The 72,089-nt window shown below is 48.6% G+C and overlaps 1 protein-coding gene across 1 annotated transcript; it reads left to right on the plus strand.

Moving 5' to 3' along the window:
* Positions 1-20,646: 20,646 nt before the first annotated feature.
* pou5f3 (POU domain, class 5, transcription factor 3) lies at positions 20,647-44,126 on the plus strand. The gene is made up of 5 exons (XM_038782499.1): positions 20,647-21,410; positions 21,992-22,103; positions 34,044-34,174; positions 35,405-35,569; positions 41,894-44,126. Exons 1-5 carry the CDS (start codon positions 20,739-20,741, stop codon positions 42,137-42,139), a joined length of 1,326 nt encoding a protein of 441 aa, XP_038638427.1. The 5' UTR covers positions 20,647-20,738; the 3' UTR covers positions 42,140-44,126.
* Positions 44,127-72,089: the final 27,963 nt, after the last annotated feature.

Raw genomic sequence — 72,089 nt, forward strand, 5'->3', positions numbered from 1 at the left:
TTCAATTCTGGCCTTGGATCACTGTCTGTGCGGAGTCTGCACGTTCTCCCCGCGTTTGCGTGGGTTTCCTCCGGGTGCTCCGGTTTCCTCCCACAGTCCAAAGATGCGCAGGTTAGGTGGATTGGACATGCTAAATTGCCCCTTAGTGTCCAAAAGGTTAGGTGCAGTTGCTGGGTTATGGGGATGGGATGGAGGTGTGGGCTTAGGTAGGGTGCTCTTTCCAAGGGCCGGTGCAGACTCGATGGGCCGAATGGCCTCCTTCTGCACTGTAAATTCTATGGTCTCCCGGTTTGTCTTCCGCTATTGAGTAAGGCGATGTCATTGATGCTCTATATACAATTGTATATTTAATTTTTTTTGCCGCGGACTAACTAGCTGTTGGAATGAACCACGCAGCCTCACTGGGAGTGCAGGCTCCCCACACTGCAGGAGACCATTGACTGCAGGCCAATTGCTTTACAAACACATATCAACTCAGACCTACGACGCAACCAAAAGGGATTCTATTCCGATGCATCATGCAGATCAATGCCCAATACTTGGCAGGAGCCACGATGCCCACTCTGCCACAATCTGCATTTGAGCCAATGCCACAAACCAATGGCTGCTGGGTGGTAAGGGATGGACTACTGTTGATTACATGGATGATGATCTCAGTGTGCAACACACACACACACGTGTTCAACAAGAATACAGTGAATCCATAGAATGCCAACAGTGCAGAAGGAGGCCATTCGGCTCATCAAGTCTGCACTAACCCTCCGAAAGAGCACTGTGTCCGGGCCCACTCTTCCACCCTATCCCTGTAACCCTGTGCATTGATCACGGCCGATTCACCTAACCTGAACATCTTTGGACTGTGGGAGGAAACCGGAGCAGCCGGGGGAAACCCACAAAGAGATGGGGAGAATATGCAGACGCCGCACAAACGGTCACACAAGGTCAGAATTGAACTCAGGTCCCTGACGCGGTGAGGCAGCGGTGCTAACCACTGTGCCGCTGTAAAGCCTTGCTACAACATGCAATGTGACACCGAAGGCCTTTGAGATGCTGTAACAATGTTTGAATCGCTCCATGGAGACCTGCAGTACTCTGCAAAACAGATTCAGCGTGCCCTGCTGCTGCGTTCAAACCTCACCATGCGTGGACACACCAATTGCCATGAGCTGAATGGGGAGCAGCGGAGGAGTAGCAGCCTCTGGAAGAGGAGGCAAAGAGGTAACCTAGGCTGCCCCTTCTGGTTAGGCTGCTGAATGAAGACCTGATACAAGTACGACACCGACAACCACAACCCAATTCCACATTGGGGCTGGTTTAGCACACTGGGCTAAATCGCTGGCTTTTAAAGCAGACCCAGGCAGGCCAGCTAGCACGGTTCAATTCCCGTACCAGCTTCCCCGAACAGGCGCCGGAATGTGGCGACTAGGGGCTTTTCACAGTAACTTCATTTGAAGTCTACTCGTGACAATAAGCGATTTTCATTTCATTCACCAAGAGTCCCACGTCCCCCACCTCCTGTCTCTGACCATCACACTGCCGCAATGCAAAAATAAAGGTCAACGGGCGGCTCTGGGTGCAGTGGTTAGCACTGGGACTGCGACGCTGAGGTCCCAGGTTCGATCCCGGCTCTGGGTCACTGTCCGTGTGCAGTTTGCATGGGTTTCACTGTGCAGGATAGGTGGATTGCCCCCCTTAATTAGGTGGATTACATTGGAAAAGATGAATTGGGCACTCTAAATTAAATAAATAAAAGGCAACACAATGTACACATTCCTAACTGAACTTAAAATGCTTTCAAACTATATTTCATGCAAAAAGCAACTGATCATTGTTGTACATTCCCTTGATGCCTGTCATCCATGTGCCTCTGTCTGTCCCAATGTTCTGTCACAGTGCAACCCCCAGTAATGGCCCACACTGTCTTTTCCATCGGGTCAGGATATTCAGCAGAAGATCACCTCCTGCTAGTTAATTCCTGCTGCTTCTCATTTGTGCCACCTCACCCTGCAAGAGAGAGAGAGAGAGGTGGGTCAGTGAATTTGTGCAGCCTGTCATGGTTGAATAGCCAGCAGTGCGTGCAGGTTTGTGGGTGTGATGCCTGCAGCAGCGTTCAGTGTGTAAGGGTGCGGTGGAGCATTTGAATGTTAGTTCTTTTTTAAAAAAATTTTAGAGTACCCAATTATTTTTTCCAATTAAGGGGCAATTTACCATGGCCAATTCACCTAACCTGCACATCTTTGGGTTGTGGGGGCGAAACCCACGCAGACACGGGGAGAATGTGCAAACTCCACACGGACAGTGACCCAGGGCCGGGATTCGAACCCGGTTCCTCAGCGCCGTAGGCAGCAATGCTAACCACTGTGCCACCGTGCTGCCCTTGAATGTTAGTTCTGAGTCCTCACAGAGATTGTTTATGGGTGAATGATGGGGTGTGGTGCATTAAGAATGTGTGAGGCTAGTGGTGCAGTAGGTAGGATATGGCATTTGATTCAGCGCTCCTGTGAAATCATTCAAACCTTTTGTGATACTGCATCCTGATCCTCAGTGTTATATTCCTGGCATTGACCTCCATGGCTATCGGCTCCCACTACCTTTTGACTGTGTTTCTGGGGGCTCTCCTTCCCCCTATCACTGTGCATATCTCTCTGTGTCCCTCTCTCTCTGCGATCTCGGTGGCTCTTTTCCTGTTTCTCACTCTTTCCTTACACTATTACTTTGTCCCTCTCTCCCTGTGTCCCTCTCTCTCCCTGTGTCCCTCTCTCTCCCTGTGTCCCTCTCTCTCCCTGTGTCCCTCTCTCTCCCTGTGTCCCTCTCTCTCCCTGTGTCCATCTCTCTGCCTGTTATTCTCTCTCTCTGCCTGTTATTCTCTCTCTCTGCCTGTTATTCTCTCTCTCTCCCCATGTGTCTCTCTCCCCTGTCTCTCCCTATCTCCTGCTCCCTCCCTCCCTGTCTCTCTCTCTCTCCAAGTGTGTCTCTCTCTGTGGGTTTCTCTTTTTGTGTGTATGTGTGTCTCTCTTTCCGTGTCTCTCTCTCTCTGTCCCTGTATCTGTGTCTCTCTCTGTATCTCTCTCTCCCTGTGTGCCTCTCTCTCTCTCTCTCCCCGTCTCCTCTCCCTGTGTGCCTCTCTCTCTCTCCCCGTCTCCTCTCCCTGTGTGCCTCTCTCTCTCTCTCCCCCTGTCTCCTTCTCTCTCTCCCCTGTGTCCCTCTCCCTATGCTATAACTGTATCACTGAGGCAGACACTGACTAAGTGAGCCAGTAGTGATCAGGTGACCAGTCTATTATTTCTGGCTCCCTCGAGAAGAGCATAAGTTTTTTTTTAAATATAATTTTTATTGGAATTTTTTACAGAAAATATAAAACATAACGACAAACAATGAAATGCAACAAAATAACCCATAATAACCGTACCACCCCCAGACCGTATCGACGCATGCATCCCATCCCCCAACCCCAATGAACAACAAAAGAACTTAAAAATAAATTTAAATTAAATAAACAAACATAGTCATCGTCCACCCCCCCCACCACCTTTTCCCTCCCCCTCTTCCCCCCCCCCCCCCCCGGGTTGCTGCTGCTACTGTCCCCGTACCCTATCGTTGAGCCAGAAAGTCGAGGAAAGGCTGCCACCGCCTAAAGAACCCTTGTACCGACCCTCTCAGGGCGAATTTGACCTTCTCTAGCGTAATGAAACCCGCCATGTCATTGATCCAGGTCTCCACGCTTGGGGGCCTCGCATCCTTCCATTGTAGCAAGATCCTTCGCCGGGCTACTAGGGACGCAAAGGCCAGCACACCGGCCTCTTTCGCCTCCTGCACTCCCGGCTCCACCCCAACCCCAAAAATCGCGAGTCCCCATCCTGGCTTAACCCTGGATCCCACCACCCTCGACATTGTCCTCGCCACCCCCTTCCAGAACTCCTCCAGCGCCGGGCATGCCCAGAACATATGGGCATGGTTCGCTGGACTCCCCGAACACCTGACACACCTGTCCTCACCCCCAAAGAACCTACTCATCCTAGACCCGGGCATGTGGGTCAGGTGCAGCACCTTGAATTGGATGAGGCTAAGCCGCGCACACGAGGAGGAAGAATTAACCCTCTCCAGGGCATCAGCCCATGTCCCGTCTTCGATCTGTTCCCCCCAGTTCCCCCTCCCACTTAGCTTTCAGCTCCTCTACTGACGCCTCCTCCGCCTCCTGCATAACCTTGTAGATATCAGATATCTTCCCCTCTCCGACCTAGACCCCCAAAAGCACCCTGTCGCTCACCCCCCTCGCGGGAAGCGAAGGGAATCCCTCCACCTGCCGCCTAGCAAATGCCTTTACCTGCAGATACCTGAACATGTTCCCTGGGGGGAGCCCAAATTTCTCCTCCAACTCCCCCAGGCTCGCAAACCTCCCATCAATAAACAGGTCCCTCAGCTGTCTGATGCCCGCTCTGTACCAACCCTGAAATCCCCCATCAATGTTCCCGGGGACGAACCTATGGTTCCCCCCTCAACGGAGCCTCCATCGAGCCCCCCACTTCTCCCCTATGTCGCCTCCACTGCCCCCAAATCTTGAGGGTAGCCGCCACCACTGGACTCGTGGTATACCTCGTAGGAGGGAGCGGCCACGGCGCCGTTACCAGGGCCCCCAGGCTTGTATCTCCACAGGATGCCCTCTCCATCCGTTTCCATGCTGCCCCCTCCCCCTCCATTACTCACTTGCACACCATCGACACATTGGCCGCCCAATAATACCCCGAGAGATTGGGTAATGCCAGCCCCCCCCCCCCATCTCTACCCCGCTCCAAGAAGACCCTCTTCACCCTCGGGGTCCCATGCGCCCAAACAAAGCTCATGATGCTGCTAGTCACCCTTCTAAAAAAGGCCCCTAGGGATAAAGATGGGCAAACGCTGAAAAAGGAACAAGAACCTCGGGAGAACCGTCATTTTGACGGACTGCACTCTACCCGCCAACGATAGCGGCGAGAAGAGCATAAGTTAATATCAAAACTTTGAAGTACACAGGTGGCACGGCGGCACAGTGGTTAGCACTGCTGCCTCACGGCGCTGAGGACCTGGGTTAGATCCCGGTCCCGGGTCACGGTCCGTGTGGAGTTTGCACATTCCCCTGTGTCTGCGTGGGTCCCACCCCAACAACCCAAAGATTCTTTTTTACATTTAGAGACCCAATAAATTTTTTCCAATTAAGGGGCAATTCAGCGTGGCCAATCCATCTGGCCCGCACGTCTTTGGGTTGTGGGGACGAAACCCAAGCGAACACGGGGAGAATGTGCAAACTCCACACGGACAGTGACCCAGAGCCGGGATCGAACCTGGGACCTCGGCGCTGTGAGGCAGCAGTGCTAACCACTGAACCAGTGCTGCCCTCCCACAACCTAAAGATGTGCAGGGTAGGCCACGCTAAGTTACTTCTAATTGGAAAAAAAAAAAGAATTGGGTACTGTAATTTTTAGAGAGAAAAAATAATTCTGATGTATAGACTGTTGAGTACGCTTTCCCTCGATCTCCACTGGCTCCTGTTGTCAAGGCATCGCAGAGTCCTGATCAGAGAAGAAATCAGTCAGATTATCCCTTCCTGTTGCCCTGAGGCAGGCTAAACATCCCCACAGCATAACAATGCCCCATCACCAAGATCATTCCACAAGCCACTTCTAACTGGGACATACTTTCGCACTCTGTCTAGTCATCCTGCCACAAGCTTTCCGTTGCTGACTTGTGGTCTCAGCTCATGTTCGGTCAATAGAATTGTTTTCATTCCTTTCTTTGACCCGGATTTATTTCTCTTCCATTTCTGCACCCATACTTTCCTTTACTTTCATTTACTAAAGGAACTGGCTCTAACAGTACCAGGCTACATACACACTCTCTGTTCTTGCTGATAAACGGGCAATTCACTTAAGTGTGCAATTTAAATTCCCTGTTTGGGCGTGGCCTGCAGGGAAACTTTTGGGTTGCACAGTTTAGAGGGAATATCAATCCCAGACAACCCATTTCCCCATTTGTCACAGCGAACAATCAATCTGCTTATGGTTGCCACTCTGCTTGGATGTATTAGAATCCATAGAATCCCTACAGTCCAAAAGGAGGCCATTCAGCCCATCGAGTCTGCACCGACCCTCCGAAAGATCACCCTAACTAGGCCCACTCCCCCTCCCTATTCCTGTAACCACGTAACCCTACTTAACCCCCACATCCTTGGACACTAAGGGCAATTTAGCATTGGACAACCCACCTAACCTGCACATCTTTGGACTGTGGGAGGAAACCGGAGCACCCGGAGGAAACCCACGCAGACACGGGGAGAAAGTGTAAACTCCACAAAGACAGTCACCCGAGGCCGGAATTGCACCCAGGCCCCTACATGAGGCCGACATGATCACCCCGCGACAGCCTTTTCCTCCACCCCAATATCCTTATAGGTAATAAACACGATCAAAGAAAATAAAACAGATACAAATTATTTAATGTGCTGGGGTTCTGTCCAGAAGCACAATTGCTGGAAACTCCAGGACAATCCTGGAGAATTAGTAACCCCTGGTCACATCTCCAACGTGTTTTCGGATCCTGCTCAAGACCCATAGTCTTCAATAAACCTCTCTGTGCCAATGACTCTCTGCTTTGAAAAACACTTTGATTCTGCTTGTGGCTGAGAATTCTCCGTTCTAATCTCTCCTTTGATTCTTTTTCTGCCATATTAAACTTTTGCCCTCTTCGAATTGTTAAAGAGCTCACAGCCAAGCTAAAGCCCGAGTTTGGCTCTTACCCGTACAAACATAGAACATAGAACAGTACAGCACAGAACAGGCCCTTCGGCCCTCGATGTTGTGCCGAACAATGATCACCCTACTTAAACCCACGTAACCCGTATACCCATAACCCAACAATCCCCCCATTAACCTTACACTACGGGCAATTTAGCATGGCCAATCCACCTAACCCGCACATCTTTGGACTGTGGGAGGAAACCGGAGCACCCGGAGGAAACCCACGCACACACGGGGAGGACGTGCAGACTCCACCCAGACAGTGACCCAGCCGGGAATCGAACCTGGGACCCTGGAGCTGTGAAGCATTGATGCTAACCACCATGCTACCGTGAGACAAACATACATTCCAGTACCTGGTTACTGGATTTAACAGCAAGAAGTCTTACGACACCAGGTTAAAGTCCAACAGGTTTGTTTCAAATCACTAGCTTTCGGAGCACAGCTCCTTCCTCAGGTGTTAAGGAGCTGTGCTCCGAAAGCTAGTGATTCGAAACAAACCTGTTGGACTTTAACCTGGTGTTGCAAGACTTCTTACTGTGCCCACCCCAGTCCAACGCTCCACATCAGGATTTAACAATCAGGACTGAGAATGTCATCCGTATTTTTTAAATCCTCTCTCAATCCCGGGACCACTGCGTCAACCGAGAACAGCTGAGCAGAAGGGGGGTCCCTGTTGGTCATTACCGGTCGTTATCCAGTGAGATAGTTGCCACTATTGCTGCCTGGTAGAAATCTCACTTCCCATCTACCCAATCCTTCAATCATCAGCTGGACCTCCAGCAGGCTGTGCGCTGGACCGATGGGACGCACGTCATCCTCGGCCCCGAAGGACAGCCTAAGAAAGAAGTTATGATTTTTTTTTTAATTGAGTACCCAGTTCTTTTTTTCCCAATTAAGGGGCAATTTAGTGCGGCCAATCCACTTACCCTACACATCTTTGGGTTGTGGGGGTGACACACAAGACACGGGGAGAATGTGCAAACTCCACAGGGAAGATGACGAGATTTGAGCACATGATCGAGGATGTCACTCCAGTGCTGTACCGAGGGAGTGCTGCTGTGTTGGATCAGACATTAACGCTGGAATTCTCTATTCCTGAGACTAAGTGTTGATGCCGGGGCAGGGTTCGTGGAATTCTACGACAACAAAAGTGGTGTTGCACTGGACCGATTTGCCGACTGTTGAGGGGCTAGCACTGGCACCATGTGGAACACCATCGGTTCCAGTGAGAAATGGTGCAGGATTGGCTGGATTTGCAATTGACACTCAGGCTGACAAGCCTCAGCCGCATATACACACTTCCCTCCCCAGACCATCCCAGCCAACAAGATGGCAGTGAGGAGAGCGGCACCCCGTTTCACGGACGCCGAGTTTGAGACCCTCCTGGACGCCCTGGAGAAGAGGCGGACGACCCTGTACCTCGGCCCCGGAACGAGGCTGCCAGCCGCTGCTGTTCACTGTGCCTGGGCACAGGTGGCAGAGGTGGTCAGCGCTGTGAGCAACACCTTCAGGACCCACCAGCAGTGCCGTATGAAACTGCACAATGTCCTCGGGGCGGCCAGAGTGAGTAGAGAGCACTGTGCATCTGGCACCAACCCCCGACCCATATACTCGTAACCCTACTCCCTCCCTCTCACCCAGAGGACGTCCGAACCCCCACCCTGCACCACATGCTGGCACCTACAAAGGCCACTATTGCTGGGTACCCTGGCCGCTGAGGCAACCAGCTACCTACCTACTAGGCTGCTTGCGTCCGACTGTCTAACATGTGCATTTTATGTGTCGTCCCCCTCCACCCCCCCCCCCCCCCCCACACCCCCCCAAGCAGACCACTGCCCCTAACCCCCGGCAACGGGAAAAGACTGGAGGGTGACTGCCGCATCTGTGGCCCCTCCCCACGGCAGAGCAAAGGGCCCCGGATCTTGTCGGCGGGACCGAGGAAAGGGCAGTCACCAGGGTGGAGGCCAGCGTTGGGGGAGGAGGTCAGATTCCCAATGAGTTGCAGTTCCCCGTGACACGTGTGTCAACCCCTCACCAACACCACCCTCACCCCACACCACCCCCCCACACCCCGCACCACCAGCCTTCCTCCCTCCTCCCAAACAAACCTTCCCACCCTCCCTGACACCCCCCCCCCAACTTTCCCCATGCGTCTCTACTTGTGTCTTGCAGGACCTGCTGAAATGGACCCCCAGACTTCTGGTGTCCCCAGACTCTGACCCCAGCCACAGCCAGAGTCCCAGGTGCTGACCAGCGATGAGGACACCGACAGGGACGCGGGCCATAGACCCGAGACCCAGGACACCCCGGAGCTTGAGTCCGTGGGTGACACGGATTTCCAGTCAGAGCTGATTCCAACGCTCCCCACCATCCCAGAGACACTCACCTCGGTTGAGTGCTTTAATGAAGAGGCTCCTGGGACACTATCTTATGCGCACTACACACATGCTGCGGTACAGCAGATGGAGGTAAGAACCCCGATGGTCGGAGGGGCGGATGGTCGGAGGGGCGGATGGTCGGAGGGGCGGAGGGGCGGATGGTCGGGGGGCGGATGGTCGGGGGGCGGATGGTCGGGGGGCGGATGGTCGGGGGCCTCGACCATGCAGACCCTGGTCGAGATGGCAGAGGGCCATCCAGGACTGGCAGCACCAGGTGGCGGGGGAGCCTCAGGGGATAGCTCCGCTTGCAACCCTGTCTGATGGAGTAGCTTGGGGGCTATGGGCACCCCGAGGGAGAAGGAGGTGATAGAGCCCATGCTACTGGGGAGGTGCCTTAACACCGCAGCACCTCAGACTTTTCCCTGCACTGTCTCAATCATCTTGTGGGAAGCGGGCAGAACAGGGTGGCACCATGCACCTGGACACCTGAGCAACGGCTGGGTCCACCCAGGCCCGGTCGCCCCAGAAGATGCCCCCCAAAGGGGACACAGGTCGCAGGGCGGGAATCACCGCAATCCGCCTCCACTCCTGATGTACCATCTGGAGATCCACCTAAATGTAGCGTGAGGGTCTGTAAGGCCAGAAAAGAAGATAGTTAAGTTGGCACAGGTGCAGGAGACTGTTTAGTGATAGTGGCACATATCTGTATATTACCACATTAAACACCTGTGCACAATGTTACAATCTGCCTCAGTGCTCTGCAGATGGGTGTGAGGGGTGGGATGGCCTGGGCTGGCCGCAGAATGGGCATGGGGGTGGAATTGGCAGATTTCGGGGGGTGGGCTTGGCTCAGGGACAGCAGTTCAGCCAGCGCGCAGCAGTCTGGTGTCCCATCCCCATCCCACCCTCTTCCCCCACCGTCCCCAACTCTGCCGCCCCAGGGATTTGACGGGACCTTGTGATGGAGTGGCCAGCTCACATGCAGGGATCACCCAGGTGGACGGTGGACAGTGCTACAGTGGGCCGGAGTCAGGCGTTGTCAAACGATGTGGAGCTTCAGAGCTCATCGCAGAGCGGACCGTCACCATCCTTTATCCCATGGACCATACCCGCTGTTACTGCCAACCCAGGGCCCCCACCCCACGGTACGGCAGGTATGTATCAGGGAGGGGGGGTTTCAGGTGGGGTGGCTGGTGAGATGCGGTGTCCGTGGCCCTGGCCAGCTCCCGTAGTTGGTGAACATTGAGACGATTAGAGCATCCCGTGCACACTGGCTGTGGCACACATGTTGTGCGGCCTCTGGTGCCTGCCTCGGCCCCATGCCCTGTCCATCCCCATCCTTCCCCTGCATCCTCCTCGCTGGCCGAGGCAAGCCATTCACCGTCCTCCTCTGCTGCGCGATGTTGTGGAGGATGCAGCAGGCCGCCACGATGTGGGTGACCCTCCCAGCGCCATACTGGAGTTCCCCTCCAGAGTGGTCCAGTCACCTGAACTACATCTTCAGGAGGCCGATGCGCCACTTGATCATGCTCCTGGTCGCTGTGCGGGTGTTGTAGTAGTGGGTCGCTGCATCGATCTGTGGCCTCCGATAGGCTTCATCAGGCACGACCGCAGCTGATAACCCCTGTCACCCAGGCGCCAAGCCTCCAGCTGGGGTTGCGCCTCGAAGAGGCCGGGAATCGTCGAGTGTGCCAGGATGAAGTTGCCGTGCACACTGCCCGGGTATCAGGCACAGACGTGAACGATACGCAGCTGATGGTCACACACCAGCTGCATGTTCATCGAGTGGACCGCTTTCGATTAATGTAGAACGGCGTATCATCTGCAGGTGCTCGTGGGGCGACATGCATCCCGTCGATCGCCCCTTGGTTCCGAGGCATCCCGGCGATGGTGGCGGACCCTGCTGCCCGGGCATCCTGGTGGGATCGGTTCACATTGAAATGGATGTATCGTGCCTCCGTGATGGCATGGATGCACCTGTGCACCGAGGTCTGTGAGATCCCGGATAGGTCCCCACATCTGGAAAGACCTCATGGTGTAAAGGTTCAGGGCGACGGTAACCTTAATGGCCACCGGGAGCGGGTGTCCTCCCCCATTCCCCAATAGTGCCAGGTGCGCTGTCATCTGGCCGACATGTCGCACTGTCCCCCTGCTCAGCCGGAGTCTTCAACGGCATGCCCGATCCGAAAGGTCTTTGAATGACAGGCGCTGCTGCTACACACGAGACCTCCTTTGCACCTCCTCTTCCTCCTCAGCCTGTTGTGGGGGCTGGCTCTCCATCCTCAGCAGCTGCCTCCTGTTTCGCTGGGGCTCCAAGCTCCCAAGTACCTCCTCCTCGAGCAGCTCCAACTCATGCAACCTCAGTACATCCCCCAGGGCTGCAGTGACTCGGAGGAAGGCCAAGGCTGCTTGAATTCCAATATCCATTGCCTGGAGGAGGTAAAAGGCCGGCATGTTAGCATGGTGCGTACTCCCATGCCCAGGTCCGACGGGTTGCACAGTGGCCCTGGTTGGCACTGCAGATTCTGCCCCCCGCATGTGTGTAGATCTGTGTGTGTGTGTGTGTGTGTGTGTGTGTGGGGGGGGGGATCTATGAGTATGTGTGTATTTGTGAGAGTGTGTGGATCTATGAGTGTATATGTGTGTGTGTATCTGTGAAAGTGTGGACCTAGGTGTGGATCTGTGTGTGTGTGAATCTATGAGTGTGTATATGTGTGGATCTGTGTGTGTGTGTGGGGGGACCTATATGTAGATCTGTGTGTGTGTATCTGTGAAAGTGTGGACCTATATGTGGATCTGTGTGTGTGTGTGAATCTATGAATATATATGTTTGGATCTGTGTGTGTGTGTGAATCTATGAATATATATGTTTGGATCTGTGTGTGTGTGTGAATCTATGAGTGTGTTTATGTGTGGATCTGTGTGTGAGTGGATGTCAGTATCAGGTTATTCACGCTCAGTGTCAAAGATAACACACAAGTAATACCTCTTTGGGTCAGGTGCCCAATGTCCCTGGGACAGTATCTCAAGAAGGGCTCAAAAACAGGAAAATCTGGAAGAGGAGCAAAACATTTAATGCCTTGAGCTAGAGAAGAAGAGAAAAATGTGTCCTGCTCATGCTCCTTATTCGGAGATGTGAACTGGCATATACATATATGCAGACTTTGGGTGAGAACAGTATCAGGCCTGGCTGTGTTGCCTCCCATTGTCAAATAGGCCTTGCACTCAGCCTCATCCTCACAGTTTGGCCAGGGTGAGGTAGATTTTTACAAAAAGGTGAAAGCACTGAGCTGGACTCTGTCATCTGTGAGAATAAGGTCATGGATTGTAGGTTTACCAATGTGTTTTCTTTCCGAGGAGGGTGAGCACTGATCCATTAGAGAACCACATACCGGAATCCTGACTCTGCATTTGGGTGTGTTGCCTTGGGATCACTCATCTCAATAAAACGCCCAGAGGGAAGTGAAATTGTCTTTTAATCTGGTTCAATTAACCCAAAATTCTGGTTCTTCACTGGACCTTTTGTTGCTCTTGGAGTCCCTTCTCTGCACTCACTGCAAATCTTTTGCATAAAGAGGCCCCGGGGTCAAATCCACAGGAGAGACCGGGTTGGGGGATATACAACAGCGAAACATCAGCATATAGAGACACCCTATGCTCCACCCCCCCCCCCCCTCACTATCCCCCTCCATTAATCCGAGCACCTCAGCATTATGGCCAAGGGCTCTATAGCCAGCGCAAACAGAAGGGGGGGGGGGGGGGGGACATAGGGTACCTCTACCTCGTTCCCCTATGCAACTGAAAGTACCCTGGATTCATCTAATTTGGGCGCACACACGCCATTGGATACTTATCCAACAATTTCATCCATGCCACAAACTTAGGCCCAATCCCGAACATCTCCAACAATAGCTCCACTCCACACGGTAAAACACTTTCTCCGCTCCAGCAGCACCAGCACCTCCGTAAATAGGAGTTAATAGAAAGAGCGCTGGAGGGTATGGGGAGAGAGCCGACATGGCGTCGAGATAGAGGATCCGCCATCATGTTGAATGGTGGAGCAGGCTCGAAGGGCCGAATGTCCTCCTCCTGTTCCTATTTTCTATGTTTCCAGCATATTTAAGCACCTGTACGGGGACATTAACGCAAGTGACCAAAAGTCTAGTCACGGACAATGAAATACTTTTAGAATATAACCCCTGAGGGCAGCATGGTGATGCAGTGGTTAGCATTGCTGCCTCACGGAGCCGAGGTCCCAGGTTCGATCCCAGCTCTGGGTCACTGTCCGTGAGGAGTTTGCACATTCTCCCCGTGTTTGATTGGGTTTCGCCCCCACAACCCAAAGATGTGCAGGGTAGGTGGATTGGCCACGCTAAATTGCCCCTTAATTGGAAAAAATTAATTGGGTACTCGAAATGTAAAAAAATATATATATAACCCCTGTTGTACATGTAAACACTTAGAGCAGCCAACTTGTGCACAGTAGTGAGGTAGTGACATAATTGCACGGTGCCACAGTAGTTAGCACTACTGCCTCATGGCGCTGAGGACCCAGGTTCGATCCCGGCCCTGGGTCACTGTTTTTGTGGAATTTGCAGATTGGCCCCATGTCTGCGTGGGTCTCACCCCCGTGACCCAAAGATGTCCATGGTAGGTGGATTGGCCATGCCAAAATTGCCCTTGAATTGAAAAAAAAAATGAATTGGATACTCTAAATTTTAAAAAAATGAGAATTTCCTTATGTGATGTTGGCTGAGGGAATAAATATTTGGGAGAGAACATCCTTTTGTTGCTCTTGGAAAAGGTGCAATGGGATCTTTCCTCTCCTCCTGAGAGGATAGACAGAACCCAGGTCTGTTATCTCAGAAGTGACTGTGCGGAGACTGCACGTTTGCCCCCTGTCTGCGTGGCTTTCCTCCGGGTGCTCCGGTTTCCTCCCACAGTCCAAAGATGTGCAGGTTATATGAATTGGCCATGCTAAATTGCCCCTTAGTGTCCAGAGATATGCAGGTTAGATGGAGATAAGGGGGCAGAGTGGGCCTAGGTGAGGTGCTCTTTCGGTGGGTCAGCGCACACTTGATGGGCTGAATGGCCTCCTTCTGCACTGTAAGGATTCTATGATTCTTTTTTAAAAAGTTTAGAATACCCAATTTTTTTTTCCAATTAAGGGGCAATTTAGCATAGCCAATCCACCTACCCTGCACATCTTTGGGTTGTGGGGGTGAAACCACCAAACACGGGGAGAATGTGCAAACTCCACACAGACAGTGACACGGGGCCATGATCGAACCCTGGTCCTCGGCGCCATAGGCAGCAGTGCTAACAACTGCCCCATCGTGCAGCCATGGATTTTATGATTCTAAAAGGAGTCAATAATGAGGGCGCATAGATATATAGGGCTCAAGACCGGGACTAACTACAGAGTTGTGAACACAGCCCATTCCATCACACAAATCTGCCCTCCCATCCATTGACTCTGCTAACACCTCCCGCTGCCTGGGAAAAGCGGGCAGCATAATAAAAGGCCTCTCCCACGCGGCTTACTCACTCTTCCAATTTCGTCCGTCGGGCACGAGATATAAAAGTCTGAGAACATGCACGATCAGATTCCAAAGCAGCTTCTTCCCAGCTGTTACCATATTCCTAAACGACCCTCTTATGGACTGACCTGATCGCTCCACACATCTTCTCTACCGAGTATTACTACACCCGAAGCCTGTGTATTTACATTGTGTATTTTATGTTTGCGCCATTATTAATTTCATTTCATGGAATGATCTGTTTGAGCTGTACGCAGAGCAATACTTTTCATTCTACCTCGGTACACGTGGCACTAAACAAATCCACAGGGATATGAAAAAAAAATGAAATGAAAATCGCTTATTGTCACGAGTAGGCTTCAATGAAGTTACTGTGAAAAGCCCCTTGTCGCCACATTCCGGCGCCTGTCCGGGGAGGCTGGTACGGGAATCGAACCGTGCTGCTGGCCTGCTTGGTCTGCTTTAAAAGCCAGCGGTTTAGCTCAGTGAGATATAAACCAGATATAAGGCAAGGGGCAGGAGAAATAGAGGGCATTTGAGGAAAATCCTTTTCACCCAGAGGGTGGTGGAAGAAAGGGTGGTAGAGACGGGAACCCTCACAATATTTAAGACTTGAAACGCCGTAGCATACAAGGATACAGACTGAGAGCTGGAACATGGGATTAGAAAAGATAAAAGGGCGGCACGCGGCGCAGTGGTTAGCACTGGGACTACGGTGCTGAGAACCCGGGTTTGAATCCGGGCTCTGGGTCACTGTCCGTGCGGAGCTTGCACATTCTCCCCGTGTCTGCGTGGGTTTCACCCCCACAACCCAAAGATGTGCAGGCTAGGTGGATTGGCCACGCTAAAATGCCCCTTAGTCGGAAAAGAAATTATACTTGGGTACTCTAAATAGAAAAAAAAGAAAAGATGAAAGCAAATTACTGCGGATGCTAGAACTTGAAACAAAAACAGAAAATGCTGGACAATCTCAGCAGGTCTGGCTGCATCTGTGGAGAGAGAAGAGAGCTAACTTTGGGTCTGGATGACTGTCAAAGTTGGAGAGAACTGGAAATAGGTTCAGATTTATACTGTAGTGGGGGGAGGGGCGAGGAGCGGTGGGGCTGGATAGGGGACCAGTGATAGGTGAAGATTGACAAAAATGTAATGGCCTGAAAGACAAAGGGAATGCAAATGGCGGTGATTAAGGCTAAGAACGGTGCTGATAGTGGCGCGCTGAACGTTTAGAATGTGTTAAAAGCAGAACAAAGAATATTTAGGAACAGGGAACAAATGGTCCAGGTGTGTGAGTGGAGTGGGGTAGGGGTGGTGGGGGTGGGGGGGGGGGGGGGGGGGGGGGGGGGGGGGTGTAGACAATAGTGTGAGAAAAATGGATTGGTGGAAGAAATGAAAGTAAAGTTATGGAAATAAAACTGGGGTGAAGGTGGAGAAGAGAGTTCACAGTCTGAGGTTGTTGAACTCAATATTAACTCTGGAAGGCTGGTTTAGCTCACAAGGCTAAATCGCTGGCTTATAAAGCAGACCAAGCAGGCCAGCAGCACGGTTCGATTCCCGTACCAGCCTCCCCGGACAGGTGCCGGAATGTGGCGACTAGGGGCTTTTCACAGTAACTTCATTGAAGCCTACTCGTGACAATAAGCGATTTTCATTTTCATTTCACGTGCCTAACCGGAGGATGAGCTGCTGTTACTCCAGTTTGTGCTGGGCTTCACTGGAACATTGCAGCAGGCCAAGGACAGACATGTGGATATGAGAGTGGGATGGGTGAGTTGAACTGGCAAACGACAGGAAGCACTGGGAGCAGCAAATGATGGAGGTGAAGGTGAAATGGTGCCTCACTTAAAAAGGGTGTGTGTATTGTATGGGGGGGGGGGGGGTGTGGGGCGAGGGGATTTAAAATAATCTTTATTAGTGTCACCAATAGGCTTATGTTCACACTGCAATTAAATTACTGTGAAAAGCTGCTAATCGCCACTTTCCGGCGCCTGTTCGGGTACACTGAGGGAGAATTCAGAATGTCCAATTCACCTAACAAGCACGTCTTGCAGCACTTGTGGGAGGAAACTGGGGCACCCGGAGGAAACCCACGCAATCACAGGGAGAACGTGCAGACTCCGCACAGACAGTGACTCAAGCCCGGAATTGAACCCAGGTCTCTGGCGCTGTGAAGCAACAGTGCTGACCACTGTGCTACCGTGCTGCCTATGTTAATTATGTTAAGCTCTCCGCTGTGTGCATGTATGTTGGGGGGAGGCATGATGTGGAGGTGCCGGCATTGGACTGGGGTGAGCACAGTAAGAAGCCTTACAACACCAGGTTAAAGACCAACAGGTTTGTTTCAAACACAAGTTGGGGGGAGGGGCAATGAAATGAAATGAAAATCGTTTATTGTCACGAGTAGGCTTCAATTAAGTTACTGTGAAAAGCCCTTAGTCGCCACATTCCGGCGCCTGTCTGGGGAGGCTGTTACAGGAATCGAACCGTGCTGCTGATCTGCTTGGTCTGCTTTAAAAACCAGCGATTTAACCCAGTGAGCTAAACCAGCCCCTGGTGTGTGTGTGTGTGGGGGGGAGCGATGTGTGTTTGGGGGAGGTTGTGTGCAGGGGGTTCGTGTGCGGGGTGTTCGCATGCGTGTCACTCTAAACGTTTAGCGTGCCACTATCAGCACCGTTCTTAGCCTTAATCACCGCCATTTGCATTCCCTTTGTCTTTCAGTCCATTACATTTTTATCAATCTTCACCTATCACTGGTCCCCTATCCAGCCCCACCGCTCCTCCCCCCTCCCCCCCACTACAGTATAAATCTGAACCTATTTCCAGTTCTTCAACTTTGACACACTGCCTTCCACCCACACACACACCCCAAACACACACGCACACACCTCCCCCACACCCACCACACACCCCCAGACACATCCCCACACATGCCCCACCCAACCCCATGCTGCCCCCTACACATGCCCCTCAAACACACTCTCTCACACGTACATGCCCCCCACACACACATGACCCACCACACGACCCCCCACACACACATCAACCCCCACACAGACACCCTCCCCCACACACAAACACACTCCTACACACACATGCCCCACACACATACACACACACCTATGCCCCATACATTGCTCCCCCACACTCACACACAGACAGCCCACACACATGCACACAGACAGCCCACACACATGCCCCCCCACACACTTGCCCCCGACAAACGGCCTCCCATAAACACGCCCCACCCACACACACACACCGCCCCCCACACATGTTTTTTTTTTTTAATTTAGAGTACCCAATTCATTTTTTCCAATTGAGGTGCAATTTAGCGTGGCCAATCTACCTACTCTGCACATCTTTGGGTTGCGGGGGCGAAACCCACACATACATGGGGAGAATGTGCAAACTCCACATGGACAATGACCCAGAGCTGGGATCGATCCTGCGACATTGGCGCCGTGAGGCCGCAGTGCTAACCCACTGCGCCACTGTGCTGCCCTGCAGCCCACACTGATGCCCCCCACCCACATTCCGGCGCCTGTCCAGGGAGGCTGGTACGGGAATCGAACCGTGCTGCTGGCCTGCTTTAAAAGCCAGCGAGTTAGCCCAGTGAGCTAAACCAGCCCTTGGTGTGTCGATGTGTGTGCGCGGGGGGGTGGGGTGTGTGTGTGTGGGGGCGGGAGGGATGGGTGTGTGGGGGCGGGAGGGATGTGTGTGTGGGGGCGGGAGGGATGTGTGTGTGGGGGGGGAGCGATGTGTGTGTGTGTGGGGGGAAGGGATGTGTGTGTGGGGGGAAGGGATGTGTGTGTGGGGGGAAGGGATGTGTGTGTGGGGGGGAGGGATGTGTGTGTGTGGGGGGAAGGGATGTGTGTGTGGGGGGAAGGGTTGTGTGTGTGGGGGGGAGGGTTAATTGTGAGGGGGGGGAGGGTTGTGTGTGAGGGGGGGAGGGTTGTGTGTGTGGGGGGGAGGGTTGTGTGTGTGGGGGGAGGGATGTGTGTCTGGGGAGAGGTGTGTGTGTGGGGTGTAATAATCTTTATTATTGTCACAAGTAGGCTGACATTAACATTGCAATGAAGTTACTGTGAAAAGCCCCTAGTCGGCACATTCCGGCGCCTGTTCGGGTACTCAAAGGGAGAATTCAGAATGTCCAATTCACCTAACAAGCATGTCTTTTGGGACTTGTGGGAGGAAACTGGAGCACCCGGAGGAAACCCACACAGACATGGGGGGGAACAGGGAAACAGTGACCAATGCCGGGAATCGAACCCGGATCGCTGGCACTGTGCTGCCGTGCCACCCAGTGTATGTGTGCGGTGGTATGTGTGGTGTGGGAGTGTGTGTGTGTGGGGGATGTGTATGTGTTTGGGAGTGGGGATGGGTCTGTGTGTGTGTGTGGGGGGGGGGGGGGGGGGGTAATGGAGGGTGTGGTATGTTTGGAGGTATGTGGGTGGTGCATGTGGTATTGTGTGTGTGGGGGTGGGGGGGGGGAATGTGTGTGTTTGGGGGTGGGGTGGAGATGGGTGTGTGTGTGGGGTATGGAGGGTGTGGTGTGTTTGGGGGTTTGTTTGGGGTGTGTGTGGTGTTGGTGGTGGGGGATGGGATGTGGGTGTATGTGTCTGGGGGGTGGGAGGGGGGGATGTGGGGCTCCAATGTCAAAGTGGAAATAGTGAAAGTGGACCCGTGTTCAGGGAGGGGGGAACAGGGAGGAGTTTACAGAGATCTGCCATTCGCAGTTGGTCAGTGAGTGAAGTTTAAGAATGACGAGAGATCATTGCCAACCGGAGGAATAAACGGCGGCGTTTATTTGCTCGGGTGCCTCTCTCGCCAAACAACTGGAATAAAATATTTGTTTTTAGGGGAAAAGAAAGCCAGGACAAGAAAGAAAACAAAGATCAAACCGGAGGGTGGATTTGTGCAAGAAGCAGAATCTCTGGGTGGGAGAATGTGCGTGTAGTCGGTCACAAACCGTTTTGAAGTCTCTTCCCCCCCCCCCCCCCCCAGTGGGCTTTGTGAAGGTGGATCTGAGACTCTGCGATGGGGGTGAGGATCTCCTCGGAAATGAAGCACCAGGAGTCCCCATTCTCTCTCTCTGTGGCCACAAGTACAGCGGATTAACACCGCCTCCCTCAGCTCCAAGTGCACACAATGGGCAAGGCGGCGCCTTTCATTCATTGTGCGGCAGACAGCCCACTGCACATTTCAGACCCATACCCCCTGCTGCTGCTGACAGCCAGGGCAGGCAATAAATACATCAACCCACCCCGGCCTATCTCCCACTCAGCCAGAATAATAATACCATTATCTATTTCACACACACACAAAACAAGACACAGAGAGAGCTTGTGTGAGATTTTCTAAATGGGTAACTTTGGGATGTCAGGTTCTAACTAGCACCCAGAGTCACAACACTCCGGAGGAGACATATCCAGTAAGGAATGCACTGCCTAATCCCCAAAGAAATGAAATCTGTGTCAGTGAGTTGCTAACATTTGGAAGTTGTAAGATTCCATACTGTGCCCACCCCAGTCCAACGCCAGCATCTCCACATTTGTGGGGCAGTAGTCATTTCAATGACAACGTTATCTCAACATGGTGGACTCCCCACCCCCCAAATACAACTTCCTGAAGTTTTCCTTCAATCCTTTCCATGGTGTTTTTTTTAATCCATCCCGAGATTAAGTTTACAATGTCGCTTTTAGTTTGAACACACTTGGCAATGGGAGGGGGGTCATTTAAGTATCGTTTACATTTTTGGCCACTTGTATCGAATCTGTCCAGTTATGTTTGTATCCTGAAGCTAACCAGAGACAAAAACGTCAATCACCAAGATCAACAGAAGCATCAAGTTCATTTACACCTCTTCTCCCTCCTCCCAGCCAAGCCAATGAGAAGGGTTACAATTAACATATGGATCCAATCAGTTAAGCCCCAGACCCATCCCTCTGGGCCAATTAGCTGCAAATGGTCAGGTTTGCTTTGACCTCGTCAATGATGGCTCTGTGTGGGTAGGTGTGTGTGTGTGGGTGTGAGGACTAACCGCCTGAAGAATGTCTGGTCGACCTGGTCAGGGGACAAGTGTGAGCCGGCCAGTGCCTTCCCCAGAGAGACCTCCTGTGCTGTCCTTTGGCAATGGGGTGGTTCCTGATGTGAGCCCCCAGTTTTATAAACCTGGCTACAACGCCATCTCTGCCCAGTATCTCTTCCCTTTCCCGGGTCTGAAAGGAGAGTATGGTCACTCCGAAACTCAACTAGGAGACTGTGCTGCCGTCTCCCACACTGGCTACTGGTATCCATTCACTGACCCAGCAGCAGCCCATGGCAGCGGACACAGCAGCGGGCACCCCACCCAACTCTCTGCCCCAGGAGGCTTGCTCAGGCCGGAGATCAAAACGGAGAAGGAGTGTAAGGGTTACCCCCAGGAGGGGAGGTACATCTCGCCCACTGCCCCAGCCCCTTCCTACAACCACCGATGGAGCACCACCTTCTGGCAGCCTGCTCTCTCCTCTGCGGCCAACTCGACCTCCTCTTCCTCCTCCTCCTCCTCCTCGGCGCCGCTGCCCAGCCAGACCTACTCTGCATTTGGGAGCTTCCCTTCGCCCCCACAGATGTACCCCACTAACCCCAGCCCCTCGCAACAGAGCGATAGCAGCCAACCTGCCCATAACACAGGCTCCACCGGGACAACCAGCGAGGAAGGACAGTCCAGCGACAGCGAGGAGGTAACCTTTTCAACTTCAACCATGTTCCAGTGGTTTACAAGAGTTTTTGCTCGGAGTTTGAGAATGGAGACTTGTTTTAAAAAAAAATTGTAGTGTAAAATCTGTTAAATATCTTCAAACTCCCCAGGTCTACTCTGGGCTGTACTTGTTGGATGCAATAAACCTTGAGGTGTACCTGCTCCCAAAATAGCTGATTTTCTCTCTCTGTCTTTGGCTATTAACTTTTGTTAACTTTGGCAAAGTTTGGGCTGTTTCAGCCCCTGCCCCACGTTTCTATATTTGAGATGTGTGTGTCTGGAGGGCCATCTAAACTTTAAATTCTGACATCTCAATGGGGCGCTGTGTCTGAGTTCACTGTGGTGTGTGGGTACCGAGCAGAAACCACTTGAGTTCCTCCAGCTTACCGGTTGGAAGTGTTCTCGAGAGAGGAGCACCCCCCAGCTTTCACGTGAGCGACACGTTTTACAATTTGGTCGCAGTATCTTGATTCCATACCTGAACATCCCTACTTTTCAGTTAACTCGAAAATTCTTTGTATATGAACAGATCTGCAACAATTCCCCTTTCCCTTGTAATTCCAGGAATATCCTACCAAAGAGAAAATGGAACAGTTTGCCAAAGAGCTGAAACACAAGCGAATAACACTTGGATTTACACAGGCTGACGTTGGATTAGCTTTGGGGAATCTTTATGGTGAGTGAGTGAACAGGCAGCCTGGTGCCCCTTTACATTTTGAAGGAGTGGTCAATGGTTATTGGGCTATTTGATGCTAAAACCACCATTGCTAGAATCATAATAAGGATGTGCATTACATTATCTGGGCAGTTTTCAGGGAGCAATGCTTATACTACAACTCCAGAGCTGGTGTTTAAAATATGTCCCATGTCCTTGAACTTCCTGGTTTAACTTTGGGATGGTTAGACCCAGTGAGTTTACAATATAATAATCTTTATTGTCACAGTAGGCTTACATTAACGCTGCAATGATGTTACTGTGAAAAGTCCCTAGTCGGCACATCTGGCATCTTTGGGATGGTTAGACCCTGATGTGGAGATGCCGGCGTTGGACTGGGGTGAGCACAGTAAGAAGTCTTACAACATCAGGTTAAAGTCCAACAGGTTTGATTCAAACACGAGCTTTCGGAGCGCAGCTCACCTGAGGAAGGAGCTGCGCTCCGAAAGCTCGTGTTTGAATCAAACCTGTTGGACTTTAACCTGGTGTTGTAAGACTTCTTACTATGGTTAGACCCAGTGAGTTTCTTTTTTTTTTCTAAATTTAGAGTACCCAATTCATTTTCTTCCAATTAAGGGGCAATTTAGCAAAGCCAATCCACCTACCCTGTACATCTTTTGGGTTGTGGGGGCGAAACCCATGCAAACACGGGGAGAATGTGCAAACTCCACACAGACAATGACCCAGAGCCGGGATCCAACCTGGGACCTCGGCGCCGTGAGGCTGCAGGGCTAACCCACTGTGCTGCCCTGACCCAGTGAGTTCAGAATGTAATAATCTTTATTGTCACAAGTAGGCTTACATTAACACTGCAATGATGCTACTGTGGAAATTCCCTAGTCGCCACATTCCGGCACCTGTTCGGGTACACAGAGGGAGAATTCAGAATGTCCAAATTACTTAACAGCGCGTCTTTCGGGACTTGTGGGAGGAAACCGGAGCACCCGAGGGAAACCCACATAGTGGAGAACATGCAGACCACACGGACGATGACCCAAACCGGGAATTGAATCTGGGACCCTGGCGCTGTGACCCAATAGTGCTACTGTGCTGCTCGCATGGCATAAGAGGGTGGGGAGCTGGTGCAAGCTGCTATAAATTCAGAACTGTCTTGAGAAATGTCATTCATCAAGGCGAATGCAATTTATGATGAGATTCTTATATCATTCTCTCTTGAGCTATTGTGGAAGGGGAGGAAGGCATGAAGGGAAAGATGTGGATTAAAATGTTGACTACAGAATTGCAGATATCGGTGTTCATGCAAGCTTCCTCACATTCATCTGTTTTTTAAAAAAAAAAAATGTATGTCCAAAAGTCTGCTTCCTGTTTTGCATTCCATATCAAACTGTGTTCACCTGTCACTCCTTTCCTCACTGACTTACCTGGTCCCCTAATACTTGCCATTTGAAATCTGGATCCTTCATAATCTTGGACTCCTTTGCTATCTTTCTGTACTCCAGGCCTATCACACTCTTTTCCATTTATTAATTCCTTGGATTTCTGTGTCCTGTACATCTGCAATTGCCCACCAATATTTATTGACCGTGCCTATCATCGACCTGGGTCCAATGTTCTGAAATTCTCCTTCACAAAAAACGGCCTGCTTCCACCTGAAACATATCCTGTCTCCCTCCAGACTCGATTATTCCAGTCCACTCCCCCCACCCCTGGGCTGATCTTGCATTTTCCACCCTCTATTAATTCAAGCTCTTCCAATACCCAGCCTTGATCTCAGCCTCGCCTGCCAGCCCTCCGCTCATAGAGTTTCATAGAATTTACAGTGCAGAAGGAGGCCATTCGGCCCATCGAGTCTGCACCGGCTCCTGGAAAGAGCACCCTACCCACGGTTAACACCTTCAACCTATCCCCATAACCCAGCAACCCCACCCAACATTTAAGGGCAATTTTGGACACAGGGCAATTTATCATGGCCAATCCACCTAACCTGCACATCTTTGGACTGTGGGAGGAAACCGGAGCACCCGGAGGAAACCCACGCACACACGGGGAGGATGTGCAGACTCCGCACAGGCTCCGCAAGCCGGAATCGAACCTGGGACCCTGGAGCTGTGAAGCGATTGTGCTATCCACAATGCTACCATGCTGCCCACTGCATCTGCTTGGCCCTGGGTCTGATTGTGTTCCTGTTCAGTAACGCAGAATGCTTTGCGATGTATAAAAATGCTGCGCAAGTGCAAGTTAATTATCTCTCCCACCTTTTGTCAGATTATAAAGCCCACCTCATTATTTTGTACTTGGAGGTTTGCATGTTTGCCTCACTACACATCCACAGTGCCTGGGGATACTTTTCACTCTTGCATAAATGCTAATTTGGAAAAAAAGCAAAATGAAACAATTTTTAATAATGCTTTTTAGCTACAATATAAAGGTGCCGTACTACTTCCAATTGATTTTGGGATGTCCAGAGAGTAAAGCCGAGTTACTCTGAATTGCATCTAGTTTAATGCAGAGAAGCTTTCTCCATGTGTTTGAGCATGGGTGCAAAGTGGTTAGCACCCAATTTCAGCCTTTGGTGACTGTATGTGGTGTTTGCATGTGTCTGAGTTTCCTCTGGGTGCTATAGTTTTCTCCCACAGTCCAAAGATGTGCAGGTTAGGCGGATTGCTACATTGCCCCATAGTGTCCAGCCATGTACGGGGTAGGGCGGGGGAGTGGGCCAAGGGAAAGTAGGCCCACTTTCAGAGGGTCAGTTCAGACTTCATGGGATAAATGGCTTCCTTCTGCACTGTCGGGATTCTATGTCCAACATTCCACTTCCTGAGTGAGTGTTTTGAGACCAATGAGGAAGAGAGTAGAGAACTGGGGCGTTTAGTTTAGGAATATTTTGAAGTTAAGATGGCAAATGTCCAGGATCCTTGAAGTTTCACAATGGCCTGACATTGTATTAATGTTGAAATGACTGAATGGCGATGGCCCTGCATCATTGCTGGTAACATGCAATGGCTCACGTTATTCCCAGGGATAATAGTGACGTAGAAATGGGAACCGTTGATAGCTGCGAAGTTGCAAATGCAGAGGTACAGTTTGCTGCTGTTCCAACAGGATTTCTTGCAGTGTTCTTTTGTCTGTTTCATTCCAATGTTGAAAGTGTTTACTCCCCTACTGGGGTCACTGGTATCACAGGTGTCTAAATCTCTGCTTCCTTGCTGAAGTGGCCATTATTGGGAGCCCTGAGCGAGTTTGGCCTTTTGCTTTTTGCCTGCTGGTTCCAATCTGAACCACTTGTTTCTTAAACCTCCTTCCTGGTTCAAGTAGGGAATCATTGGAGACCGATCTGCATTGGGGTTCAATTTTCTCCTATTCCTGTGTGTGTGAATCATGAAGGCTGTGCCAGGGTGGCACAGTGGTTAGCCCTGCTACCTCACTGTGCTGAGTGATGTGTTGGGTACTCTGGATCTGTGGAGACTGCGTTTACCTTAGCAGTAACATAGACAGGCTACCAACACTTGAAATAGTACAACTCTATTTTATTAAGCTAAGAACTGTTGAACATACTTGCACTGTGGGTCGACACTATGTTAGATTAACTGAAGGCCTATGCCTATCCTAACCAGTCTAAACTGTTAGCACACGGTGAAGGTTTGTGCTACTAGCTGCGAGCTCTGTCTGTCTCAGAGGCTGCATCCCGAATGAGCGGGAAAACTAGTGCCCTCTGGTTTTATAGTGACCGTGTCCTAACTGGTGATTGGCTGCTGTGTTGTGTGTGTTGATTGGCCTTGCAGTGTCAGTCAGTGTGTCTCTGCACCATTTTATGCTGATGTGTATATTATGACACTGAGGACCTGGGTTCAAGCCTGTAGTTATCTGGGTCGCTGGCGACTTTACTTGAAGGATTAGATGAGAATAAACGAGGAGAAGCTGCTTTCGTTGGTGACGTCAATAACCAGGAGGGCAAAAGCATCAGCATTAGGGTGGCACGGCAGCACAGTGGTTAGCACAGTTGCTTCAAAGCTCTAGGGCGCCGGGTTCGATTCCTGGTTTGGGACATGAGGATTTTTTTCATCTGGAATACAGTGCCTGAAAGATGGATAAAGGATTGATAATTTTCAGAAGGAATTGGATAAATGTTTGCAGGGGCTGAGGGGGAAGGGTGCAGGGGTGGAGCACAATGTGTAAGACCATGCAAAAAGGCATGAGCAGCAAGAAATAACTGGACAACACTTGAGAAATGGCATACAAAGCGGGCCTCCTGTATCATTGTATGATTCTTGTTTTAAAATAAAAATCCCAGCAGTCACTGTAGTCATGGGAAATCATACAATTTGATTACAGGAAAATCATACAAATGCGGGTGAGATTTTTTGGTGGTGGTGTTCGAGGGCACTGTTGAAGTTTTTTCAATACTGTAGTGCTAGGGGATCTATTGTTGAACAGGCAGGCCAAGGGCCTATATTCCCATACCAGCCTCCCCGAACAGGCGCTGGAATGTGGCGACTAGGGGCTTTTCACAGTAACTTCATTTGAAGCCGACTTGTGACAATAAGCGATTTTCATTTCATTTTCATTTCATTTTTCAATGATGCAGCCGACAATGCAACAATCTGAGTACTAATATCGACCTCGATAACTGAGCACCCAATTCATTTTATTCAATTAAGGGGCAATTTAGCATGGCCAATCCACCTACCCTGCTGTGGGGGTGAAACCCATGCCAACACGGGGTGAATGTGTAAACTCCACACGGGACAGTGACCCAGAGCCGGGATCGAACCTGGGGCCTCGGTGCCGTGAGGCAGCAATGCTAACCACTGCACCACCGTGCTGTTCCCCCGCAGCCTCGATAATATGTGTGAATGAAGCTTGGTACGTGCGATTCTCCAGAGGCAAGAGTCTGATCAACTGAGTGAAGTTGCCATTTAATTGTTAGATAACTATAGGTTGCTTTCCCTTTGTTTGAAGTTGTGCTGTCTATGTTTTCATTTGAGATTGATGGTATTTTGATTGCAATTACAGTTCAGGTATGGGGTTGATTGTTTCGGTCAGAGGGGACTCCAGCGACCCAGATCACTGTCCCGGGACAAATATCTACATCGACTGGGGAGAAAATTAATTCTTGCAGTCATTTGATTATACTTCTAAGCAAACCAGCTAATATGTAGTGTTTGCATGACTGACCGATTCTCTTAAAACAATCTATTAGAGGGCAGCACGGATCGGACCTGGATCAGGATCGAATCTGGGACCTCGGCGCCGTGAGGCAGCAGTGCTAACCACTGCGCCACCGTGCTGCACCAGAGAAACTGAGTTAATGCGTTCTCGCTTCCAGCAATCTGTTTGGTTGCTTGTTGTTTGTCTTTCTGGCTGACCTCCGCTTGGAACTCAGTCAAAACTCCGCTCCTCTTATCCTAACTTGCACCAAGTCCTGTTCCATCATCAGCTCTGACTGCTGCCCGAAACCGGCTTCCATTGGCTGTAAAACACTGAGGCATCCTGAGGTTGTACCTTGTGATGGAGAGAATGGTGCATAGAGGCAAAGGAAGAGAGAATCATTTATACTCCTTGCAACTGTGCTAAAGTTAGTTAGTTTATGGATCCATTAATGGTTGTGAGGCACTCGCTGGTTGTGTGATGAGGAGGATGTGGCCCACATCTTCACTCAGCATGCACCAGATTAGAACATAGAACAGTACAGCACAGAACAGGCCCATCGGCCCTCGATGTTGTGCCGAGCAATGATCACCCTACTCAAACCCACGTATCCACCCTATACCCGTAACCCAACAACCCCCCCCCAACCTTACTTTTTAGGACACTACGGGCAATTTAGCATGGCCAATCCACCTAACCTGCACATCTTTGGACTGTGGGAGGAAACCGGAGCACCCGGAGGAAACCCACGCACACACGGGGAGGACGTGCAGACTCCGCACAGGCAGTGACCCAGCCGGGAATCAAACCTGGGACCCTGGAGCTGTGAAGCATTTATGCTAACCACCATGCTACCGTGCTTCCTTGTTTTATTCTCTCTCGCTAAATTCACCAGACAGATCACGTCGTCACTTAATGGCCTGGTTACCATGGAAGATCTGAAAGATGCTATGTTGCCCCTCACCGTAAGGCCTGCACGATTCCAGGATCTCGGTAAACTGCTTCGCTTGCAGTTCTCCTATTCGACCCAAGCCAGGGACATTCCCTGCCTAATAAACGTCTAATTTCCTGCTTTGATTTTGACATAACCACTCAGTTATTGTCACTTTTTTTCTTTCTCCCTTCTGTGAAACTGAAGCATTAATATACCAGGGCAGACTGGCTGTTTGCACATAGCATTCGCAAATACTGGAAAACAATACCACACCCTTGCCAACAATGTTATGCAGAAGATCTTGAATGAACCATGCACTTTTTAACTAATGGTTTACTGAAATATATTATAATTTATTGCAGCAAAGACCGAGTATAGTTCTTGGGTGTAGCAGATTTAAAAGGCAGTGGTCATTAGGCCAGGGGTACTTCCCAAATTAAAGTCTCACGTCCTGATGTTTTTATAATTGGCACTGCGTATGTAAACATGTTGCGCTGTACCAAACACCCCTGCCAATTGAAATACTGCAGCACCACCACTAGTGGGAGGGTGGAATTGCAACATGACCAAGTTTCAGTCCTCTTTCCTTTATGGATTACTGGCTCCGTGACTTCTTCCAATTGGAAAAGATCTTCGAGGATGACTGGGAAGATTCACTTGTTCATGTCGAAACTCATGATATAGGTAATAAGAATTCATTTCTGTTGAGGGAGTTTGGCTTCAAAGGCAGTCACCTCTGGATTATTAGCCAAGCCACCTGCACGTTGACAGGGTCAAAGATGAAAGTTGAATGCGATAGAGATGTGGTTGCATAGCAACCAGAGTTGAGGAGACTTGGTGTCAAAAATATGGACAAAATGGGAAAGGGTGGGTTGGGTGGCTCTGATAAAGGATGACACTAGTACAGTTGTACGGAAGGATTTTGTTTTGGCAAATCAGAAAGTGGAAAATAAAGGATACCCAGTGTGGAAATCACTGCTGGGAGCAGTATTGTGGGCCCCTAATAGCTGTACTGTTGGGCAGACATGAGATAAGAGGGATGTGTAGCAAGCAAATGTGTGACGTGCAATGATGTAACCATAGGAAGCTTTAATCTTCATGTTCACAGGACAAATGGGGAACTGCCAGAGGTGACGGTTAGGCAGGAACTTGGGAGTATTAAAGGAGCAGGAACATGGGGAAACAGAACTTTCTGTTTTCTGCTGCATTTGAGCACTCTACTTAGCCCTGTGTCACAGGCTGACTGGTAGGTCCTGCAGGCCCCAGTTTTCAGAAAAACCGCTGTCGCAATTGAGACAGGAAAATGCAGAATCAGGAAATGGCAGAGATATTAAATTTTGCTTCTATCTTCACATTGGCCAAAAGTATATCAATCAGTGGGAATCCAAGAGGGTAATGGGAGTGAGAAACTTGACATAATTAACATGGACGGCAAGGTTGCACAGTGGTTCGATTCCCGGATTGGGTCACTCTGCGGAATCTGCACGTTCTCCCAGTGTCTGCGTGGGTTTCCTCCGGGTGCTCCGGTTTCCCCTCAAGTCCCAAAAGAGGTGCTTGTTAGGTGAATTGCACATTCTCAATTCTCCCTCTATGTACCTGATCAGGCACCATAGTGGGTGATTTTCACACTAACTTCATTGCAGTGCTAATGTAAGCCTATTATTGACACTAGTAAAGATTATTATGATATTAGCGAAATGTACAGGCGAATGGGAAAGTCAACAAATCCTCAGGACCTGATAATCTAAATTCTGGGGATCTAAAGGAGATAGCTGTGGACATAGTGCATGCACTGGTTCCAAATTTCCTTCACTTCTAGACATTTGATGAGGGACCACACAAGAGGTTGTTGCCTGTGTTTTGAGTTTGCATGGATATGTTAGCAAGGATAGGGCGCTCATAGTAAATGGGCAACAATTGTGGTGTTTGAGACATTGGCTTTTTACACTCTTATTAATGGATTAGGTGAAGAGTTAGAAGTAAAGCATCCAAGATTGTTGCTGATACAAAGCTAGGTGGGATTGTGAGCTGTGGGGAGACCAAAGGTTGCTCAGGGGTATAGACAAGATAAATGAGTGGGCAAGAAGGTAAAGGAGGCAGATGGCGAAATGAGATTATACAGTTTGGTTGGAAGGTTAAAACCATACAGGTGTATTTTAAATGGTGAGAAGCAATTAAATTGGTGCTTATAGGAACTTGGGAGTCTTTGAGCACAAGGCACGTGATATGTTTGCTTTTATTGCAAAGGGATTGGAACAATAGAGGAAGAAAGTCTTTTGAAAAAAATCTTTATTGTCACAAGTAGGCTTGCATTAATGCTGCAATGAAGTTATTAAAAAGCCCCTAGTCGCCTCATTCCGGCGTCTGTTCGGGTACACAGAGGGAGAATTCAGCATATCTTTCGGGACTTGTGGGAAGAAACTGGAGCACCCAGAGGAAACCCACGCAGATACAGGTAGAATGTGCAGACTCCACACAGACAGTGACCCAAGCCAGGAATTGAACCTGGGACCGTGGAGCTGTGAAGCAACAGTGCGTAATCCTTTTCTTGTCCATACCACCGGATGTGAGGGATGCCGACTCCTCCCTGTAAGATCTTGTACAATTTTCTCTCATAGAGAACATAGAACTGTACAGCACATTACAGGCCCTTCGGCCCACGATGTTGTGCAGAACTAGTCTGAAACATAGATCAAATCAACCTACTCCCAATCATTCTACTGCACTCCATATGCCTATCCAATAACCGCTTGAAAGTTCCTAAAGTGCCCGACTCCATTACCATAGCTGGGAGTGCGTTCCACCATGAACCTTGTAACAGCTACATCCACCTGAGGAAAAAGTCGCTGAATGTCCACTGAATCTATCCCTCTCATCATTTTATACACCTCATTTAAGTCACCTCTCATCCTCCTTCGCTCCAATAAGAAAAGCCCGAGCTCCCTCAACCTTTCCTCATAACACCTACCCTCCAATCCAGGCAGTATCCTGGTAAATCTCCTTTGCGTCCTTTCCAATGCTTCCACATCCTTCCTATAATAAGGGACCAGAACTGCACACAATAGTCCAAATGTGGTCTAACAAAGTTCTTGTACAGTTGCAGCATAACCTCACGGCTCTTAAACTCAATCCCCCTGTTAATAAATGCTATCACACTACAGGCTTTCTTCATGGCTCTATCCACTTGGGTGGCAACTTTCAGAGATCTATGGACGTGAACTCCGAGATCTCTGCTCCTCCACAGTCTTCAGAACCCTGCCGTTAACCCTGTAATCTGCATTCAAATTTGTCCTACCAAAATGAATCGCCTCACACTTATCAGCGTTAAACTCCGTCTGCCACTTTTCAGCCCAGCTCCGCATCCTATCAATGAAAATGAAAAAATGAGAATCGCTTATTGTCACGAGTAGGCTTCAATGAAGTTACTGTGAAAAGTCCCTAGTCGCCACATTCCGGCGCCTGTCCGGGGAGGCTGGTACGGGAATGTCTCTTTGCAGCCGACAACAGCCCTCCACATTATCCACTATTCCACTAATCTTGGTGTCATCAGCAAATTTACTAACCCAACCTTCAGCTCTATCATCCAAGTGATTGATAAAAATTACAAATAGCAGAGGACCCAGCACTGATCCCTGTGGTACACCGCTGGTGACTGGGCTCCAGGATGAAAATTTTCCATCCACAACCACCCTCTGTCTTCTATGTGATAGCCAGTTACTGAGCCAATCGGCCAAATTTCCCTCTGTGCCCTGTCTCCTTACTTTCTGCATTGCCGACCATGGGGCACCTTATCAAGCGCCTTACTAAAATCCATGTATACGACATCAACTGCTCTACGTTCATCTATGTACTTAGTTACCTCCTCCAAAGAATACAATCAAACTTGTATTCACAAATCCGTGCTGATAGCCCCCAAGAATAGACTCTCAAAATTAGAAACCATCATCCTGCATTTTGTGGAGGGAGGAGCAAAGACCATTAAACCACCCCCATTTTCTTATTGAAGAAACCTGTCTGAAACCTCTTATTTGGTTTTAATCTTCTACAGTGGCACAAATGGGGAGAAAAATTATGATTCCAAATAGGGACTGCAGATTCTTGGTTCCCAACCGTTGCCCACATTTTACACGGAACTTCACCTATTTAAAAACAAAGTAGACTGTTTCTTCTGCTCAAGGTTTACATGGATAGTAACTAGAGTAGGCCATGTAGCCCCTTCCAGCGTTCAACATCATACCAAAGGGGGGGGGGGCACGGTAGCACAGTGGCTAGCATTGTTGCTTCACAGCACCAGGGTCCCAGGTTCAATTCCCGGCTTGGGTCACTGTCTGTGCGGAGTCTGCACGTTCTCCCCGTGTCTACGTGGGTTTCCTCCGGGTGCTCCAGCTGAGGATGCCTCGCTTTCTGTGATTCCAATTTCACGGCCACCTCCTCCCCGTTGGTGATGTTAATCGCCAGGTAGATACCGTGCGTAGTCGAACCCGGGTTTCCGGCATTATGAGGCAGAGAGACTAACTGTGCCACCCGTATACTTGGCTTGGCGGAGGTGCCTCAAAGATTAGAGAGAGTTGAATTGGACTGCACACAGTGTTTAGAAGAATGAGAGATGATCTCACCTGAGGGGGTGTGAGTGCATGGATGCTGAAAATCTATTTCCCTGGCTGGAGAGTAAAGAAATGAAATGAAAAAATGAAAATCGCTTATTGTCACGAGTAGGCTTCATGAAGTTACTGTGAAAAGCCCCTAGTCGCCACATTCTGGCGCCTGCCCGGGGAGGCTGGTACGGGAATCGAACCGTGCTGCTGGCCTGTTTGGTCTCCTTTAAAAGCCAGCGATTTAGCCCAGTGAGCTAAACAAGGGGGAACGGACTTTGTCACAACAAGCCTTCTCGTACCAGCCTCTCCGAACAGGCGCTGGAATGTGGCGACTAGGGGCTTTTCACAGTAACTTCATTTGAAGCCTACTTGTGAAAATAAGCAATTTCCATTTTCATTGATTTTATTTGAACAATGGGGCATGGACTCTGTTAGAACAAGGGGGCATAAACTAGGTTAGGAGATAGACCATTTCGGACTGAGATGAGGAGAAACTTATTCACACAGGGCCCACCAAAGTGTTGCAAGGATTTGTTAGTATATTCAAGCTGAGATTCATTGGCATTTTGGACGGTTCAAAGGTCTGGGTAGGAAAGTGAAGCTCGAGCTCGGAGCCACGTGGCTCACTCCAGTTCCAATGACTTGTCCAAATGATGGTTTCCGTCTTGAGCTACCATGACTCTTTGTACTCTTGAGTGCACACTCGCCTGACATCCATGCTCAAACTCTGAGGAGTGAAGGGATAACCATCAAGATCAGAATTCCCAGCCCCTTCCTGGTCTAAATCGGAGCACTTGAGGCCGAAACAGCTCAGCACTAACTCCCCGTACATGGGGTGTTCTGAGCTGAGGTCCCTGGTATGTAAACAGCAGCTCAGAATTTGTGCTTTGTTGTTTGTCTTGTCTCATTAAGTATAAACTGTTCTACACGTGCGTGCGATCTGGTCTGGTGCGTGCGATCTGGTCTGGTGCGTGTGGTGTTGTGTCTGCGATGTGGTGTCTGCGATGTGGCGTGGTGTATTATAATTAATTCCTCTTGGAATTGCAGGTTGGCACATGTTTCACAATCTCGCTGTAAACCTGGACTATACTGTCAGTGAAAGGACCATTTCGTGCTGTTGCTTTGACAGGAGTCCATCAGGGAAATTACTAGTTTCCTCCTCGTCCAAAATAATAGTGATATGAACATTTCTGCATTTAAAAAAAAAAACGAGATTTGTGCACATGCTTACTCTTCATACGCTGACTAATCTATTTTTTTTAGGGAAGATGTTCAGTCAGACCACAATCTGCAGGTTTGAAGCACTGCAGCTGAGCTTCAAAAACATGTGCAAACTGAAACCGATACTTCAGCGCTGGCTGAACGATGCCGAGAACAATGGCGGCCTTCATGAGGTAGGACTATATTCTTGGTGTTGTAGAACTCATAAAGTTTTTCTTTTTACTCTTTCATGTGGGCACAAGAAGTCCAGCACTTGTTGCCCATCCCTAATTACCCTTGAGCCGTGGCTTTTGCAGCCCATTTCAAAGGATAGTTCAGAGTTTGATCACATTGGATCTGGAGCCAGTGTCTATTTGCTGTAACATCTAAAATGACAGGTAAACTTGGCCATGGTCAACAAGGAAAATGCACAGGTATTTGCTGCTGGTACAAGTGTTGGGCATATTCATTCAATTCTACCAGCTGCCATGATGGGATTTGAACCCATGTTTCCACGTCTCTGGGTATAGATCAGTGACATTGCCCCGAAGCCACTACCTTCTGGGTGGTCTTGGGTGCAGTAAGTGCAAGTGTTGATAGAGGGTTTTGGGAGCAGTGGTGGGGGGTGTGAGGGGGGGGGGGGGGGGGGGGGTTTGGAGGCATGAAGTGGTTGGTGGGGTTGTGCTCTGCTGTTTAATGTCTTCCAAGTATGGAGTTTTCATGATCAACGTGGGCAGGAACACCAACTGTTTCCCTGGGCGGAGGCCCTGAATCTTCCTAGTCTCTGTGCTTCGGTAACCATCGCGATTATTTAATCCTTGCGCCAATTTAGCGATGGTGTAAGAATCTCTCTGTTAATGTATTTGCTGAATATTGTGCCAGAAAACATAGAAAAAAGAGTAGGAGTATGAGTAGGCCATTCAGCCCTTCAAGCCTCAAAGTTTATTTGCTGCAAACCCAACTGTGGAGCATAAAGCGTCCATGTGCAAATCTTTTTATACCCTGGAACCTGCTACTGTAAGAGATGGCTACAATTAAAACTGCATGAAATAGCCAAAGTCCTTGTATCCAAGTTTATTAACCACCTAATCTTCCTGTTACTTTATCACTGGATACTTGCACATTTCATTTGTTTGTTTTTTGTCTAATTTGGGGATGATTCTGATAGTTGTACCAGTTTTTAACCAGTGTCTGCTCCATCAGTGCCTGTTGGTTGTGAGAGACCAGCTACGGCTCCTTCTCTTGCATTGAAAGGCTTCCTTTCCCCTTGGTACACTGTGCAAGTAAATAGTGAAGTGAATGGAGTGTTGCATCAGGCAAAAGGGAAAGTTGTGAAAGATATGAACATAAGTTGCCTTTCATTCAAAAGTTTGAAATGTAATGGGTTGCTATTCGGTCCTTTATTTCCACCCCTCCTTCCCCAGATTTGTAACGTGGAACAGGTTCTGGATCAGTCCAGGAAACGGAAGAGGCGGACTAGCATTGAGAATGGCGTGAAAAGAAACTTGGAGACCTATTTCATGAAATGCCCGAAGCCCACCAGTGAAGAAATCTCCCAGATCGCTGAAGACCTCCAATTAGACAAAGAGGTGAGTGGTTCTGTGCCTTTTAATGGTCAGCATCATTGGATTGCATTGATACCGTGTCTGTTACTGAAGTGAAACCAATTCAAGGTGCTTCAAGGACATGGTCTAAATTGATTTTTCACCCTGAACCGTAGATATTGGGGAAAGTGATTAAAATCTTGGCCAAAGGCAAAAATATTCATGGGAGTGTCCTTAAAGGAACAATTGGGGTGGGAAGGAAATTCCAGAGCTCAGCAGACTTGGTTGGCGCAGATACAATGGGCCAAATGGCCTCCTTCTGCACTGTAGGGATTCTTCTGATCACAGCAAGGCTTCCCGGTGGTGAAGTGATGGAAATCCAATGTACGAGAAGCGCACAGAGGTGCACAGAGGTCGGAGCCTTGTGGAGCTGGATGAGCTTGGAGATGTGGAGGAATTTGAGAAGGATACCAGACTGGAAGCCACATCACAAGTGACTACTTAACAAAAGTTCATCATTGGCTGTCATTGTCATGTCATATGCCCATATTAGGAAGAGCAAAACACATTTGGAGGCCATTCATAACCTTAACGTTCAATAGTGACCATGGCTTAGAACGGCAAAGCATTGTGTGGACAATGGGGACCCTGACACCATAATCCAATGACTGTCATTCAAACTGATTAAAATATTGTTCTCGAAATATATCAGTTAGCTGATTCATTTGATCTCGGAACGCAACCTGAAATGTCCAACCTCTATCTTTCCATCACTGAATTGAGAGAATCTTTCAGACTGGCAAGCGTTCCATGACCAATTTGAGGACTGATCGTAGGGGTGACATTATTGATGGTTTAATGAATTTACCTGCATGTTAAAACTTTCTGCTGGTACGTGTGGATGAGGCGTGAGTGTTGCATTTCTGGTTTTGTGATTAAACAAACATTTCTCCTTGATTTTTGATTTTAAACTTTGTAAGAAAGCGCGCATCTCTTTTAACGTCACAGCACTGAAGGGGTTAAAACGCACACGCAAAAGAAATTGCTGCTTGTTGCGATTAGTCGAGGGTGGGAAGAACGGGAAATGACCTCACCTGATCACCCCTGAATGTAACCCTTTGGAACATGCTGAGATTGTGAAAGGTGTTAGACAGAATGCAAGTCTTTGTTATCATGTGGAACCCTGATGTGTTTTTAGGTGATGTCACTGAGGGCCAGCACTTGGATGAAAAATGGGAGCTCTGAGTGTAGTGATCTGTATATCTGTACATACATCTGCACATACACCAGGGACTACAGACAGACCTAACAGCCACAGCATCACTCGAGGGCAGCATCAGAGACGGGTCCAGCCCAAGGGAGGATCCGCCTCTTTCAGACGTACAGGGCTGGTGAGCAGCAGCAGACAGAGACAGCTCAGCAAAGGCCGTTTACTTTAGCTTCACTGGTTATACCTCTTGACTATTATATCTAGTTAAGCTTTGGAAACAGAACAAACCCTATTTGTGTTAACTGGAAGTCTACAATCTTTATTCAGACTTAGAGAATAACATACCGAGGATGGAGTTGAGGGGGTATGTAGAAGGTAGTGGTTGTCTTGTTATGCTCTTGGCGTAGCATAAGCTGTTTCCTTGATGTGCACTCTGACAAAAGGAAGGTTCAGACTTGGACATAGCTTTAACACATTTATTAAACTATTTACAATTCGCCTACTCTGATTCGCCTCTACTGTTAATCCTTCCATAGCTACTCAGACTGACGAACCAGTCTGCTACAATCCACATGGTGGGTGTGATGTTGAATCAACCCTGTGTAGGTACTCACTGACTGTCTCCACTGGAAAGAGGAAGATCGTGTGTGCTGTGTCCTTTTTTATATGGGTTGGTGTAATGCCCTCCTGTGGTAGTGTCACCTCTGTGTATCGTGAATGCCCATTGGTCGTGTCCTATCTTACTGATCTATTGGTTGAGTGTCTGTGTGTCATGTCTCTGGTGCTCCCTCTAGTGTCTAGCTAGTTTATGTGTACTTACATTAACCCCTTGTGTATTTACAGTGATGCATATCACCACAGTGGCATTGGAGTGGGACGAGAAGGTGTTTGTAGGTAATTCCCTGGTTGTGACTTGATGGCAATGTAACCAGGCAAGTGCCTATCTACCTGGATGGTAAAGCAGGAAAGGAGGAGGGTGGTATGGTCGAGTGTCAAAGGTTACAGGCTGCGGAAGGATGAGGAGAGAGAATTTATCACAGTCACAAAGGGGGTTTGCAAAGACAAGAGGGTAAAGCAAATTGGGTGTAGGTCACACACTTCCAGGAAAAATGTGGAGTAATTTACAGGTGAACAATTGTGCGTGGTCAACCCTGATGGCTACAAGAGATGATGGAGGCTAAGCTGCAGATATTGTGGGGTCAGTACCTTTTGGAGTGTTGATATATTAAAAGTGACGGCAGGAGATGTGTAGTTGGTTAGTTTGTATATAATCGCTTTAGAAGTGTGAGACATGAGGAAATGCAGTTTGGTGTACTTTGTTTCAGAAAACAAAGAAGTTGAGCATAGGTGGGGATTTCATTTTAGCTCCACGTGTCTCTACTTAATCTATACCTGTACCCTCGAGTATTTAATGCCCACTAACTTGGCTTTGCATCAATAGCACTTTTAGCTTTGCTTCAATTCCTAAAGAAACATTTTTGCATAAAGAAGAAATCGTTTAAGATTGTTAAACTTTATACTCAATCTTTAGTTTGGTCTTTTTTCCGCCAGTTCTTTGAACAGTGGAAATCTCACTTGACCGTCACTCTCTTAGCTTCATTAGAATTTAAATTCCTCTTTAATTCTGATTTTTTTTCCCCTTCCAGGTTTACATCAATTTTTTTTTTTTAGTATTTCTGAATTCTGTACTGTCCTTGACTGTTCTGATTGTGGTCAAATTAGTTGATATCTCGTTCTGATTTTTCACACTTTTTGTGCTTTGTCTTTTTGAATTGTAGCTGAAATCATTCTTTGCCTGTTTTTGCACTCTCCTGTCTTTGCTTCTTCCATGTGCTGCATCCTTTGATCTTGGCACTCCTGAATTCACTGTAGAAACATAGACAGATGTTCACCCAATCCTGCCTTAACAGTGTATATCCAAGGATTATTTTAAAATGGGCTGAACGTTCCTGCCTCTGCTATATTTTTTCAGACAGAAGTTCATATCCCGTCACCCTCTGGGTTAGAATGCTTTAGTCTTCAACTCTCATATCCTTTTACAAGTTACCATGAATCTCTGCCCCCGGTTATTGATTTCCTATTAACTGAAATAGATCCTTCCTACTCACCAGATATCTAGCGCCTCTTCCCCCCCCCCCCCCCCCCCCAATCTTTTTATACACATCAATTCAATTTCCCCTCTGCCTCCTTTCAAATAAAGCAACCCCAGTCTTTCCTCAAAGCTAAAGTTCTTCAGTGCTGGCTGTTTTGTTATGCTCTTGACGTAGCACAAGCTGCTTCTGACAAAGGAAGGTTCAGGCTTGAACATAGCTTTAATATGTTTATTTAAACTGTTAACAATTCTCCTACTTGGATTCGACTCTCCCGTTAATCCTGCTATAGCTACTCAGACTGACGAACCAGTCTGCTACAATCCAGGTGGTGGGTATGATGTGTTGAATCAACCCTGTGTACACACTTAGTGTCTCCACTGGAAAGAGCAAGATCGTGTGTGCCGTGTCCTTTTATATGGGTTGGTGTAATGCCCTCCTGTGATAGTGTCACCTCCTGTGATAGTGTCACCTCCTGTGTGTATCGTGAATGCCCATTGGTCGTGTTCTATCTTATGATAAATGTCTGTGTGTCATGTCTCTGGTGCTCCCTCTAATGTCCAGCTAGTCTGCGTGTATTTACATTAACCCCTTGTGTATTTACAGCGATGCATATCACCACACTGGCAACATTCTCTTAAATTTTGCTCTCTAGAGCAGTCACATCCCTCCTCTCATGGAGACATCAGAACTGAATGCAGTGCTTTAGCTGTGGCCTAACTAGTGTTTTATACATTCTAGCACAGGGGTGGGAAAACTACGGCCCGCGGGCCGCATGCGGCCCGCCAAAGGTATTTCTGCGGCCCACCAAGTCATTAAAAAAAAAAAATTTAAAAAAAAAATTTTTTTTTTTTTAAAGTTAATGGGGGGGGGGCTGTTGGGTTACTTACTGGTATAGGGTGGATACGTTGACTTGAGTAGGGTGATCATTGCATGACACAACGTCGAGGGCTGAAGGGCCTGTTCTGTGCTGTATTGTTCTATGTTCTATATGAGGCGCCCAGAATCATAACCGGGTGAAGTAATTATTTTACTTAATATACTATGCGGCCCTTTGTGAATTGTGAATTTCTGAATGTGGCCCTTGCACGGAAAAGTTTGCCCACCCCTGTTCTAGCATCATCTCACTGCTCTATACTTTTGTCTTGGCCAATAAAGACAATTATCTCATCTTGTCTTGGGGCACTTTCTCTACTGGACTTACTACTTTAGGCGATGTATGGACAGTTTCCATTCGAGAGTGTTAAATGATGTAGGGGAGCACATTGGTTCCCTAGATTCAGGAGTAATCCTTCTGGAATGGAAAATTGCACCTGTCACAGATTGGATAGCCGAACATCAGTGGTGGGAAAATTGCTGGAGTCTATAATCCGAATAAGGTAACTGAACGTGGAAACGTTTTGGTCAATCGGGGAGAGCCAGCATAGACTTGTGAAGGGAAGGTCATGCCTGACAAATCTCGTTGAATTTTTTGGAAGCGGTGACTGATTACATAACAATTACATAGAATATACAGTGCAGAAAGAGGCCATTCAGCCCATCGAGTCTGCACCGGCCCACATTAAGCCCTAACTTCCACCCTATCCCCGTAACCCAATAACCCCTCTGATGTGTTGGGTATGCTGGGTCTGCGAGGACTGCGTTTACTATAGCAGTGAGAGAGACAGGCTTCCAAAACTTGGAGAAATGCAACTCTATTTTATTGAACTCTTAACTATCATACATACTTTAACTGTGGGTTGACACTTTGCTGACTTAACTGGAGACTTGAGGCTAACCTGACCAGACTATCTTACTACCACATGGTGTATGTTCTAGTTGCTGCTCACGAGCTCTGACTGTCTCAGAGGCTGGATCCCGAGAGAACGGGAAAACTAGTGCCCTCTGGCTTTATAGTGGTCGTGTCCTGTCTGGTGATTGGCTGCTGTGTTCTGTGTGTTCACTGGTCATCCTGTGTATCCATCACTGCCTGTCTGTGCACCATCATATACCTGTGTGTATATTATGACACCCTCCTAACCTTTTTTGGACACGAGGGCAATTTAGCATGGCCAATCCACCTAACCTGCACGTCTTTGGACTGTGGGAGGAAACCAGAGCACCCGGAGGAAACCCACGCAGACACTGGGAGATTGTGCAAACTCCACACACAGTGAACCTGGGACCCTGCCGCAATGAAGCCACAGTGCTATCCACTTGTGCTACCATGCTGCCCAAATGTAGTGTACAGGGGAATGTCAATGGATGTTATTTGTATGGACTTCCAGAAGGCATTTGATAAAGTTCCATATCCATAAGGTGGAAGCTGACGGAGTTTAGGGCAAATTATTGACATACTTAAGAAATTTGAGTGGCAGGTGACTGCGAGTGGAATAATGGGTAATTACTCCAATTGGCAGGATGTAACTAGTGGTGTACCACATGGATCTGTGTTGGGGCCTGAATTATTCACACTATTCATTAACGACTGACGATGGCATAGAAAGACGTACACAAATTTGCTGCTGATAAAGTTAGGCTGCATTGTTGATGGTCTAGATAGCAGCATAAAATTGCCTGGAGATATTGATAGACCAGGCGAATGGGCAAAATTGTGACAGATGGAATAAATTTTAGACTACCCAATTTTTTTTTCCAATTAAGGGGCCTATTTAGTGTTGCCAATCCACCTAACCTGCATATCTTTGGGCTGTGGGGGTGAAATCCATGCAGACAGGGGGACATTTTGAGTCCAACTTGCCATTTCCCTTGCATCCCACCCATTTTTGAAATTTTAAGATTCTTCTGTCACATGGAACCTTGTTAAAAGGTTTGCCAAAGTCTCATGTGGCCCCACCAAGCATGCTAATTTCACCAATTGAAACTTTGGAAGTTCTAGCAGACTGGGCAATAATTATGGTGGGTTTGGAGAACCCGTCTTTGAAGCAGGAGATAAAATCGAGGGAGAAGGATGGTTAGATGGTCCATGTAGGAATGGTTCTCTTGCTGGGCACAAGGTTTTTGAGATTTGACCGGGTCACGTTGCACGTGTCAGGCACCTAATGAACGTTTTTCTGTCTTTTCCTGTAGGTGATCCGAGTTTGGTTCTGCAATAGGAGGCAGAAGGGGAAGAGGATGACCTTGCCTTGTATGGAAGAGAATGATGTACAAATCCACGAGGGGAGTCCACTTCACATGTCGCCCAATGCTCTGATGCTACCTGACCCCATAGTAACCCAAGGATACAGTGCAGCTATGGTGCCACCCCCTATGTACATGTCTCCCTTCCCCCAAGCTCTACACCCTGCTGTCTCCATGGGAAATCACACCAGTTAGAGGATCTCTGAACCTGGGTGAAAGGACTCTTGATTCTAGTGATACAAGTTGGTAGAAATGGCTGAATGTTGTCTCTTAAACTACATTGGGTGTAGGAAGTAGGTTGAGGGATTCATCCGATACTAATTCTCAATATTGCCTCCTGTCCTTTTTTTCTCCAATCCTCCTTTTCCCCCTTTCCCCAACTCTGATTATAAATGGGGTTTGACACTTTTGGCCCATTTCTTCTTTTATGACAAATATTTAATGGGAATTTTCTAACTTATTGAAATAGTGGCTTTTAACGTACTGGATGTTTCGCGATTATAAAATATTCTTCCCTCTAGTTCTAGCAATCTTTTCATGAAAGCTGTATCTGAATTATTTTAATCCTGTAATTGAAAGATTTGCTTGAAGCTGTCTGGTTGTGTTGAGTGTTCCTTTATGTGGTGCCCCAGTCTGAAGGAAATGCTCAGCCTAAATAAATCGTGTCGCAGGTGCATGGGTTTGTCTAAACCTAACCTCGATGAATGCTGTCTGTTTTAATACCTGACTGTAGATTGCGGATTCGGGTGGATAATGGTTTTGTCCCTTTGCACTTGGGTTCATAGAGCTGCGGGGTTTGTCTTGCTCCGCTTTGTAGAGGGGAATCTGATGCAGGTAAATATTGAGTGATTGTTGGAGAGGTTTTAGGGTGTCCCTTTTTTATTTAAAGTCTTGCAGTCGGTTGGCAAGGCAGTGGGTCAATTGAGTTCTCCAGATGGGACTGAGGTTCACTGGTCCTGAACACCAATTACCTCTGCACTAAAGTTTTATGGGCTGGACCATGTAAGGTCATGTCAACATCTGGATCAGTATGTAGAATGCTGTGTATTGTGAAGAGCCAGTGGGGGTTGTTTGAGACTAGGATGTGAGGGAGTGTTTTGAAACCATTTTGAGGGTGACTGGACGAGGAGGAGCCTGAAATCAGCACTTCCGTGGTAGTGTGGGTGTAAAAGGGCAGAAGTGCGCATGTCTGGCGACTTTGTTATGGGGGTTTGCTCCACGGATCACAGGCCTGCACCACTTGGTTGAGCCTGAATGAAGCTTTGGGTGATTCTGAGGAGTTTGGGTTATAGAATCTTCAGATATTGAGCAGGATAGGTTTAGTCTTTGGTAGGATCTCCTGGGGCATGTTCCTGCTTGTCCATGTCTTAGAAACATAGGCCCTCGGAGAAGTAGGCCATTCAGCTCTTGGTTTGATTCCCCCCCCACCCCCATTCTGTAAGAGCATGACAATCTGGTTATGGTTCGGTCCGGTCAGCTCAATAACCCTTGACTCCCTTGTCTCTCAAAAATCTAACTCCCTTGAATAGGTTCAATGACCCAGTCCCATTGTTCAATGGGGAAGACAATTCTACAGCAGGTTCTTTGTATTTCAATAAAATCACCACTCGTTCTTCTCCACTCCAATGGATATAGACGCAATCTATTCAATCTTTCTTCATAAGTAAACTCTTCATCCTAAGAATGAGTGGAGTGAACCATTTCTGAACTGTTTCTAACACACTTGTATCTTTCTGCCTTGGCAGTGGTGAGTTTTAGTTCCTCCTTCCGTTTCTCCTCCTGATTTTCAAGTGTCTTTGGGTAGTTTTCTAAGGTTTCTACTTGATGGACAAACAATCTGACTGCAGCAGCTCTGGGCTCTGGAGTTGGTTTTGTCGGGTTGAATGATGGTAGAGCAGAACACCATCGGTACAGAATTTGAAGAACTTGACCTTCAGCTGAAGAAGATATTGCCAAGGAGTAGCGCGTCTGTGATGATGAGTGACCTCTTCACCTCCTACCCACGAAGAATGGAACCATTCTGATTAGCCTTTGCGGTGCAAGAGGTGTGAGGCTAACGTGAGACTATGTTGGAATGTTGAGTTGGAACAAAATAAGGATGATCCATGGAGAATGCCCGTTCTCCCCGTGGTTGCATGGGTCTCACCCCCCACAACCCAAAGATGTGCAGTGTAGGTGGATTGGCCACACTAATTGGGGGAAAAAAAATTTAAAGAATGGATTAATCAATCATGTCATATACTGACAAAAGTGTATGTGATTGCCATTGTCATAGTGATTGTGACTTGAATCAGTTGAGGTGTGATACTGTGGGAGGGGGCCTGAGCCAGTGGGTGAGGGAGAGTAAGTAATGAAGGGGAGGGCACTAGACCAGGTTGTAGTGTACCCAAGCGAGAAGTCCCAGTGGGCGAAGAGGATAAATCTCCATCCAAAAAGAATTGAGGACAAAAAGAAAGGTTGATGTTGGACTTCTGAGGTGAATGATATTTGTGAGATGAGAAACGCCATGCCTGTTTTGAAGCTTTTATCAGCAAGCACCGAGGCAAACTAAGTTATTGGGGTGGGGGAGATGGGTAGTCGATTTGTTTTGAAATTGGGGAAAATGAAGATCCTATTTTGAAGTTGGGCTATGAGCCGCTGAGTGGTGATTCAGGGTGTCACGCTGCTATTGGCCACTAAACACCCACATCACGAGTGCATAATCCCAATGTAGGGACAGCGATTTCTCCAATTGTAGTGACCATTCAGGCAGGTTAATGATTGGTTCAGCTGAAGTTGTTAGTTTTGAAAATGGGAGAGTTCCCCATTGGGCCATAAACTGAGCATAACTAATAACAGCGCACCTTGCATGGATTCTGTAAGCATTATGTCCCTTGTCACAATGCTATTGGATTTGTTTATTGTCACATGTACTGAAGTACAGTGAAATGTATTGTTCATTTAAAAAAATTTTTTTTTTTTTTTTTTTTAGAGTATCCAATTTTTTTTTTCCAATGAAAGGACAATTTAGTATGGCCAGTCCACCTACCCTGCACATCTTTGGGATGTGGGGGTGAGACCCGCGCAGACACGGGGAGAATGTGCAAACTCCACACAGTGACCCCGGGCTGGGATCGAACTGGGGTCCTCGGTGCTGTGAGGCAGCAGTGCTAACCACTGTGCCCCCCTTTGAAACGTTTTCTGTACACAGTCCAGACAGATAATTCTATACATTTTTTAAAACGGCAGACATAAATACACAATGTAAATACATAGACACAGGCATCGGGTGAAGCATAAGAAGTGGAGTATTAATCAGTAGGGATGTGTGAAGAGATAAGCTAGCCCACATTCCCCCCCCCCCCCCCCCCCCAAATTTAGATTACCCAATTATTTTTTCCAATTAAGGGGCAATTTAACGTGGCCAATCCACCTTACTCTGCACATTTTTGGGATGTGGGGGTGAAACCCACGCAGACACGGGGAGAATGTGCAAACTCCACACGGACAGTGACCCAGAGCCAGGATCGAACCTGGGGACCTCAGCGCCGTGAGGCAGCTGTGCTAACCACTAGGCCACCGTGCTGCCTGCTAGCCCATTTTAACACTCAACGTGCTGGACAGGAGATAGATTTTGAGGTTCATCTTTGCCGATTCACCCACAAACATCCCAAATGAATGCAATGGAGCTTGAAGGGGTTGCTGTACTGATCGATCTTCATGGTGGATCTGACCCAAATGCTGCATCACCATTGGCGCATTGGGTGGGAGATGTCTTTTTAAAATCAGGACAGTTTTCCATCAATAGTAACTGCGTGATCATTTCGAGGTGTTTTGCAGGCAGTCCCTGACATGGCAGGTTAACTATTGAGCTTTTGTAGTATGTTACAGGGTTGCTTTTGAAGTGAGTTCATCAGGAGAAGCTATGAAGTTGTACCTTTTGAAAGCACCAACCATTACCTGCCCACACCCTCTCCCCTTCCCTTCCTCCAGAGTGTGTTTGCTCAAATCAGCTGATGGCAGCAAATATTAAATGCAGAGTATCTTTGCAGTTGATTTGGCAGCATCTTAACCTGTAAATCTGGCATAACATCGATATTGGGCAGGATGCACTTGACCAGTTTTTTGGATGAAAGATTCTGTTTCAATGGCAGATATGTGTCGCAGGTTTAACAGGGATACATATTGATGAGCTGAGTACGACCCAGCTCGATCGTTGATATGGACATCGGCCTCATCTTTTTCAGTTCGTATCTCCTATGCAACGTGAGGTTTTGCAGTCCTGCACATCATTGAATAAATTAATCTAACCTGTGGGAAGTGAGATTTGTGAATTGCATCTGTCAAGTCACTTAAAGCTCAACTTGAACAGAATCTCCTTTGTAGAACTGCGAATCACCGAATCTTTACAGTGCAGCAGGAGGCTCAATGAGTTTGCACTGGCTCTCCTGAAAGAGTATTCTACCTCTACTCGCTGCCCTGCCTTATCCCTGTAACCTTGCACATTCTCTCTTTTTTCGGAGAGCAATCCGATTCCCTTTTGAACAGCTCTCACATTCCAGCCTCCAACCACCCACTGGATGGAAGAAATATTTTCCTCCCATCTCATTGGGCAGCACAGTGGTTAGCACCACTGCCTCACAGCAGAAGGGATCCGGGTTCGATTCTGGCCGTGGGTGATTGTGCGGAGCTTGGATGTTCTCCCCGTGTCTGCGTGGGTTCCATCCGGGTGCTCCTGTTTCCTCCCACAGTCCAAAGATGTGCAGGTTAGGGTGTGGGAGTGGGCCGAGGTAGGGTGCTCCTTCAGAGGGTCGGTGCAGACGTGATGGACCGAAATGGCTCCTTCTGCAATGTAGGGATTCTCTGGATCCAACATCTACTCCTCTTGCCAATTATTGTGAATCTTGTGCCCTCTAGTTCTTGCCCTCTTGAGTGGGAACAGTTTCACATGAGTTATTCTGTGCGGGTCCCTCAGGATCTTGAATATCTCTCTTGAGTCTCCTCTCCAAGGAAAACCCCTCCAATTTACCCTCATAGCTGCAGTTCTTATCCCTGCAGTCATTTGTGTGAATCTCTTCTGTACTCCAATGCCTGCACATCCTTCCTCAAGTCTCCAGATGAGAACTAACTAATGTCTTGTTAAAGTTCAACATTTGTGCGCATCTGTCCCAATTTCCATCTTTCGTCGGTCTATCTCTGCCATGGTGACAGGACAGAGATCTTTTTTTTAAATATAAATTTAGAGTATCCAATTAGTTTAAGAGTGGCCAATCCACCTAGCCTGCACATCTTTGGGTTGTCTGAACCCCCAAAGGTCCTGCATGCCTCCATCAGGAGATCGAGCGGATACAGGGAGGCTTATCAGGGGAAAGAAAATCTGACCTTGGGGCAATACAGTAGCACAAGTGGCTAGCACTGTGGCTTCACAGTGCCAGGGTCCCAGGTTTGATTCCCCGCTGGCTCACTGTCTGTGTGGAGTCTGCACGTTCTCCCCGTGTCTGCGTGGGTTTCCTCTGGGTGCTCTGGTTTCCTCCCACAAGGTGGATCGGCCATGATAAAATTGCCCTTGGTGTCCAAAAAGGTTAGGAGGAGTTATTGGGTTACGGGGATAGAGTGGAAGTGAGGACTTTAAATGGATCGGTGCAGACTCGATGGGCCGAATGGCCTCCTTCTGTGCCACTGTATGCTCTATGTTTTCAATGAGGTCGCACCTCCGTCTTCTAAGCTCCAAGAAGTATAAACCTTATCTACACAATCTATTGCCATAATTGAACCCTTGAAACCCTGGGGAATGTGCACTGTAATCCCCACCCCTACAACACCAATATATCTTTGAGATTTGGCACCCAAATTTCAACATCCTTATATTCTCAGACCAAGCTTGAGCATAGTTTCCTCTTGGTGATAATGCCAAATACTATCAGCTTGTATCTGTTTGCTAATTTTGAAATGTGTGTACCATTGACCTTTCCAGCTCCCAGACTGTATCAGAATAGTCTCTCCATCTGAATCTTAAAGGCCTCTTATTGAACTCCTTCTGTCTCTGTTCTGTTTATTCAGTCTGTTACCCATTTTAACATTCTACTCTATCCGTAATGTTTAAATGTGACATCTTGGAGATAAAATGATGACTTGGAAGAAAAGTTTGAGATCTGGAACTACCATTTGTTATGTTACTTGGTTATCCTCAATTTGGTATGCTCTTCTGAAAATGTCTGTGAACGCCCATCGATACCTACTTAACCACCATGGTAATGACATTAAAAACCAAACTAGGGGCGGCACGGTAATGCAGTGATTAGCACTGCTGTCTCTCACTGCTGAGGACCAGTGTTCGGTCCCGGCTCTGTGTCACTGTCCGTGTGGAGTTTGCACATTCTCCCGGCGTTTGCATGGGTTTCGCCCCCACAACCCAAAGATGTTCAGGGTAGGTGGATTGGCCAGGCTAAATTGCCCCTTAATTGGGAGGGGGAATAAATTGGGCACTTTAGCTAAACCGAACTTCTGTGCCAGTTTGTGCTGGTTCAGTTTTGTCACCCGATGTTTCTCCAACTCTGCCAATCTCGTCACTGGTGGGTTCCTCACTCTGGGTGGGTACATGGTTCCCTGGTTTCTCTCCCTCCCTCCCCAATCTATAGACGCAGCGACCTAACAGCTCTGCAATTTCCTCACCTATTTTAATGCCCAAAGTGTAAAAATGATGGGGTCTGTGACCCTCTAAACTGAGCTGCACTATTGAGAATTGACTGGTGCTTTTCTTTAATATTGGGATTAATTGTTTGCCGGGCAGAATTGGGTCATTTTTGAGGCACGTCTCTGTGACCTGGGCATTGGTGGATTGTGTTGGGGTGCCCTCTAGTGGTAAAATGTATAAATAGCAAATATTGAAGGTCAGGGGATCTATTAAAAAATTTAATACTGTCTGTTACTGGAAATAGTGCATTTGGCAACTGAGGTGTATTCACTTTGTGCAATAAATATATGAACTGACCTTTCACTTCACAGCATTTTACTGTTGGTGTCTGCTAAAACTGTTAATAAAATGTTGATCGAATTCGCTGAGTTTAAAGAGTTCCCTCCAATGTTTTCTTTGCTCACCAGATTTGATGGATAATGTAGCACTGACTCCCAGTTCATCCTTATCTCTAGTCATGAGAGGCTGGCATATTCATTGACCACCTTAAGTTGCCCTGTGATGGTGGTGAGTGAGTAGATGCCACAACAGAGAGCTGTCGAAAGGCCGCCACCTTACTCTTGGGCAGATGAAATCCAACATAACACATTTTACATTTTTCCCTATTTAGCCAGGTCTGATTTCCTTCTCTCTGAAAATTTTCTTTTTAAAATTTTTATAAAAATATACCCAATTTTTTTTCAATTAAGGGGCAATTTAGCGTGGCCAATCCACCTACCCTGCACATCTTTGGGTTGTGAGGGTGAGACCCATGCAGGCGCGGGGAGAATGTGCAAACTCCACATGGACAGTGACCCAGGGCTGGGATTCGAATCTGGGACCAGTGCTAACCACTGCACCACCGTGCCGCCCATCTCTGACCATTTATTGGCCACACGGACAGTGACCCAGGGCTGGATTTGAACCTGGAACCTCCGCGTTGGAGTGCTAACCACTGCACCACCGTGCCGCCCATCTCTGACCATTTATTGGCCACACGGACAGTGACCCAGGGCTGGGATTTGAACCTGGAACCTCCGCGTTGGAGTGCTAACCACTGCACCACCGTGCTGCCCACCTCTGACCATTTATTAGCCGTGAAATACCAGTCTTGGAATTTTTCCTATTTGCCTCTTTGAATCCCTGATTTCTGCACATCTTTGATTCTTGTTTCATGTTTTATTTTGTTACAAAACAGATCAGAAAATAACCCACTGTCTCTCCGTGATGGCTATACATGACATATTCCTCGCCACTCACGTGAAGCAAGTCTGCATTCGCTATTACCTTGTGAACTGTTCCACTGGTCCAAGTGACTCCTGTCCTCGCAAAGCCATCCACTTGGTCTAAATAAACAATTATATCCCACCATTTTATAAAAGCTTCAGCAAATCACCCGGGTATCTCCAGTTCGCTGTAGTACATAGACACTGCTCTCTGCGTACTGGGGTGTCTAATTCACTAAAGTACACAGACGCCGCTCTCTGTGTACAGAGGTAACCCTAGAGAAGCAAGGCAAGATTCAACTAAGAATGAAATGCTGGGCAGCGTGGTGACGCAGTGGTTGGCATTGCTGCCTCACGGTGTTGTGGTCCTGGGTTTGATCCCGGCTCTGGGTCGCTGTCTAAGGAGTTTGTACGTTCTCCCTGTGTTTGCGTGGGTTTCACCCCCACGGCCCGGTGATCAGGCGGGTGGGTGGATTGGCCACGCTGAATTGCCCCTTGATTGGAAGAATGAATTGGGTACTCTAAATTTATTTAAAGAAAAAAAAAGAATGAAATGCCCGTTAATGGTTCTAATGGCAGCACGGTAGCATTGTGGATAGCACAATTGCTTCACAGCTCCGGGGTCCCAGGTTCGATTCCGGCTTGGGTCACTGTCTATGCGGAGTCTGCACATCCTTCCTGTGTGTGCGTGGGTTTCCTCGGGGTGTTCCGGTTTCCTCCCACAGTCCAAAGATGTGCAGGTTAGGTGGATTGGCCATGATAATTTGCTCTTAGTGTCCAAAATTTCCCTTCGTGTTGGGTGGGGTTATTGGGTTACAGGGATAGGGTGGAAGTGTTGACTTTGGGTAGGGAGCTCTTTCCAAGAGCCGGTGCAGACTCGATGGGCCGAATGGCTGCCTTCTGCACTGTAAATTCTATGAAACAATATCAATGAGACATTAACATAGAACATAGAAAAATACAGCACAGAACAGGCATCTCGGCCCACGATGAGCCGCACCTTTGTCCTAGATTAATCATAGATTATCATAGAATTTACAGTGCAGAAGGAGGCTATTTGGCCCATCGAGTCTGCACCGGCTCTTGGAAAGAGCACCCTACCCAAGGTCAACACCCCCACCCAACACCAAGGGCAATTTTGGACACTAAAGGCAATTTATCATGGCTAATCCACCTAACCTGCACATCTTTTGGAGGAAACCCACGCATACATGGGGAGGATGTGCAGACTCCGCACAGACAGAGACCCAAGCTGGAATCAAATCTGGGACCCTGGAGCTGTGAAGCAATTATGCTATCCACAACGCTACTGTGCTGCCCTGAAGAACAAATTAATCTACACTCCATTATTCTACCGTAATCCATGTGCCTATCCAATAGCCGCTTGAAGGTCCCTAATGTTTCTGACTCAACTACTTCCACAGGCAGTGCATTCCATGCCCCCACTACTCTCTGGGTAAAGAACCTACCTCTGACATCCCCCCCCCCCCCCCCCCCCCCCCTCCCCATATCTTCCACCATTCACCTTAAATTTATGTCCCCTTGTAATGGTTTGTTCCACTCGGGGAAAAAGTCTCTGACTGTCTACTCTATCTATTCCCCTAATCATCTTATAAACCTCTATCAAGTCGCCCCTCATCCTTCTCCGTTCTAATGAGAAAAGGCCTAGCACCCTCAACCTTTCCTCGTATGACCTACTCTCCATTCCAGGCAACTTCCTGGTAAATTTCCTTTGCACCTTTTCCAAAGCTTCCACATCTTTCCTAAAATGAGACGACCAGAAATGCACACAGTACTCCAAATGTGACCGTACCAAGGTTTTGTACAGCTGCATCGTCACCTCGCGGCTCTTAAATTCAATCCCTCTGCTAATGAACGCTAGCACACCATAGGCCTTCTTCACAGCTCTATCCACTTGAGTGGCAACTTTCAAAGATCTGTGAACATAGAACCCAAGATCTCTCTGCTCCTCCGCATTGCCAAGAACCCTACCGTTAACCCTGTATTCCGCATCCATATTTGTCCTTCCAAAATGGACAACCTCACACTTTTCAGGGTTAAACTCCATCTGCCACTTCTCAGCCCAGCTCTGCATCCTATCTATGTCTCTTTGCAGCCGACAACAACCCTCCTCACTATCCACAACTCCACCAATCTTTGTATCGTCTGCAAATGTACTGACCTACCCTTCAACTCCCTCATCCAAGTTGTTAATGAAAATCACAAACAGCAGAGGACCCAGAACTGATCCCTGCGGTACGCCACTGGTAACTGGGCTCCAGGCTGAATATTTGCTATCCACCACCACTCTAACTTCTATTGGTTAGCCAGTTCGTTATCCAACTGGCCAAATTTCCCACTATCCCATGCCTCCTTACTTTCTGCATAAGCCTACCATGGGGAACATTATCAAATGCCTTACTAAAATCCATATATGCTACATCCACTGCTTTACCTTCATCCACATGCTTGGCCACCTCCTCAAAGAATTCAATAAGACTTGTAAGGCAAGACCTACTACTCACAAATCCGTGCTGACTATCCCATATCAAGCAGTGTCTTTCCAGATGCTCAGAAAATCCTATCCCTCAGTACCCTTTCCATTAATTTGCCTACCACCGAAGTAAGACTAACTGGCCTGTAATTCCCCATTTCCCTTTTTTGAACAGGGGCACGACATTCGCCACTCTCCAATCCCCTGGTACCATCCCTGTTGACGATGAGGACGAAAAGATCATTGCCAACGGCTCTGCAATTTCATCTCTTGCTTCCCATAGAATCCTTGGATATATCCCGTCAGGCCCGGGGTACTTGTCTATCCTCAAGTTTTTCAAAATGCCCAACACATCTTCCTTCCTAACCAGTATCTCCTCGAGCTTACCAGTCTGTTTCACACTGTCCTCTCCAACAATATGGCCCCTCTCATTTGTAAATGCTGAAGAAAAGTACTCGTTCAAGACCTCTCCTATCTCTTCAGATTCAATACACAATCTCCCGCTACTGTCCTTGATCGGACCTACCCTTGCTCTAGTCATTCTCATATTTCTCACATATGTGTAAAAGGCCTTGGGGTTTTCTTTGATCCTACTCGCCAAAGATTTTTCATGCCCTCTCTTAGCTCTCCTAATCCCTTTCTTCAGTTCCCTCCTGGCTATCTTGTATCCCTGCAGCGCCCTGTCTGAACCTTGTTTCCTCAGCCTTACGTAAGTATCCTTCTTCCTCTTAACAAGACATTCAACCTCTCTTGTCAACCGTGGTTCCCTCACTTGACCATCTCTTCCCTGCCTGACAGGGACATACATATCAAGGACACATAGTACCTGTTCCTTGAACAAGTTCCACATTTCACTTGTGTCCTTCCCTGACAGCCTATGTTCCCAACTTATGCACTTCAATTCTTGTCTGATAGCATTGTATTTACCCTTCCCCCAATTGTAAACCTTGCCCTGTTGCTCGCACCTATCCCTCTCCATTACTAAAGTGAAAGTCACAGAATTGTGGTCACTATCTCCAAAAGGCTCCCCCACTAACAAATCTATCACTTGCCCTGGTTCATTACCAAGTACCAAATCCAATATGGCCCCCCCTCTGGTCGGACAATCTACATACTGTGTTAGAAAAGCTTCCTGGACACACTGCACAAACACCACCCCATTCAAACTATTTGAACTGAAGAGTTTCCACTCAATGTTTGGGAAGTTGAAGTCACCCATTACTACTACCCTGTGACTTCTACACCTTTCCAAAATCTGTTTCCCAATCTGTTCCTCCACATCTCTGCTGCTATTGGGGGGCCTATAGAAAGCTCCCAACAAGGTGACTGCTCCTTTCCTATTTCTGACTTCAACCCATACTACCTCAGTAGGCAGATCCTCCTCGAACTGCCTTTCTGCAGCTGTTATACTATCTCTAATTAACAATGCCACCCCCCACCTCTTTTACCATCTTCCCTAATCTTATTGAAACATCTATAACCAGGGACCTCTAACAACCATTTTTGCCCCTCTTCTATCCAAGTTTCCGTGATGGCCACCACATCGTTGTGCCAAGTACTGATCCATGCCTTAAGTTCACCCACCTTATTCCTGATGCTTCTTGCGTTGAAGTATACACACTTCAACCCATCTCCGTGCCTGCAAGTACTCTCCTTTGTCAGTGTTATCTTCCCCACTGCCTCACTACACGCTTTGGTGTCCTGAATATCGGCTAGCTTAGTTGCTGGACTACAAATCCGGTTCCCATTCTCCTGCCAAATTAGTTTAAATCCCCCCTGAAGAGTACTAGAAAACCTCCCTCCCAGGATATTGGTGCCCCTCTGGTTCAGATGCAACCCGTCCTGCTTGTACAGGTCCCATCTTCCCCAAAATGCGCTCCAATTATCCAAATACCTGAAGCCCTCCCTCCTACACCATTCCTGCAGCCACGTGTTCAACTGCACTCTCTCCCTATTCCTAGCCTCGCTATCACGTGGCACCGGCAACAAACCAGAGATGACATCTCTGTCTGTCCTGGATTTTAACTTCCAGCCTAACTTCCTGAACTCGTTTATTACCTCCACACCCCTTTTCCTACCTATGTCGTTGGTACCAATGTGCACCACGACGTCTGGCTGCTCACCCTCCCCCTTCAGGATCCTGAAGACACGATCCGAGACATCCCTGGCACCAGGGGGGCAACATACCTTCCGGGAGTCTCGCCCGCGTCCACAGAATCGCCTATCTATTCCTCTAACCATTGAGTCTCCTATTACTATTGCTTTTCTATTTCCCCCATTCCCTTCTGAGCCACAGAGCCACACTCAGTGCCAGAGATCTGGCCGCTAGGGCCTTCCCCCCGGTAGGTCACCCCCCCCCTCCCCAACAGCATCCAAAACGGTATACTTGTTTTGAAGGGGAACGGCCACGAGGGATCCCTGCACTGTCTGCCTGTTTGTTTTCTTTCCCCTGACTGTAATCCAGCTACTCTTGTCCTGTACCTTGGGTGTGGCTACCTCCCTGTAACTCTTCTCTATAACACCCACTGTCTCCCGGGTGATCTGAAGTTCATCCAGCTCCAGCTCCAGTTCCCTAACACGGTCTCTGAGGAGCTGGAGTTGGGCGCACTTCAGCAGGTATAGTCAGCGGGGACACCGGTGGTATTCCTCACCACGCACATCCTACAGGAGGAGCATGCAACTGCCCTAGCCTCCATCCCCTCGTACCTTACAGAATATAGCTGCCCTGTGGACCAACTCCGCCCTACGACTCTGCTCTCAGTCAGCTGCACTCTGTAAACTCCTGGCTCCCATCTTGCTCTTTGTGGAAATGAAATGAAAAGGAGCAGCTTGAAATCCTCCTCACCTAACTCCCTCAGTCACCAAACTCTCACTATAGCACTCAGATGCACCAAATTCAGCACTCCCTCAGTCACCAAACTCTCACGATAGCACTCAGATGCACCAAATTCAGCACTCAGTGCAAACAAAGTCTGCACTGTAGCGGGATCCTTTTTATACGGTGACTCTAGCCTCTGAAAACTGGCCTAATCCAATTAACTAATTAACAAGCTCCAGTTTCAAGTAGCTACAAGTAGAACCTTTGTTGAAAGCTGTTTGAAAATTCACCTTCTTCTAAACCAACAGCAACATTTAAGTTAATTAACTAAATAAAAGAACGACTAAACTTTCGATAAAAATGAACCCTTATACTCCCTCAGTCACCAAACTCTCACTATAGCACTCAAATGCACCAAATTAAGCACTCGGTGCAAAACCCAAAGACTCGTTTTTCCTGTTAAAAATCCATGCAACCTCATCAACAGTACAAGTCTCCTTGAATGATCAGTTTTGCGGTAAGGGGTTAATTTGCAACAATCACTCGGTCTGGGGTTCATTTTCTTTCGAGTCTGTTGCTGGGCAGAATAACTGTAAATGGGAGTTGTGACCTCCTCCCACTCTTTCAATTTAGCCGTCGTTTGGATTATCTCTTTCACGGTCATTATTTGTCCTTGAGAATAAAGTCAGTTATAGTTTCTGTTGCTGCAACTTCAGGAGTAGGCAAGATCCAGCATGCTCTCTGATTTCAGTCATATTCGAACTGTCCTTTGTGTCGTCGGTGTTTCCAGGCAAACAGTTCAATCTGTGTTAGACTCCACAATTTAGTCTACCCGAAGGTTTGTCCCGACTTGTATTGGCTGTATGGGTATTACATCATTTCCTGTTTGTACGTCAAGCCACGTATTCACTGTAAATCTAGGGTTTCAAGACCATCCCTATGATCCAGTTCACTGTTCCCAGCAGCCAGCTGAACATAATAATCTTTATTATTGTCACAACACACAGAACACAGAACAGTACAGCACAGAACAGGCCCTTCGGCCCTCGATGTTGTGCCGAGCAATGATCACCCCACTCAAACCCACGTATCCACCCTATACCCGTAACCCAACAACCCCCCCCCCCCCCCCCCAACCTTACTATTAGGACACTACGGGCAATTTAGCATGGCCAATCCACCTAACCCGCACATCTTTGGATTGTGGGAGGAAACCGGAGCATCCGGAGGAAACCCACGCACACACTGGGAGAACGTGCAGACTCCGGACAGACAGTGACCCAAGCCGGAAATCGTTTCTTTCCCCCCAGATTCTTACAAGAATGAACACCACAATGTCCAAAATCGTTGCGACTGCAGTGATTTTAAGCTGTCAATTAGTCTTCTGGCCTTCCTTTGCAGCCTTCCACAGCCTTCAATAGCATCATCTTGTGAGGGGCAGAAGCTCTGAAGTGTTAGAACTGAGGCCAAGGTCTTGCATAAGGACACTACACGAGGGCAATTTGGTTTCTAATGTTGTGTTTTTATGATGGTATTAAGGCACCCATCACTCTAGGGACTTGGTAAACATGTTGTGGGTATGAACTAGACACATGAGAATAGATATACATGAATAAAAAGACTCTGAAGACATCAGCAGCAGAGCTGTGTGCGCTGTGCTCTGCTCACTGGCAAAAGAGTGAACCCGAGACTGGATCACGGGACACACTTCCATTCTGGTGATGGAATCCTGCCTACCTATTAAAGACATATTACAACACTGAGTTGTCCTCTGAATGCATCCTAGATTGCTGTTTGTTTCAGGCTTAGCTTCATTAGTAATACTGGTATTAGAACGTTTGACGTTGATGTACTAAATGACTCCAATCTCCCTCTTTCTTGACTGTCCTTTCCCTTGCAGGGTGTATGTTTCGTATTAGATCTGCCCACATGCCTGAGAGTAGTTTCCAGCAGGTAGAAATCTGCTTGTAGTCATTGATGCTGACTTCCCAATCAGATCCTGGCATCGTTGATTGGCAGCTTATTTCTCTGCCACCCCGAGCCAATGACCTTAACACTGTCCCGGTTTCTACCCCCCCCCCCCCCCCCCTCCCCTCCTCACCATTTCCATCTAACTTGTTAATGTGGCACCAATTCCTTGGAGATGCTGCTGTAAACCGACACCCAAACTGATCTAAATCCCTTGACAACCCGTCCTGTTTCTGGACAGTCAGACAATTAAAAAAAAAATTTTTAAAATAATTTTTATTGGAATTTTTTACAGAAAATATATAAATATAACAACAAGTATAGCAAAAAGCAGTAATATGCAACTAACAGCCCCATAACACCCCCCATACCGTAACATCACATGTATCACACTCCCCCCCCCCCCCCCCCGCCCCCCAACAAGAGAACTTAACCATAAATTAAAATTAAATAAATCAAATTTAAATAAAATGAGCCAACATAGTCAACGCCCCCCCCCCCCCCCCCCCCCCCCCGGGTTGCTGCTGCTACTGTCCCAGTACCCTATCGTTGAGCCAGAAAGTCGTGGAAAGGTTGCCACCGTTTAAAGAACCCTTGCACCGATCCTCTCAGGGCGAATTTAACCTTCTCAAGCTTAATGAAGCCCGCCATGTCATTGATCCAGGTCTCCACGCTTGGGGGCCTCGCGTCCTTCCACTGTAGCAAAATCCTTCGCCGGGCTACTAGGGACGCAAAGGCCAGAACACCGGCCTCTTTTGCCTCCTGCACTCCCGGCTCTACTGTCAGACAATTTTTAACCTCATCACCATAAATTCCACAAGTTTTTACGTTGTAGCGAAGCCCCTTACGTGGGACCTTCTGTGGAGGGTTATGAAGGTTGTGGTCGACCTAATACCTGTTGGGTTCTCCATGAATCTGGTGACTTCTTCGAAGTATTCAATTTGTTCCGGAAGCCATGTTGGGTGTCCCTGCTCTGCCCTCTCTCTCTCTCTCTCTCTCTCTTTGTGGACATTTAGGTTATCCCTCATGACTTACCCCTCATGATTTTCTCAACCAACCTGCCAGTGATTGGTGATGAGCTAATAGGCCCATAGCCATCTGGACCTGCCTCACCCCCAAACAGTAACGAGCTACTCCACACAGGGGGCGGGATTCTCCAATAATGGGGCTATTTTAATTTGGGCCTCACGGTAGCATGGTGGTTAGCATCAATGCTTCACAGCTCCAGTGGTCCCAGGTTCGATTCCCGGCTGGGTCACTGTCTGTGTGGAGTCTGCACGTCCTCCCCGTGTGTGCGTGGGTTTCCTCCGGGTGCTCCGGTTTCCTCCCACAGTCCAAAGATGTGCGGGTTAGGTGGATTGGCCATGCTAAATTGCCCGTAGTGTAAGGTTAATGGGGGGATTGTTGGGTTACGGGTATACGGGTTACGTGGGTTTAAGTAGGGTGATCATGGCTCGGCACAACATCGAGGGCCGAAGGGCCTGTTCTGTGCTGTACTGTTCTATGTTCTATGTTCTATGTCCCCACTCCAGTGCGAAAACGTGGGCGAATCACTCTGGACTTCTCTGAAGAAAGTCCAGAGTGATTTTCCTACCTGGAAGGGCCTAGCAGGGCCTCGGAGTACTCCTTGCATCTCCGGCTGCCGATACAAGGCCCTGCACGTCCGACCGGGGGTCCGCGCATGCACACAGCAGCGGCCTGCTTCAGCCACCCCGCACGACAGGGCAGACCCACAACACGGATCGTCACCAAGAAAATAGGCCCTCCCGAGATCGGTGGCCCTCGATCAATAGCCTGGCCGTCTGTATGGTCCCCCCGGTGAAGGATCCCCCCCCCCCCCCCACCGCGGACTGAGTCTGCAGCCGTCACACCGAGTTCCTGACGGGTGGGACCCTGACCCACCCACGACGTCGGGGACTCGGCCAGTTACACTTGGAGATTCGCCGCGGGGGCCTCTGTCAATGGCCCCTACATGCGCCATGGAGACCGTGCGCGCGCCATTCTCCAGGGACCGGAGAATCGCGGGAGCATCGTCGCGCCGGATTTCGGATCGACGGCCATTCTCCACCCCTGCGTCGATCGCAATTTCGGCGTGGAGGCTCGGAGAATTCCGCCCCACGTCTTGTTACGGTCTTGGCTCAAATGTGGATACAAGAGCTGAATTCTGAAGATACGATGAGCGTGATGGGCATTGACACCTCGGCAGCATTTGATTGTGGCAGCAAGTCAATGAGGATCAGCAGGAAAACACCACTGGTTGGAATCGAGCAGCCCAAAGGAAGCTGAAGGTGTTTTCACAGGATGCATGGAGTGCCTTCACGTTGCAGACTGCAATGGTTCAGGTCAAAAGCCCTCCTAGACCGCCATCTTGTGGTGAAAAATGAGAAATGCAGAGGCCCAGGCTAATGCTCTGGGTGCATCGGTTCAAATCCCAACCAGAGTAGCTGGTGGAATTTCAATTTAATTTATAGACCTGTAAGACAGAGATGGTCTCAGTAATGGTGACCATGGCAACTATCATCAATTGCTGTTAAAACCCCACCTGGTCCTTTGGGGGAGGAAATCTGCCATCTTTAATTTGGTTTGACCTGCACATGACTACAGGCCCACGGCGATGTGGTTGTGTATTAACGTCCCTCAGTATAAGGGCAATCGGGGATGGACAAAATGCCGGCTGCGTCAGCGACACCCACATCCCATAAAGAATAAATAAATGACAGTAACATGAACAAATTAAAAACTCTTTTCTAGTGATGGAATTTATTTTTGATGCAAATGAGTAGTTACCGAGGCTGCACACCAGGTGGTGTTGTAACAATCTGAAACCTTGCCTTTCACATTGTTCATAGAACATAGAACATAGAACAGTACAGCACAGAACAGGCCCTTCGGCCCTCCATGTTGTGCCGAGCAATGATCACCCTACTTAAACCCACGTAACCCCTATCCCAACAATCCCCCCATTAACCTTACACTACGGGCAATTTAGCATGGCCAATCCACCTAACCCGCACATCTTTGGACTGTGGGAGGAAACCGGAGCACCCGGAGGAAACCCACGCACACAGGGAGGACGTGCAGACTCCACACAGACAGTGACCCAGCTGGGAATCGAACCTGGGACCCTGGAGCTGTGAAGCATTGATGCTAACCACCATGCTACCGTGTTCGACGAGAGAGTCGTTGGCTCGGCGTGGCAGAGAAATAAGCTGTCAATCAACCCCTGCCAGAAATGTGCCCTCCTGATGAAAGCATTGATTTTTAAAATGTTTTTCCAAAAGGGGCAATTTAGCGTGGCCAATCCACCTAGCCTGCACATCTTTTTGGGTTGTGGGGGTGAGACCCACGCAGACACGGGGAGAATGTGCAAACTCCACACGGACAGTGACCCAGAGCCGGGATCGAACCTGGGCCCTTGGCGCCGTGAGGCAGCTGTGCTAACTACTGACCCACTGGGCCGATGGCCAATGAAAGTATTAATGCCCAGCTGTGAATTTATGCTCTCTTCCTCCTCCCACTCTGAAGTAAGCCGCGTGGTCTGCAGCTTATTGCTGGGCTGGTGAGATGGATTCTACAAAAAGGCCCTCCGGAGGGCAACACGGTGGCACAGTGGTCAGCACTGCTGCCTCACGGCGCCAAGGTCCCAGGTTCGATGCCGGCCCCGGCTCACTGTCCGTGTGGGGTTTGCACATTCTCCCCGTGTCTGTGTGGGTCTCTTCCCCACAACCCAAAGATGCGCAGGGTAGGTGGATTGGCCAGGCTAAATTGCCCCTTAATTGGAAAAAATGAATTAGGTACGCTAAATTTACAAAAAAAAAAGGTCCTCCGTTTCACGCTGAGAACAGACCGGGTCTCTGTGTGTGTCCTGCCTGATCAAACGCCATCTTCACTTACTTCTATTGGGTCCTTCATTCCAGATTCATCAACCCTTCTTTTTCTGTCTTTAGAGCTACAGCCAAGTGTTGCATCACATGAGGTACAAGCAGGGATGGTTTCCGCGGCGACCTTCAGCTTTCCGAGTCCCGTTTCACCACCTGCCTTCGACAAAGAGTCTGAGCTGGGAAACCCGATGTGGGTAGTCACACTGGAGCAACTTGAATAAAGAGATTTGTCGATTCCTCGCCTTCGATGTCTGACCTCCCTTCTAAATACAGAAATGTCTGAGGAAACAGAAATACTTGATCCGCTTATCAAAAGAGGGAAGATGTTTTTGTTTTGTGTGTACCAACAGTAGCAGGGTCACGATGGGCCGATTGGCCGCCTTCATTCCTGTGATTCTGACCGTCTGTTTAAGGTGCCAACCTGCTGTTGTGGAGAACTTATTGTCCACTCTCCTCCCATACCTCCCCCTGGTGGCCGTCAGCAGTCAGCAAGGCCTGTGACCCCAACTTCCCTCCCCCAGTCCTGGGTGCGGAGCCCAGTTTCTCCTGGCAGATCTGCTGCGCTGTAACATTTTGTAACGGGGCTAAAAATAGGCTTGAGCTTAAACTGCAAAAAAAAATAGCATTTGGAAGTGCAGTTTTATATTGTAATTTTGTGAGCTATATAATATAGATTCTAACCATTAATAATACAAATTCCCAGTTAGCGCTGCTGCCTATGGCGGCGAGGTCCCCAGGTTCGATCCCAGCCTCGGGTCACTGTCCGTGTGGAGTTTGCACCTTCTCCCCGTGTCTGCGTGGGTTTCACCCCCACAACCCAAAGATGTGCTGGTTAGGTGGCTTGGCCAGGCTAAATTGCACCTTAATTGGAAAAAAAATAATTGGGTACTCCAAATTGAAAAAGAAAATGCAAATGCCTGCACTCTAAGATATTGAGATAATTTGAAATGTTAGGTCGCCTGCTTGGTTGGCACCATATTCACCATAGATCATAGTCCATCTTACACACGCAAGTTAATGTTTTTCCAGTTCACCAGATCTAATTCTTTATTAGGACCGCAAGTAACTTGCTTCTGCAATGATTAACTTCTGCTGCAGCAGGATCCTAATCAGGAGTGAATAGCCCAATTCAGAAGTATCGGTGTTTGTTTTAAGGAGCTGCCTGGCTGTTCTCCCAGTGGGTCCTGTCTGAATATGGCAAGGTACAACCATCATCCCCCAGAAAAAAATTTGTTTCTAAAGAAACAAAACTTGGAGCAGCCTCCAGTAAAGTAAAACCGACAAGGTTACCCTTTTCTTCTACTTTTTTCAAACCATTAATGTGTGCATATAAACATGCAATATATATATACAGTATATATAAAGTATATTTCTAACAATTACCTACAAGATTCACTGCAGTAACACAGCTAAGTTCCTTAGACAGCCTCTTCCAAACCCACGACCACTACCATCTAGAATGACAAGAGCAGCAGATACCCAGGACCCTCACCACCTGAATGTTCCCCTCCAACTCACCACCCTGACTTGGAAATATAGCGACCGTCCTGGGTCAAATACAATGTGTGCAGCACGGTAGCACAGTGGGTAGCACTTTGCTTCACAGCTCCAGGATCCCAGGTTTGATTCCTGGCTTTGGTGACTGTCTGTGTGGAGTCTACACGTTCTCCCTGTGTCTGCGTGGGTTTCCTCCGGGGGCTCCGGTTTCCTCCCACAAGTCCTGAAAGATGTGCTGTTAGGTAATTTGGATGTTCTGAATTCTGCCTCTGTGTAACTTCATTGCAGTGTTAATGTGAGCCTACTTGTGACAATACAGATTATAAAATCCTGGAACTCCCTCCCTAACAGCACAGTGGGTGTACCTCCACTCGTGGACTGCAGCGGTTCAAGAAGGCAGCTCATCACCACCTTTTGAAGGGCAATTAGGGATGGACAATAAATGCTGGCCTAGCCAGCGTTGTCCACATTCCGTTGTGCTTGTGGGGGTGAGACGCACGCAGATACGAGGGGAATGTGCAATCTCCACACAGACAGTTACCCAGGGCCGGGATCAAGCCCATGTCCTCGGCATCACGAGGCAGCAGGTTTAACCACTGCACCACCGTGCCGCCACTCTTTAAAAAAAAAAAAAAAAAAATTTAGAGTACCCAATTATTTTTTCCAATTAAGGGGCAATTTAACGTGGCCAATCCACCTAACCTGCACATCTTTGGGTTGTGGGGGCGAAACCCACGCAGACACGGGGAGAATGTGCAAACTCCTCACGGACAGTGACCCAGGGCCGTGATTCGAACCCAGGTCCTCAGCGCCGTAGGCAGCAATGCTAACCACTGTGCCACCGTGATGCCACCGTGCATCTTACGGTCCAATCTCATTCCTGTTGCATATTTTATATCTGGGATCTATACAGAAACGACACTGGTTTCTAGATGTGTAACGGATTTTATTTACAGTCCTTAAAAATGTTTCCTCCATGCTTCAGTTCTGGCTCCCATCTCTTTCTACAGTTCCCTGAGTCTGCACCCAGGCTTAACCGATCAAGCACAGTGAGCGTAGGTCAGTTACCAGACTCACACAATCAACTCCGAATAGTTGGCCCGTTGAACACAACATTTGTTGCTGTACGGAGGACAACGTTCAACCATCTTGTTTTCAGCAGTTGCCTTTGACCAGCGCATGTGCCAAGGCCCTTGAAGTCTTGCTTAATCCGAGTCCGTGCCCTCTGGTCAATGCCACGGGAAGGACACAGCTCTGATTGATCCCTGCACATTCAGAGATTTCCACTTTCTTTTGACTCCAGACCCTTGTTGCTGAAGCTGCTTAATCCACTCTCCTCGGCACATCCGCCTCCCTACCCTCTTCTGAGGACAGTTTTCAACCCAAGTAAATAAAACTCACAAATGGAAGCAAAACACTATGGAGACGAGAAATCCGAAATAGGAAAGGAAACAGAAATGCTCAGAAACACTCAGCGGGTTAGGCTAATTTTGGAGCGAGAACTTGCGTGAATGTTTCAGGTCAGTGACCTCTATGCCCAGCCGGAGGTACTAGAGAAAGTCTTCCCGGGAATCCCCTTCTTGGTCGTCTGTTTGAAAGTCCTGTAGTCCTGGGTTAAAATTGTATTTTGTGAGATTGAATTTGCTTAAGTTTAAAGGAAAGGAGATTTGCGAGCCTCCGGGAGAGGCGCCAGGGAAGTAGGGTTGAGTCCACTACTTCAAGAAAGGCAGCATTGACATGATGGGCTGAATGGCTTTAATTTTGTATAATTCTGCAAAGACTGAAAAATTATTATTTTTTTAAAAATATTTTTTTATTAAGGTTTTGTAAAATGTTTAATAATAAATAGTAATAATCTTAACACAACAAATTAGAGTGAATATTAACACAGTGCAGAAAGAGAATATACAATAGCAATTAACTAGACGTTACCCCACGTGCCTCAGTCTTCCCACACCCTCCCAACGGGGCACTCACCCCCCCCCCCCCCCATAGTTCGCTGCTGCTGCTGACGATTTAATTTTCCCCAGGAAGTCAGCGGACGGTATTGTGCCCCCGCTCAACAGCCGCAGCTCTGTACACTTGGCAAAGTTATTTACACACATATATAGGCATCTGTTTGTGGTGTTGTCCCTTGCTTCTCCCGGGCGGAGTTCCCTGCCGTTGTCGTCTCGTGCGCACTTCCGCTTCTGCGGCCCTCCCGTCTTCCCCGTTTTCTCTGTTCCTGTGGATGCCAAGTTTGTTAACGTTTCCCTGCCTCCCTCCTCCCCCTCCCTGGCTCTCCTCTATTGTTCCCTGTCTCTTCCCTCTATCCCCCCTCCCCCTGCTTCTGCTCCCTCCCCTCCCACCCCCCGTGGTTCGCCTTGCCTTCCTCTTAGGTTTAGCTGTCCCTCCCCCCCTCTCCCGGTCCATCTCTCCCTCTCATGCTTTGGCTACGTTCCTGTTTCTTGGCTACCTGGCTGTTCTTCTGCTTGTTTGTTGGCCACAAACAGGTCCCGGAACAATTGGGTGAACGGCTCCCACGTTCTGTGGAAGCCGTCGTCTGACCCTCGGATGGCGAATTTGCTTTTCTCCATTTGGAGAGATTCCGAGAGGTCGGACAGCCAGTCTGCAGCTCTGGGCGGTGCTGCTGACCGCCAGCCAAACAGGATTCTACGGTGGGCGATCAGGGAGGCAAAGGCAAGGGCGTCCGCCCTCCTCCCCAGGAATAGATCTGGCTGGTCTGAAACCCCGAAGACCGCCACTTTCGGGCATGTTTCCACCCTCATCCCCACCACTTTGGACATTGACTCGAAGAAGGCTGTCCAGTACCCCGCAAGTCTGGGCCAAGATCAGAACATGTGGGCGTGGTTGGCCGGGCCTCCTTGGCACCGTTCACATCTGTCCTCCACCTCCGGGAAGAACCTACTCATACGGGTTCTTGTTAAGTGAGCTCTATCTAAAGACTGATAAATTATAGGCGTGCATCAGAAAAGCGACGGTGGGAGATGTCAGATTGATATCCCTTTCTTAAAAAGGGGGGGAGGGGGGGGGCAAACGCATAGAATCATCAAATTTACAGTGCAGAAGGAGGCCATTTGGCCCATCGGGTCTGCACCGGCCCTTGGAATGAGCACCCTACCCAAGCCCACACCTCCACCCTTTCGCCACACCTCTATCCCTGTAACTCCACCTTTTTTGGACACCAAGGGCAATTTATCATGGCCAATCCACCTAACCTGCACATCTTTGGACTGTGGGAGGAAACCGGAGCACCCGGAGGAAACCCCATGTTCAAATGAGCCGTATGGATCATAGAAATACGTAGATCTGGACCACACCCAGTGAGAGCGAGATCCAGGCCGTGACGTCTTGCGAGATTCAATGGCCTTGTTCTGACACCAGGTCGGGTGCAATGAAGCCGCTGACTCTGCCCCTTGCCTCTGGTGCTTTTCCCATCACCCCTCAGTCAGTTGTCATTTCCTCTAACTGCAGTTCCGGTCAGAGTCACGCGCGTACAATTGGAAATGATTCCAATGAATGAAAGGCTGGATGGTACAGTTAACCACGGCGGTAAAAAATCAATCGTTTGCAACTGAACCAGAGCTAGACAAAAAAAACAACTGGTGTTGGCCAGGGGCTGAAAATAGCTGTACCAGCCACACTCTGGGTTGTATATATATATATATATATATATAGTCACTGCCAGTCGCCATCTCGCTGGCAGGTTAAGTGAGCATTGTTTAAGAGAGAAGGTGGCGCAGATGTGCTCAAGAGAAGAGGAACTGCTTGTGCGACTGAAGTTTCAAACAGCTTAAAATGATCTCGCAGCTGCGATGACAATTACTGTTATTGCAGAAATGTACACATACAAAATCCACAATCGGTTGTGCTTCTCTTATTTCTTGGGCCTCTGTTTTTTTTAAATATTAAAATGCGGCAGATACGGCCAGTGAGCTGTCGAATGTAAATCGTGGCTCTGGAATGAGTGCAGCAAGCTAGCATGGATTAGATGGGCTGAATGTGGCCTCCTCCTGTGTGCTGTAATGACTCTGAGTGGAACACTGAACCCGGTAAGAAACACCATCAAGAAGTGGGATATGAGCGGCGGCCCAGTGGCCCAGTGGTTAGCACTGCTGCCTCACGGCACAGAGGACCCGGGTTCGATCCCGGCCCCGGGCCACTGTCCGTGTGGGGTTTGCATATTCTCCCCGTGTCTGCGTGGATCTCACCCCCACAACCCAAAGATGTGTAGGGTAGGTGGATTGGCCACGCTAAATTGCCCCTTAATTGCTGGAAAATCACGGGAAAAAAAAAAAGAAAAGTAGGATAGCAAAATGGAAATTAAAAATCTATGCCTCCATATTAAAGTAGAAAATCTACATGTTAATAAAGATGATTACTGCCAGAAAGAATTAGCTGGAGTGCTCATTTCTCTTCGATAGACAATATACTGAATGATTAAAGAAATCATCGAGGGAGAATCATTTCTCCCGTTGTATTGGAGATGGAAATATCGAATGCGCACAAATAGGTGAACCTTCCTGGCAGCTCGCTGACAGCCCAGTCATTCCACTTTAGTTTCCTGATCTATAAATTCAATTAAAAAAAAAAAAAAATTTAGATTAGCCAATTATTTTTTCCAATTAAGGGGCAATTTAGCATGGCCAATCCACCTACTCTGCACATTTTTGGGTTGTGGGGGCGAAATCCACGCAGACACGGGGAGAATGTGCAAACTCCACACGGACAGTGACCCAGAGCCGGGATCGAACCTGGGACCTCAGCGCCGTGAGGCGGTTGTGCTAACCACTAGGCCACCATGCTGCCCTTATAAATTCAATTTAACTGTGATTCCCAACCTGTGTTTGGAGTTCAGGATGAGTGGCCATCAGCAGAGGATCATCAGGAGAAACTCCATCACCAGCCTCACTACCAGGAGTAGTTGAAATAAATAATGGAATGGGAAACTGGATTATGGCGTAAGGGAGAATGGGATGGAAGGTTGCACTGACAGAGTGAGAGGTAGAGGGGTGTGAGGCGACTGTTGTGCGGCATAAACACCAGCTCAGCCCAATTGGGCCGAATGGCCTGTCTCTGTGCCGAGGGTTTCCATCATTTTCCACGTCAGCCCTGTGGAAGCTGAGGCTCACTGCACAGGTCCTGCAGTGAGTGATTCAGCACCCACGTTACTATATCATTAGCTCAGGCACAGGCAGGGAATCCCCAAAGGCGCGCATTGTAAGTGGGTGCCTCAACCCTGAGTATTGATCCAGGCTTATTGGCTAATCAGAGATCTTTACCGGTGCCATTTGCGGCAATGATTGAGTCAGAAAACATTCAGCGTGTATGACACATTCGCACGCCCATGGAGAAACACAGGAGGCGGGAGTCTCCATTGGCCGCAAATTGGGCGGAGAATCGGTTTTGACGTTGAAATCACAATTCTCCGGTGCCTCAACAGCAGTGTCAATGCATTCTACTCCGCATGTAGAGTAAATACTATTTGCATACCATTAGCGGGCCTGGCCGGGGCCTCTGCGATTCTCCACCTCCGATAGGCCGGTTTCCGATGGCGAGGTTCATTTGTGCTTTTAAATATTGTGGAACAGGTGCCGTGGCTGCTGAGGAAGAGAGAGGGGCTACGGGAAGTGTCCAACATCACCATAGTTTGCTGACAGTTGTGCCGCTGGCTGGGGAGTTTCTGCCAGGGCCGGGGGGTGTAGCAGGGGGTGGCCAGGAGGTAGGCTGTGGGGTCAGGGTGGGTGGGCACGGAACACTATTGCTACAGCCCGCGAGGCAGCCATGCAGCTGTGCACGCTGCTGACTGCCCACTGTGAACTGTGCTATGGGTTGTATGGGTGTTCCCCCAGGGCACCTGGCCCCAGCTGACCCATTAATGAGATGGGCACACTCCAGCGCAATGAGTGCCATCTTGTTGTCTGTGTGTGGGGAGTGCAGTGTATATATGAGGCTGCAGCTTGTCAGCCTCCTGAGTGTCAATCCCGAATCTGGCACAATTTCCCATTAGAATTGACCGTGTTCCACCTGGCATCGGTGCTGGCCCCCTAATGTTTGCTGAATTGGTTCGGCTGCAGTGCCAGTTTTGCTGTTGTAGAACTCCATGAATCCTGCCCTGGCGTCAACACTTAGTCTGAGGAGCAGGGAATCCTGCCGCCGGTGCCCCGCCCTACTGACCAAACACTTGTTTTGTTATCCTCTTGACGTAGCATTAGCTGCTTCCTTGATGTGCACTCTGACGAAGGAAGGTTCAAACTTGGAGATAGCTTTAACACATTTATTGAACTGTTAACGATTCTCCTACTTGGATTCGACTCTCCTGTTAATCCTGTTATAGCTACTCAGACTGACGAACCAGTCTGCTACAATCCACGTGGTGGGTGTGATGTGTTTCAAATCAACCCTGTGTACTTACTGAGTATCTCCACTGGAAAGAGGAAGATTATGTGTGTTGTGTCCTTTTATATGGGTTGGTGTAATGTCCCCCTGTGGTAGTGTCACCTCTTTTTAAAAAAAAATAATTTTAATTCAGCTTTTTGCATAATATCAACAACAAAAAGACAGAATTTTTTTTCTAACAAAGAACAGAAAGTACAGCCCCCCCCCCCCCCCCCACCGTGCATACACAGGAGAAGAGATAAACTAACACCCATCATTCCCCCAAAACATCTGCCCGTCCCTTCAATAGACAGGACAGAAACAACCCCCCCCCCTGCACAGTCTGTATTCACAGACGAGGAAATGAATTAATGCCTGACATTGGCACAGAACAACTATGCCCGTCCCTTTAGTACAAAACAACAAAATATACCCCCCCTCCCTCTCTCCCTCCCCCCCGCCCCCCCCCCCCCCCCTCCCCCCGGGTTGCTGCTGCTACTGGCCTGTTTCTATCGTTCTGCCAGGAAGTCCAGGCATGGCTGCCACCTCATGAAAAACCCCTGCACTGATCCCCTTAGGGCAAATTTCACCTTCTCTAGCTTGAGAAACCCTGCCATGTCATTGACCCAGGCCTCCACGCTTGGGGGCCTCGCGTCCTTCCACTGAAGAAGAATCCTCCGCCGGACTACTAGGGACGCAAAGGCCAGAACACCGGCCTCTTTCGCCTCCTGCACTCCCGGCTCCACTGCAACCCCAAATACTGCGAGCCCCCAGCCCGGATTGAACCTGGATCCTACCACCCTCGACAATGTCCCTGCCACGCCCTTCCAAAATTCCCCCAATGCTGGACACGCCCAGAACATATGGGCATGATTTGCTGGGCTCCCAGAGCACCTAATACACCTGTCCTCACTCCCAAAGAACCGGCTCATCCTTGTCCCGGTCATGTGAGCCCTATGTAGCACCTTAAACTGTATGAGGCCAAGCCTCGCACAAGAGGAGGAGTCGTTCACCCTCCCCAGGGCGTCCGCTCACGTCCCCTCCTCAATCTCCTCACCCAGCTTCTCCTCCCATTTACCCTTCAACTCCTCAACCGGGGCCTTCGTCCATCTCCTGCATTACTCGGTACGCCGCCGAGATCCTCCCCTCCCCAATGCACACCCCCGAGAGCACCCTGTCCTGGACACCACATGGTGGCAGCAGAGGGAACCCCGCCACCTGCCGCCTGACAAATGCCCTCACCTGCATATACCGAAAGGCGTTCCCGGGGGGAGCCCGAACATCCTCTCCAGTGGTAGTGTCACCTCTGTGTGTATCGTGAATGCCCATTGGTTGTGTCCTATCTTACTGACCTATTGGTTGAGTGTCTGTGTGTCATGTCTCTGGTTTTCCCTCTAGTGTCTAGCTAGTCTACATGTATTTACATTAACCCCTTGTGTATTTACAGTGATGCACATCACCACAACACTGACCAATGTTACATTTCAGGACAGCACAAAGTGAGTTTGCAACCAATGAATTGTCCTTGAAGTGCACTCATTGTTAATGAAGCAGGCAAACGTGGAAGCCATTTTCACACAGCAAGATCCCACAAATCGATAAATTACCATTGGACCTGATTTTTGGCTGAGGTTGAGTTGGCCAAGATAACGGGAAGGGCAGCACGGTGGCGCAGTGGTTAGCATTGCTGCCTTACGGCGCCAAGGTCCCAGGTTCGATCCCGGCTCTGGGTCACTGTCCGTGTGGAGTTTGCATATTCCCCCCGTGTGTGCCTGGTTTTGCCCCCACAACCCAAAGATGTGCAGGCTAGGTGGATGGGCCACGCTAAATTGCCGCTTAATTGGAAAAAAATTAATTGGGCACTCTAAATTTATTAAAAAAAGATAACGGATCTTCCTCTTTTCGGATGGGGCCTTGGCTTTTTTTCACTTTCATCTGACTAATTGAACGCGGCAGCTATCTGCTCCCACTGCTCAAGTTTCTGTCTGAAGGGCCTCCTGATCCACTGTGGATAGGGGACCTCTCTCCACCTGTCCACCTTGTTCAACCTTGGAGCACGTCCTCTATTGAGCCATTATTTGGTGTTCTTCATGATTGGGCTGTGTACCCCAGCCACTTCCAGTACCTCCTGCCCCTTATTCAAATAAGGCAAGCTTGCTTTAAATGGCGCTAGCCTCATACAAACCTGGATCGCCCGCTGAGGTGCACAGCCCTCACCTGCAACAGGGTGTCCAATGCTGGGCTACATACCACTATCATTATAATCAGCAGGTACCATCATGCTTACATGGGTTCATCGCACATCTATCCATTTTCCGGCCTTATCCAGTTCCTTTCCCCCGATCCCATGATCTCTGATGAGTGCCAGCATGGTATCAGATAGACCGTTGTTTAGGAAAGCGGGTTTTGAACTTTGCATTTGCGACTAGTATCATCTGGCATCTGGGTAGAAACAAATTCCTTGGCTTGGATCGTGACGGACCTCACAATGCGCCTCGGTCTCCTTCACCCTTTACACTAACCGTCAATAATGTGAGTAGCCTTTCACAGCAGAATGGCAGCGAGAACCTTCTCCGGATCTTTTAATGGTGATTGTTTTGAATTTTGCTGAATTCCAATTCTCACTGAGGCCCGTTCTGTGTTTTCCGCTCCTTTGAGAGCAATTCTATGACAAAGTATAAGCCTCGGCGAAAATGAAAAAGTTTTCACAATTCCAGATTCCTAAATAGGCCGGGCAGCAATTGCTGCTCGGTTTGTGATGGTTTTCCTGGCACTCTCACCAGAAATCGGTGATCTTTAGCCAGCCGTAGTTTAATAAGCAAACCTGGCCATGTCTTCAGATAAAACCAATCACAATGTGATAATTCCACTTATTGTGCTTCGATAAGGGCCTTTGAGCAGGTCTTCATGATTAAGCTGCTTGTTTGTTCGATACAAGAACACTATTGGCAGCTTTGAAAATCTTTCAAATATTATTTTAAATTTACCATGCAGCTGATTACTGTACATACGGACATACGAAATAAGGGCAAGAGTCGGCCATTTGACCCCTTGAGCCTGCTCCACCATTCGATCAGATCATGGCAGATATGATTGTGTTTCGAGTTCCCTGATGCGACCATCAATTCAACCAGAGACATGAGTTGGAGTAAACTGTGGCTTTAATCGGCTTACAACTGAGCCTGCCTGCGACTATGCTGAACTGAAGGCGGACTCGCAGGACTGCAGCAC

The sequence above is a fragment of the Scyliorhinus canicula genome, chromosome 21, assembly GCF_902713615.1.
Source record: "Scyliorhinus canicula chromosome 21, sScyCan1.1, whole genome shotgun sequence".
NCBI classification, from domain to species: domain Eukaryota; kingdom Metazoa; phylum Chordata; class Chondrichthyes; order Carcharhiniformes; family Scyliorhinidae; genus Scyliorhinus; species Scyliorhinus canicula.

Bases quoted from the DNA above. Each gene is read 5' to 3' on its own strand.
- pou5f3 (XM_038782499.1), top strand. From the start codon at position 20,739: ATGTCTGGTCGACCTGGTCAGGGGACAAGTGTGAGCCGGCCAGTGCCT. The intron at 21,411-21,991 runs GTAACCTTTTCA...TTGTAATTCCAG, and splicing joins AGTCCAGCGACAGCGAGGAG to GAATATCCTACCAAAGAGAA. The intron at 22,104-34,043 runs GTGAGTGAGTGA...TATTTTTTTTAG, and splicing joins AGCTTTGGGGAATCTTTATG to GGAAGATGTTCAGTCAGACC.